At 41.9% G+C, this 72,089-nt stretch overlaps 1 long non-coding RNA gene across 1 annotated transcript; it reads right to left on the minus strand.

The window, feature by feature from the left end:
* Nucleotides 1–955: 955 nt before the first annotated feature.
* LOC131200090 (uncharacterized) lies at nucleotides 956–9,046 on the minus strand. The gene is made up of 3 exons (XR_009155495.1): nucleotides 8,988–9,046; nucleotides 7,853–8,009; nucleotides 956–1,274 (listed from the first exon to the last, which is right to left on the minus strand). It is a non-coding gene; the product is annotated as an uncharacterized LOC131200090 (long non-coding RNA).
* Between the last annotated feature and the right edge of the window lie 63,043 nt (nucleotides 9,047–72,089).

Genomic DNA, 72,089 nt, shown 5'->3' on the forward strand with positions numbered 1-72,089 from the left:
CCTTATATTATTATTTTTCTCTAAAAAAGTTTTATGTGTGGCTTGACCACAAAGAAATTGAGACTTAAGTTGATTTTGGTTCTCTACAGGAAAAGCTATTTATGTCTGTCTGTCTGACTCTCTGCCTGCCTGCCTGCCTGCCTGCCTCTGCATCCATCCATCCATCCATCCATCCATCCATCCATCCATCCATCCATCCATCCATCCATCCATCCATCCATCCATCCAGCCAGCCATCCATCCAGCCAGCCAGCCAGCCAGCCAGCCAGCTGTCCATCCATCCATCCATCCATCCATCCATCCAGCCAGCCAGCCAGCCAGCCAGCCAGCCAGCCAGCCAGCCAGCCAGCCAGCCAGCCATCCCTATCTATCTATCTATCTATCTATCTATCTATCTATCTATCTATCTATCTATCTATCTATCTATCTATCTATCTATCTATCTATCTATCATCTATTATATCTCTTCAGGTATCTTTTTTTTCTGTACAAATTTCTAAATTTGTTGTCATTTTTTAACATTTCACTTTTGTCCTATCTCCTCTTTCACACACACTTTTGTATAGAGGCTTACAATTTGTTCATCTTATATAGCATTTTAAATAAGAATTGCAAGGACAAAGTTATAAGCTTTCCATTGATGGAAGGGAAAAAGTTTCCACATCTGAAGGCTACAATAGATCAATTACTATAGTTTAAGTGCTTAGAACTCAGTGTAAATTCTAGGGAATACATATATGCACACACAAATACAAACTAGAGTTCAACAGTTTGATCTTTAATTGATTATTATATTGTAGGAGTCAATGCTTTCACATACATCATTGGAAACATTCACTCTCAGAAAGGGCACTTATGATGGCAAGTCATAGAGGAGAGAGATTAAATTCAATCAACTGAGAAGAAAATCACAATCCATACTAGTCTTCCATGAAAATCAAGTAAGCTTTCACAACGTCATCTGTAAGATGAACTTCCCAAGTAAGATGCTGTCCAACCAGTTACTGAGAACAGAGCAAATAAAAGTAGTTCTAATACCTACGATAAGACAGGGTTAAAGACAAAAGGACATCCATCTGATGATATGCCCTGAGGCAAAAGAAAAATTTTGTGGTGCAAAGATTCATATAAACTGGTATGCGGAGTGTCAGAATCACGAATAAAAGTTGACGCTGTTCAAGCAGAAATTTCAAGATGCATCAGTGACGTTCTGGCAATCACCATACTGAAATGGACTGGAATGGGGCCACCTCAGAGGAAGATGAGATATTCAACTGAAAACAAGGAAAACAGAGAGAAAATGAAATGTCACATATTATGTTCAAATGTTCATATTAAAAAAAAATGTACATATAAAGTTGTGGTTCCTTTATAAATACACCAATGTAGTTAATTTGGCAAACTTTGCAATTTTCTTACAAGAGCATCTGTGAGGACAGTCAACAACATCAACGGCAAAGACGAGTAGATTATCACTCTCTTTCTAGTGCATCATGAAGTCTTGTAACCTCAATTGCCTTCTTATACTTACCATTTTGATGCTGTCGATCCATTCCTGGTCTCCCATTGACGTGCTAATCAGGTCCAAGCTTGGTTAATTTTTCTGATTAACTAGATGCTGCCACCTGCTAAAACATGCTGATAGCTAAACTTTAGGTTGGTTCTTTGAAATTAATATTCTTGCTTGGTTTCCAAGATGTTCTGTGTTTATTTAAACTCATTTGCATTGGTTCCTGTTAATTTACATTTACAATAAACAGATGTTTCAGCAATAGATTTGTTTTATTACATGCTAATTTTTGTATTCCTGTCAGGAGAAATCACTCACATTTAAAGTCTTTGTTGTTTCTCTTGTTCTATTGAACCACTCTTGTAATCTATTAATCTAATTTTATTATTTATATTCTTATCTAATTGTGTACTGTTTCAGACCTGGAAACCATTTTTTACCTTTGAGCCTTCAGGCCTGCCACAAATTCTACTGTGGGAAAATGGGAGAGGGGATTGCATGGAGTGAAAATGATAGGTAGTCAAAATAACATTCTTTCCAGAAAGTCAAGGCCGCTTTGCCCTGCAGCTGTGCTGAGAAGACTGGGGAGGTATCTTCTCTTCTAGGGTACCTGATTGGTTTGTGTGATGAACAGGTGGGTGATGGGCAAGGACTTGAACTTTCTTTTTGGTGAGGAAAACCCAGAAGCTCTCAGATTCAGGTTTTCCCAGATGTGCCAATATGACATCTCTAATAAAAATTAGCTTTGAGGAGTTTGATTTCATGGGGGGAGGGTGTTATTTGGGACCCTGACATACTGATTGTAAATTGCTCAGAACTATTGAACACTATATATATATAACTGGAAGGGGACGACAGAGAATGAGGTGGCTGGATGGAGTCACCGAAGCAGTAGGCGTGAGCTTAAATGGACTCCAGAGGATGGTAGAGGATAGGAAGGCCTAGAAGAATGTTGTCCATGTGGTCGTGATGGGTCCGACATGATTTCGCAACTAACAACAACAACATATACAGCTGAGGTCATTCTCAATGATTGCAGCAACTGTAATGAATATAATATAAATATTTAAAACAATATTTACAAATAAGGAACTGTCTCTGGGAAATCAGGAGCAATGAATGCAATCCTGTCTCTAGTAATGGTGATATAGTAATCACTTATTCCAGTTTTATTTGCATCATCTAGAGATCCTTGGTCACAAATTTTCCAATTCTTGCTGTTCTTTTTGTACCTCATACATTTTTTTTAGCTCTTACGACTTTAGATTGAATTTGTGTGAATGTCCACCGATCTATCACTCTACCCATATCTTGTTCTAGTTCCTGTTTCTTTTTCAACTCTCCCTGATCATTTATCAATTCCTTATATCTAATTATCTTATTTTTCTCCAGTAAATTTGGATATATCAATGCTTCTGTTGGCGATAATCACAATGGGATTCTTGTATAATGTTTTTGTTTTATCTTTTTCCAAATCTGCAGCAGTGCATTCCTGATCCAGTGTGTTTGAAAATATTTATGTGTTTTATACTTCTTGTCCCACAGGAATGCATGCCACCCTACTTGTAGATCGTGTCCTTCTATTGTTAGCACTCTATTGTTTTCCAGCTCCATCCAGTCTTTTGGTCGCAAATTTTCAAGATCATAAAAAATTGCCTTGGTGAATGAAAGCAGGGGGTCTAATGTTTAAACCTGGCCTATCAAATGTTTTCTAAGCACTTCCATTCTCTATTTTTCTCTAGTACCTAGTATTCTGTTATGATAATCCATAGGTTTTATTGGGTCTGACTTCCATGAATTTTTATAAATTTTATATCTATGTTGCAAATATGGACACCATAAGATTCTTGCACAGGTAGTTCTTGACTTATGACCACAACTGAGCACCAATTTTCTGTGGCTAAGTGAGATGAGTTTTGCCCCGTTTTACAACCTTTCTTTTTATTTATTTATTTATTTATTAATCGAACTTATATACCGCACCATCTCCCGTAGGACTCAGGGCGGTTCACAGGCATATTAAAACAGTACAATAAATAGACATTAAAACCCAATTAAAACTAGATACTATCATGGCCTGGTCACTAAAAAATAAAAAACCTATAAAAACCCCATTAAAATATGCTAAAACCTTTTATCTTAGGCTAGTCCTGCACGTTGAAACAATAGAGTCTTCAGTTCTCGTCTGAAGGTCCGGAGGTCGGGTAGTTGTCGTAATCCTGGAGGGAGCTCGTTCCACAGGGCTGGTGCCGCCACAGAGAAGGCCCTCCCCCTGGGGGCCGCCAACCTACATTGTTTGGTCGACGGCACCCTGAGGAGGCCCACTCTGTGGGAGCGCACAGGTCGTTGGGAGGCAATCGGCGGCAGAAGGCGGTCTCGAAGGTATCCTGGTCCTAAGCCATGGAGCGCTTTAAAGGTGGTCACCAAAACCTTGAATTGCACCCGAAAGACTACCGGTAGCCAGTGCAGGCCGCGCAGGATAGGTGTTATATGGGAGCAACGCGGTGCTCCCTCTATCACCCGCGCGGCCGCATTCTGGACTAACTGGAGCCTCCGGGTGCTCTTCAAGGGGAGCCCCACAGTAGTTAAGTGAATCAGTGCAGTTGTTAAGAGAGTAACATGGTTGTTAAGTGAATCTGGCTACCCCATCGACTTTGCTTTTCAGAAGATTGCAAAAAGGTGATTGCAACGACTGCGAGACTCTGTGACTGTCACAAATATGAGCCAGTTGTCAAGTGTCCTAATTTTGATCACACGATCAAAATAAGGATTCTGCAATGGTCATAAGTGTGAAAAATGGTGATAAGTCACTTTTTGTTCAATGGCCACTAAAGAAAAGGTTGTAATCAAGGACTACCTGTACTGAAAAACCTTCTGTGCTTTCATACTGGGCTCAATTTAAGGTGCTGAAGTTATTCTTTAAGATAAGAATAGCACAAGTTCTGACTATCTGAGTGATTCTGTCTCTTGCTATGAACCTAGCTGTTACTTAAATCAAAAGAAGCCCCAATTCCTGAAACTTAACTATCAAATAGGCAGAAGAGAGTTGTCTTCCTGGGTGGCTGTCAAAATTAGGGAATACAACTGCTCAAAGGGACTGGGCAATTCCATCTTTCCCAGTTTATAGACAAACTACAAGAACTCAAATTTTATTTTTGTTGACGGAATTTAGATTTTTAATTATCCTGATTTACATTTTGCCTTGAATCTGCCTTGTATTTTTTTTCCCCCTTTCCTTTTTAACATTTGCACTGTTCATTGCTGTAACCCATCTTGAGTTGTTTTGTGGGAAGAAAGTTGGAAATAAATTAATAGATAATCTGGTGAGAAATTAATATGGTTCAGAGTGAAAATCTTTAGTGAAGATATGTTAAAAAAAAACAGGAAGAAGAAAGACTTCAGTGTACAAAAAGATGAGGTAGATCTGATGCAGATTGAAATTTGGAAGTCAGATTAGCACCACATTGGTTTAGGATATTTCCACTTGCTAAGGTGGTGTAAATGAATTCAGGATCATCATGCATAACATGTAGATAATCACTGCACTGTAGCTGTTTCCATGGGCTCTGGATAGTTTATGCATAATTTCTTCAGATTCTTAAAAAGCTTCAGAGGATTTCATTGGCTGAGATGGTTGCACCATGTTCTACTTTGATGAAAAATATCACGGAAACTCTTTTGATAACTTGAAACCAAAAAAGATGGTGACATATTCCATGAACTGTAAGAATTATTTATGGATACTACAGCCAGAATCTTGCAGGAAAGAAGTGATCAGGTTCAGATGATTTATTAATGAATTATATGATGTCCAAGCGTATAATCTACAATGGAATGTCTGAAATGAAATAATTACTATAGTATGGCCTAATCTTATGTTTTTGAATTTGAAGTAAGATGGGAAAATGTACCCTTCGAGTGATTTTATTTAACACAGACTTTTATGAGTCTATGCCTCTTTCCCAAGGAATTAGCAAAATTATTGAGACTGAATTCTGCAGCTCAGTTCCCATGGCAATGTATGTAGTTTCTTTCTCCTCAAGAGTGCTGATCTTTAACATACCGTACTACAAAGGACTGTGTGTAGAGAATAGCTTATAGGATGTGAAGAATTTTACTGTTGTTTTGGGTGCATTAAAAAAAATATCTCTGGCTCTTTTCTGCTTTCAAAGTTCAGTAAGGAGAGGTAAACGATTACTAAAATCTAATCCACCCAGCTTTATAATCCTAAAACAAATAAAGGACATTATTTCTGTTGTTCTCATTTAAGATTGTGCATCTCTGCATTTGTATATATGATCACTTCAGCAGCTGCATGGAAACAATAGGAGCTGATTACAGATTTATTTGTCAAAGTTCAGTTGTTATCAGGATTGTTATCAGGGTGTTACAGGAAATAATGAATGTTATTTATAGAACAAAACCCCACCAAGGAATAAAAACTTCCATTATTTATGACACCATGTATATATGCCAAAAGGATATTGAAGTCTCCTTGATATACAAGGAGAAATGTTTTGGAAATTATAGACAACTATCTGGATAGGTAGTTCAAGGGGACGCGGTAGCTCAAGGGGCTAGGATGCTGAGCTTGTCGATCGAAAGGTCGGCAGTTCAGCAGTTTGAATCCCTGGTGCTGCCGTGTAACAGGGTGAGCTCCCATTACTCGTCCCAGCTTCTGCCAACCTAGAAGTTCAAAAGCACATAAAAAATGCAAGTAGAAAAAATAGGGACCACCTTTGACAGGAAGGTAACAGCATTCTGTGCACCTTCGGTGTTTCGTCATGCCAGCCAAATGACCAAGGAGACGTCTTCAGACAGCGCTGGCTCTTCAGCTTTGAAACGGAGAGGAACATTGCTCCCTAGAGTCGGGAATGACTAGCATGTATGTGCGAGGGAAACCTTTACCTTTTTATCTGGATAGGTGAAGGTGCAGTGATATTATGGAACCACCTCAGATCATCAGTATCTACAGTAGTGGCCAAAATTGTGGAAACCTTTTGGAAAAAGTTTATTTTTGAGGTTTGATGGATAATAATACCACTTTTTTTTTTGGAGTTTCAAGATAATCATATTCCACTGCTGGAATGGCTTGGGATAGATTGCTCAAATAGGATTCCAACTCTCAGAAGCAGTCCCAATCAGGATTGTAGTTCAGGAATGGATGTGAATGTTGAGACCTTGTATTCCCTTTATTACCTTTAATACTGTCCCCCACAAAAAGCTGAAAAGTGGACCATTTCCATTCACCTCTTACAATAATGTCAGAAAATGAGTAGATTGCCACCTGCAATAACATGTGTTTCACACTGAAAAGAGAACATCATTGAAACACGAGACCCTTTCATACACAGCCGGCAAACAGAAGCAGCTGTATTCAGTTTCTGAAATCAGCAGTTGGATATCTCAGGTTCGCCGGAATGGAAAGATAACTTGCTGAAACCCTGAATGCAATAATACCCACCAGGATCATCCAAGGCATGAAGGTCATACCAGCCAGCTAAAGCAAGCAGACATTTAGTCAGTAGCAACACAAGAAGATGTTGAATATGAGCAACCACTTCAGTGACAATGGCACAAGCATAAATTTATACTGCATGGAAGACGGCAATGATATACCACTCATGAACTTTTATCAAGAAATCTGCATACGTATAAAGCATAAAACTATTGACCATATAGTGCTGGATGATGGATCCCTTAGATCAGATGGTACTCAAGGATAACTGGGACCCTTCTGAAGTACCAGTGGTGTTTTATGAAATGGCTGAATTATTAAATATTTTGTTTATAACCCCTGCATTGCAGAAATGTGGAATTAGGCTGCAGCATGGAGAAGTAAAACGCTTGACTGTCCCTCTCCCCTTTCCCCCTCTTTTCAGATGCTTTCACAATCCAAAAAGAGGGCCTGAATATCATGGATATCTTAGGTAAACTCTAATTAGGTTTTTGATATTCCTGAGTGCAAAGAAATTGAGACTCTAATCAAATCATGTCCTTTATTTAACTGTCGAAGGTTCTATTTCAGTTTCTAATAGCCTCTTTTCCTCTCTGTGTGAGTCCTTCAAAGAGCCTTCTAAAGAATTTAACATGGAGAAGGGTTACTTATGAAATCACAACATTTTACACCAAGAAATACCAACTTCTTGGACAATAGATGTCATTGAAACCAGTTCTTGCTCATGCAAAGTGCTTTTCCTTACCTTTGGAAGAATTGGGCACTAACTGCACTACCATTATAAATCCATCCACAAGATGGCTTCAATTTCTTTTTCCCAGTTTATCAATATAAGAGGATCAATGAATTCTCTATCAGAGTGGCACAGAGGAGAAGACACTTACCTCCCACTTGGAAGGTTGAGAATTCAATCCTAGGCAGTGACAGATGTTTCTCTATCAGGGCGCAAAGAGGAAATATCTTCTGTGAACTCCACGTAGGCATCAGGAAGGGCATCCAGGCAGTAAATGCTCAGCTCCATTCAGTCGCCCTGACTCCATCCTGATAAAAGGGATTACAGGGTCATAAAAATGAAGATTGAAATCTGAATTTATGGAAAGCAGCTGCATCTTTTCTTCGGATCATTTGGTTGTCCCTCTGAGCCTGTTGCCTTGAACTTGAAAGCTAAATTTACCCAAATTTGATCATTATTTAGATGGGAGACCCCTAGAAGCCTAAGAGCTGATCCCAGCATACCCATGCAGTGTTCTTTGCAGTAGTCCTCAAATGGCTTGCTATATTGACTTCCTCTGGGTGAGCAATTGGAACCATCGCACCAAGGAAAGGAAAGTGGCTTAACCCTTTTTCATGTGATATTTTCTGAAATATTGTCATCCAGAGGGAGTACTCCATTTCAAAGGAAGAATAGAATAGAATAGAATAGAATAGAATAGAATAGAATAGAATAGAATAGAATAGAATAACAGAGTTGGAAGGGACTTTGAAGGTCTTCTAGTCCAGGGGTCTCCAACCTTGGTCCCTTTAAGACTTGTGGGCTTCAACTCCCAGAGTCCCTGGCTGAGGAACTCTGGGAGTTGAAGTCCACAAGTCTTAAAGGGACCAAGGTTGGAGACCACTGTTCTAGTCCAACCCCCTACACCACTTCAGACAAATGGTTATCCAACATCTTCTTAAAAACTTCCAGCGTTGGAGCATTTAGATCTTCTAGAGGCAAGTTGTTCCACTGATTAATTGTTCTAACTGTCAGGAAATTTCTCCTTTGTTCTAAGCTGCTTCTTTCCTTGGTTAATTTCCACCCATTGTTTCTTGTCCTGCCCTCAGGTACTTTGGAGAATAGCTTGACTCCCTCTTCTTTGTGGCAGCCCCTGAGATAGAAATATGAGTAGCTGTATATTTTTATCCAGGGAGTGGACGGGGGAGGAACTAAACAAAAACAAACAGTATTATTAGGGGAGACTGTGAATGGAAAAACCAAAAGAAAAAAGAAGTAAAACTCACCCAGCTAATATTATATCTTACCTTGCTCAGCAGCCATTTCTCTCTTAAAAATGTTAAAGACTGTACATTTTCTGTTTTTTTTCCTGTTTTCTACCGGGAATAAAATAAAAAGGAAGAATTGTAATCATCAACTGATCTTGTAAACATAATGTACTTTGTTTTTCCCATCTGTCTTTCCAGATGTGACTAATTATGAAGAATCTGCTAGGCTACCCATTATGACACCGCTCCAGATTAAAGGGATAAAACTTAAACGTAGCAGATAAGATGTTCTTTCTGCTTTGTCCAACAAATTTTTTTAAAAAATAGATGCCATCAACTCTACAGATATAAGCAGTAATTAAAAGTTTTGCTTGATCTTCATATGATATGCCAGAGGTCAGAATATCAAAAGTTGGGAGGACAAGGAAGAAGTTCATTCAGGTCTTTTGAAGAATGTAACTCTTCGAAGTTCAATAAAGTTATGTGCAGCTAATCAAAGTTGTTGAGATCTTCCTGTACTGCTAAACTTCATAGCAAGAAATTGATGTCTAGTTTTATTGAAGCTAGAATTCTGCTGGTATCTAATGTCTGTAGGACAAGAGAAATCTACATGGCAGAAAAACAATGCATAATCTTTTAATTACAGATGGAGACTTTACATTGGTTGTGTTCACCCTGATACAGCTCACTTGTTTGTAGGTTGGTTGGTTTTTAATTAGTCATCACATAAGGGTCACCATTTTATTAATAGGTAATTTCTATAATATGTTTTCAAAATTCAGATTGTGTTCACATTTCTACATTGTTTGGAGGCCTACGCTGGAGAAATAACAGGGCTTTAGGAATTTTGCCCTTTTAAGAATGTCTGAATCTAATGTTTTTGATCGCAAAAAAAGCTGTTTTGAGAATTCTGTGTTATGATTCTAAAGAAAAATGAAGGGATTGATGGAGGAGATATATTTGCTAGTATACATCACAGCAGTGGTGGTATTCAATTTTTTTTTACTACCGGTTCTATGGCTTGGTGGGCATGGCTTGGTGGGCATGGCAGGGGAAGGATACTGCAAAATCCGTATTCCCTCCCCACTCCTGGGGGAAGGATATTGCAAAATCTCCATTCCCACCCCACTCTGGGATCAGCCAGAGGTGGTATTTGCCGGTTCTCCGAACAACTCAAAATTTCCACTACTGGTTCTCCAGAACCTGTCAGAACCTGCTGAATGAGGTAGAGGGGGAACAGAAAATTGTGGAGAAGAGAATGAAGCCAAACCTTTCAGCATCAAAGCTCAATTAAAGCTTTTGTGGACCATAAGTACTCAAAATATAATATTAAGATCTAGAGTTATAGAATCATTGGACTGTCATGTCAGACATCAGATCCAATCTGAAATCTGCTTGGTTGAGAAATTAATATTAAAAAAAGGAGAGATGGCTGATACATTTCATCTGAAAACTCTAGCAAACTATGTATCATCCCTCTAGGTAAATTGTTGCGTTGTTGAATAGTTTGTCCTGTTAGTTCCCCTTCACTCTCTAACATCCAAACTTTAGCTGTATTTTTGTTATTTCAATCATTATTCTCTGACTATCTTTCTGAGACAACAAAGAACATGATTTGACCTTCTTCTGTGTGACATTCTTTCAGGAATTTGATCAAAACTATTGTACTCACCTGACATGAGTCTAAACCTTCCCTATTCCATTACAGTTGCTTTTTATAAGATTTTATTTTTAGCCTCTAAATAATTCTCAATGTCATCACCTTAAACTGTCCAGAACTGGATACAACTGGTTTCTTTATAGCACGGAATCAAACAGAATTATTAATTCAGTTTGTTGAATTCAATTATTGATTGTATTTTATTTATCTATCATTATTTATCAAATATTTGAAACTGCCCATCTCTGTCATAGAGGACACTGGGAAGAGTGCAATGATATATATATATATATATATATATATATATATATATATATATATATATATATATATATATATATATATAGGTCTTTGGTTGTTCGGGTTTTCTCCCGTGTAAAATTGGAAGTGTCTTGGCGACGTTTCGACGAAGTCTCATTCGTCATCTTCAGGCTTCAGCTTCGTGCTTCTGGGAGCAATGTGTGATCGCAGCTGTTTCTTCCTTTTAACTGCTAGTGGGGGTTTGAACTGATTGGGTGGGAGCTTGAAACCAGCCTGACCAAAATCAACCCCGATGACGCTAACAAAATCAGACTCGAGATCTCCAACATCCTCTGCACCAGCAAGCCACCCAAAAGCAACTTACCCAAAGAGGAACAGACAGCACTACTTAACCTGAAAAAAGATACCAGCATAATAATCCTACCAGCAGACAAGGGCAACGCCACGGTGGTTATGAACACATCTGACTACCAAACCAAATTAACCAACCTACTCCAAGACCCTGCATACAAGCCCCTAAACACAGACCCCACCACCTACCTAGAAAAAACCACTAGATCCAAAATAAAAGCCTCCCCCATCAGTGAAGAAATCCAACAAAGAATCATTCCCAGAGAGAAATCATCCAGATGCCCTAAGCTCTATGGCCTCCCCAAAGAAGGAACACCACTCAGACCCATAGTCAGCTCCATAGGCTCACCTCTACAAAACCTAGCCAAATTTCTCGCCAAACAACTACAGCCCTATGCAGAATCCATCACCTCACACGTAAAAAACTCATTCCAGTTCATAGAGATCATAAAGAAACAAAACTTACAGCCCAGCGACCTACTCGTGAGCTTTGATGTCATATCCCTCTTCACCCAAGTGCCAATCAAAGAAGCCTTGACAGCTATCCAAAACAAATATAACCCCCCCAAGCACATCCTAGATCTGACCAACCACTGCCTATCCAACACATACTTCATCTATAATGGACAAAAATACAAACAAGTAGAAGGAGCACCCATGGGATCACCCTCTCACCTGTCATTGCCAATCTCTACATGGAACACTTTGAAACCCAAGCTCTAGAAAAATCTGATCACAAACCCAAACTCTGGCTCAGATATGTAGAGGACACCTTCATAATCTGGCCACACGGAAAGAAAACTTGACAACTTCCTCACACACCTCAATAGCCTACACCCCAAAATACAGTTCACCATGGAAACAGAAGTTAATAACCAACTTCCTTCCTGGATGTCTTAGTCTACAGAAACCCAATGGCTCCCTAGGACACACCATCTACCAGAAGAAAACACACACAAACCGCTATCTGCACGCACTCTCACACCACCACCCAGCACAGATCAACTCCGTAGCCAAGACACTCATCTCCAGAACAAAATGCTTAGCTGATGAACAACACCTAAAACCGAACTAGACACTCTCACTAACGTACTAACATCCAATGGATTCCAAAGAAATAAGATTACCAAGCTAATCCAAAAAGAACCCCCCACTAAAATCCAAGACAGAGAACAAGAAAACGGCACAGCCCTCCTCCCATATATAAAAGGCACCACAGACAGAATCAGCAAGATCCTCCACAAACACAACATCAAGACAGCATTCTGCACAAACAGAAAAATATCCACCATCCTAAGAAACCCCAAAGACAAAATTGAGTTAGAAAATCAAGGAGTATATGAAATCCCATGCACCGCCTGCCCCACCACATACATTGGACAAACCAACAGAAGAATAAGTGCACGCATTGAAGAACACAAGAACTCATTCAAAAAAGAGGAACCAACTTCTTCCCTGGTCCAACACTTTAAAGTCACAGGACATGATATTGACTTTAAAAAGACCAGAACTATCGCCAAAACTGAACACTTTAACAACAGAATAATCAGAGAAGCCATTGAGATAGAAAAACGCCCACACAGCATGAACAAACGAGATGACACCTCCCGCCTACCAGCCATTTGGAAACCTGCCCTTATTGACAAACGAGTCCCTAACACGAGGAATGACACCAGACCCACACTCACGAGGTCCACACAGGATGTCACCACCGCACATCCACCCAGAAAGCAGACCCAAACCCACACTGATCATGAAGCACGACCAAGGACCAGAAGCCAGACCGCAGCTGCAACATTAGCCATTTCAAACCCCTCCAATCCATACATGCAGCAGACTGACACCCACTATGAAGATGTAGCACGACCACAAAGCCAAACAACAGCTATGCAGCTCACCAGCTCAAATCCCCCTGCAGCACAGACTAGACTGAGCACAACCAAGCCCCCACCAACACAGGACACACCCCCAGCCAATCAGAGCACAGAAAAAACCCCATCCAATCAGAGCACAGCCAAGCTCCCACCCAATCAGTTCAAACCCCACTAGCAGTTAAAAGGAAGAAACAGCTGCGATCACACATTGCTCGAAGCTGAAGCCTGAAGATGACGAATGAGACTTCATCGAAACGTCGCCAAGACACTTCAATTTTACGGGAGAAAACACGAACAACCAAAGAACTATATACAAACACCCGTGAAAAGCTCAGAAAACACACACATATATATATATATATATATATATATATATATATATATATATATATATATATATATATATATATATATATATATATATATATATATATATATATGTAGTCTTGGTTTTCTTATATATATATATTTGTTTTCTGAGATTTTCACAGGTGTTTTTATGTAGGTCTTTGGTTATTCGGGTTTTCTCCTGCATAAAATTGGAAGTGTCTTGACGAAAAAAACCTCCAGGAGATCACATTCCCAGAACTCAGGACGTTTCCACACAGCCCATTAGCCAGGTTGTTACAACACAAAAGACTAATGAGCACACAACTAGGACCACACCCACACAGGATGCTACGAAACAGCCAACTAATCTGCAAACACCCACCCCACCTACCAATCAAGATGCAGCCACACAGCCAACCAACCCGCTTACAGAAACAAAGCCTACACTCCACACCCCACCAGTATTTATATAGAGACAGCAGCTCCGACCACGCTTTGCTGGCACAAGCACGAAGCCACAAACACCAGCCTGAAGATGATGAGTGAGACCTCGTCAAAACATTGCCAAGATACTTTCAACCTTACACGGGAGAAGACCCGAATACGCCAAGATCTACATGCCTATATATATGCAGGTTTTGGTATGTTCGGGTCTTTTCCCATGTAAGATTGGAAGTATTTAGGCAACGTTTCGATGAGATCTCACTCATCATATTCAGGCTTTGGCTTTGTTCTTATGTGAGCAAAGTGTGGATTTTAAAATCCACACTTTGCTCACATAAGAACAAAGCCAAAGCCTGAAGATGATGATGATGACATCCTGTGTGATCATGAAGCACGACCAAAGACCAGAAGCCAGATCGCAGCTGCAACATTAGCCATTTCAAACCCCTCCAATCCATACATGCAGCAGACTGACACCCACTATGAAGATGTAGCACGATCACGAACACGAAGCCAAACAACAGCAATGCAGCTCACCAGCTCAAATCCCCCTGCAACTTAGACTAATCTGAGCACAACCAAGCCCCCACCCAAACAGGACACACCCCCAGCCAATCAGAGCACAGCCAAACTCCCACCCAATCAGTTCAAACCCCCACTAGCAGTTAAAAGGAAGAAACAGCTGCGATCACACATTGCTCCCAGAAGCACGAAGCTGAAGCCTGAAGATGACGAATGAGACTTCATCGAAACGTCGCCAAGACACTTCCAATTTTACACGGGAGAAAACCCGAATAACCAAAGACACACACACACACACACACACACATATATATATATATATATATATATATATATATATATATATATATATATATAGTTTAAAAAGGAAAGAATGGATTAAAGTTAATATTCAAAGTAAACTAAAAGGTAGGGAGGGTATTAATTACTATATATTATAATATATAATATACAACTCGCTGTATATAATATACAACTGGCTTTACTCGTGTCCCGAGTGGTGATATCTCCCGGAACCTGAACCTTTGATTGATGTTGTGCAATGCCAGGTCCGTTATGAATAAGGCCCCCCTCATATTCGATCTTATTCAAGAGGGGGGAGCGGACCTAATGGGCATTACGGAGACCTGGTTGGGCACGGAAAGGGGGGTTCCCCTCACCGAGATGTGCCCACCAGGCTTCCGTGCATTCCATCAGCCGAGGGCCCAGGGTAGGGGTGGGGGGGGTGGCTGTTGTTATTAACGAGAGTCTGGATCCGAGGGAGGTCGCTGTCCCGCAGATAGCTGGTTGTGAATCCCTCTTAGTGAGGTGGGGCCGGGGGGTACAGGTGGGCTTGCTGATTACGTACCTGGCTCCTTGCTACGTGACAGCAGCCCTGCCCGAGCTGTTGGAGATGATAGCCGGGACGGTAGTTGAGACCCCCAGACTTATGGTCATGGGGGATTTCAACTTGCCGTCGGCAGGCGAATCATCAATGGCAGCTCGGGAGTTCATGGCTTCCATGACAGCCTTGGACCTGACCCAGGTAGTTGATGTCCCCACCCACGTCGGGGGTAACACACTGGACTTGATTTTTGTCTCGGGACAAAAATCTGGAGTTAGGGGAATTAATATCTCAACCCCTGTCATGGTCAGATCATTTACTCCTTCATCTAGACTGTCGGACTGCTACACCTCACCGCAGGGAGACGGAACCGGTTCAATGGTTCCGTCCCAGGCGCCTGATGGACCCGGAGAGGTTTCTGACGGAGCTTGGGCCATTTCTGAGGGACTTAGCCCACGGCTCGGCCGAGGAATGGGCGGCCGCCTGGGAGGAGGCGGCGACTGGCGCCTTGGACCACGTCGTGCCTTTGCGGCTTCTGACCCGGCGATGAACTCGACCAGCTCCTTGGTATAACGAGGAGCTAAGAGAGATGAAGAGCCGGAAAAGAAGCCTAGAGAGCGCCTGGAGGTCCAGCCGCTCCGAACCTGACCGAACACTAGCCAGGTCATATATTCAGACCTATCTAGTGGCGATCAGGGCGGCGAAACATAACTATTTCTCCGCACTCATCGCATCGGCAGATAATCGCCCAGCTGCCCTGTTTAGGGTGACCCACTCCCTGCTCACGCAGGAGGCTCGGGAGGACTCCTTACAGGGATGAGCTGAGGATTTTGTACAGTATCTGTCTGATAAAATCGCTCAGATTCGGGATGGCTTGGACACTGATTGGATAGATCCGGGTGGGATGGCAGGGACGAGTCTTGAGAATGTTATCTGGGCTGAGTTCGATCCTGTGACTCCTGATGACATGGACAGGTTGTTGGGTAGGTTGAATCCCACCACATGTTTATTGGACCCTCCTGGATGGTACTGGCCACACGGGAGGTGACACGAGGCTGGCTCCTGGGAGTTACCAACGCTTCTTTGTTGGAGGGTGTTTTTCCCGCCGCCTTGAAAGAGGCGGTGGTGAGGCCCCTCCTTAAGAAGCCCTCCTTGGACCCGGCTGTATTAGCGAATTATCGTCCAGTCTCCAACCTTCACTTTCTGGCGAAGGTTGTTGAGAGTGTGGTGGCATATCAGCTTCCTCAATACCTGGAGGAAACTGTCTAACTAGACCCGTTCCAGTCCGGTTTCAGACCCGGATACAGCACCGAGACAGCTTTGGTCGCGTTGGTGGATGACCTCTGGAGGGCCCGGGACAGGGGTTGCTCCTCTGTCCTGGTGCTATTAGATCTCTCGGTGGCTTTTGATACCATCGACCATGGTATCCTGCTGCGGTGGTTGGGGGGATTGGGGGTGGGAGGCACTGTTTATCGGTGGTTCTCCTCCTATCTCTCTGACCGTTCGCAGACGGTGTTGGCAGGAGGGCAGAGATCGACCCCGAGGTGCCTCACTTGTGGGGTGCCTCAGGGGTCTGTTCTCTCGCCTCTCCTGTTCAACATCTATATGAAGCCGCTGGGTGAGGTTATCCGTGGTTTCGGGTGATTATTATTATTATTATTATTATTATTATTATTATTATTATTATTATTATTATACCGCCCTTCTCCCGAAGGACTCAGGGCGGTGTACAGCCAAAGTAAAACAGACAATACTATATACAATTAAAATACAAATTAAAAAACTTATTTTATGATTGGCCTAAAAAACTTTAAAATATATAAAACTAAAACCCCTTAAAATTAATAATAGAAAATTTAAAATCAATAAAATTTAAGCCAGCCCCGCGCGAATGAAAAGATGTGTCTTCAGTTCGCGGAAGGTCCGAGTCAGGTTTTGGCGTAAACCGGGAAGTTCGTTCCAGAGTGGAGCCCCACAGAGAAGGACCTTCCTGGGGCCGCCAGCCGACATTGCTTGGCGGACGGCACCCTGAGAAGTCCCTCTCTGTGAGAACGTACGGGTCGGTGGGAGGCATGAGGTAACAGCAGGCGGTCCCGTAAGTACCCAGGCCCTAAGCCATGGAGTGCTGTGATGATACACAGCTGTACATTTCCACCCCGAACCACCCCAACGAAGCCGTTGAGGTGATGGGCCGGTGTCTTGAGGCTGTGCGGGTCTGGATGGGGAGGAACAGGCTCTGACTCAACCCTTCCAAGACAGAGTGGCTGTGGGTTCCGGCGTCCCGGTACAGCCAGCTTACACCATCACTGACTGTGGAAGTACTGACCCATATGAGTAGTTGTATATTTTATCCAGGGAGTGGACGGGGGAGGAACTAAACAAAAACAAACAGTATTATTAGGGGAGACTGTGAATGGAAAAACCAAAAGAAAAAAGAAGTAAAACTCACCCAGCTAATATTATATCTTACCTTGCTCAGCAGCCATTTCTCTCTTAAAAATGTTAAAGACTGTACATTTTCTGTTTTTTTTCCTGTTTTCTACCGGGAATAAAATAAAAAGGAAGAATTGTAATCATCAACTGATCTTGTAAACATAATGTACTTTGTTTTTCCCATCTGTCTTTCCAGATGTGACTAATTATGAAGAATCTGCTAGGTTACCCATTATGACACCGCTCCAGATTAAAGGGATAAAACTTAAACGTAGCAGATAAGATGTTCTTTCTGCTTTGTCCAACAAATTTTAAAAAAATAGATGCCATCAACTCTACAGATATAAGCAGTAATTAAAGGTTTTGCTTGATCTTCATATGATATGCCAGAGGTCAGAATATCAAAAGTTGGGAGGACAAGGAAGAAGTTCATTCAGGTCTTTTGAAGAATGTAACTCTTCGAAGTTCAATAAAGTTATGTGCAGCTAATCACACTCCCGAGGACATGACAGGTGACTCCCGAGGACATGGACAGGTTGCTGGGTAGATTGAATGCCACCACGTGTTTACTGGACCCGTGCCCCTCCTGGCTGGTGCTGGCCACTCAGGAGGTTACACGAGGCTGGCTCCAGGGGATTACGAGTGCTTCCTTGTTGGAGGGAGTCTTTCCGGCCGCCTTGAAAGAGGCGGTGGTGAGGCCCCTCCTCAAGAAGCCTTCCCTGGACCCGGCTGTTTTAGGTAATTACCGTCTGGTCTCCAACCTTCGCTTCGCGGCGAAGGTTGTAGAGAGTATGGTGGCATATCAGTTCCCCCTGCACCTGGAGGAAACTGTCTATCTGGACCCGTTCCAGTCCGGCTTCCGGCCCGGTTACAGCACTGAGACGGCTTTGGTCGCGTTGGTGGATGATCTCTGGAGGGCCAGGGATAGGGGTTATTCCTCTGCCCTGGTCCTATTAGACCTCTCAGCGGCTTTTGATACCATCGACCATGGTATCCTGCTGCACCGGTTGGGGGGATTGGGAGTGGGAGGCACCGTTTATCGGTGGTTCTCCTCCTATCTCTCCGACCGGTCGCAGACGGTGTTGACGGGGGGGCAGAGGTCGACCCCGCGGCGCCTCACTTGTGGGGTGCCGCAGGGGTCGATTCTCTCGCCCCTTCTGTTCAACATCTATATGAAGCCGCTGGGTGAGATCATCAGTGGCTTCGGTGTGAGGTACCAGCTGTACGCTGATGACACCCAGCTGTACTTTTCCACACCGGGCCACCCCAATGAAGCTATCGAAGTGCTGTCCGGGTGTTTGGAAGCCGTACGGGTCTGGATGGGGAGAAACAGGCTCAAGCTCAATCCCTCCAAGACGGAGTGGCTGTGGATGCCGGCATCCCGGTACAGTCAGCTGAGTCCGCGGCTGACTGTCGGGAGCGAGTCATTGGCCCCGATGGAGAGGGTGCGCAATTTGGGCGTTCTCCTGGATGAACGGCTGTCTTTTGAAGACCATTTGACGGCCGTCTCCAGGAGAGCTTTCCACCAGGTTCGCCTGGTGCGCCAGTTGCGCCCCTTTCTAGACCGGGATGCCTTGTGCACAGTCACTCACGCCCTTGTGGCGTCTCGTCTGGACTACTGCAATGCTCTCTACATGGGGCTCCCCTTGTGGGGCATCCGGCGGCTACCGGTAGGCCAAAATGCAGCTGCGCTGGTGATAGAGGGAGCCCTCGTGGCCCCCGAGTGGCACCTATCCTGCGCAGGCTGCACTGGCTCCCTGTGGCCTTCCGGGTGCGCTTCAAGGTGTTGGTGAATGTCTTTAAAGCGCTCCATGGCATAGGGCCGGGTTACTTACGGGACCGCCTGCTGCTACCGAATACCTCTCACCGACCCGTGCGCTCTCACAGAGAGGGACTCTCAGGGTGCCATCGGCGCGACAGTGTCGTCTGGCGACACCCAGGAAGGGCCTTCTCTGTGGGGCTCCCGCCCTCTGGAACGAACTCCCCAGGACTTCGTCAACTTCCGGACCTCAGACCTTTCGCATGAGCTTAAAACCTACTTTTTCATCTGCGCTGGACTGGGTTAGTGTTTTAAGTTTATGGGTTTTAATGGGTTTTAGTTTTAAATTTTAATTGTGGCCAATTTTAATAAGTTTTTTAACTATATTTTAATTTGTATTTATAGTATTGTATTTTTACTTGGCTGTGAACCGCCCTGAGTCCTTCGGGAGAAGGGCGGTATACAAATTTAAATAATAAAATAAAAATAAATAAATAAATCAAAGTTGTTGAGATCTTTCTGTACTGCTAAACTTCATAGCAGGAAATTGATGTCTAGTTTTATTGAAGCTAGAATTCTGCTGGTATCTAATGTCTGTAGGACAAGAGAAATCTACATGGCAGAAAAACAATGCATAATCTTTTAATTACAGATGGAGATTTTACATTGGTTGTGTTCACCCTGATACATCTCACTTGTTTGTAGGTTGGTTGGTTTTTAATTAGTCATCACATAAGGGTCACCATTTTATTAATAGGTAATTTCTATAATATGTTTTCAAAATTCAGATTGTGTTCACATTTCTACATTGTTTGGAGGCCTACGCTGGAGAAATAACAGGGCTTTAGGAATTTTGCCCTGTTAAGAATGTCTGCATCTAATGTTTTTGATCGCAAAAAAAGCTGTTTTGAGAATTCTGTGTTATGATTCTAAAGAAAACTGAAGGGATTGATGGAGGAGATATATTTGTTGTATACATCACAGCAGTGGCGGTATTCAATTTTTTTTTACTACCGGTTCTATGGCTTGGTGGGCGTGGCTTGGTGGGCATGGCAGGGGAAGGATACTGCAAAATCCGTATTCCCTCCCCACTCCTGGGGGAAGGATATTGCAAAATCTCCATTCCCACTCCACTCTGGGACCAGCCAGAGGTGGTATTTGCCAGTTCTCCGAACAACTCAAAATTTCCACTACTGGTTCTCCAGAACCTGTCAGAACCTGCTGAATGAGGTAGAGGGGAAACAGAAAACTGTGGAGAAGAGAATGAAGCCAAACCTTTCAGCATCAAAGCTCAATTAAAGCTTTTGTGGACCATAAGTACTCAAAATATAATATTAAGATCTAGAGTTATAGAATCATTGGACTGTCATGTCAGACATCACATCCAATCTGAAATCTGCTTGGTTGAGAAATTAATATTAAAAAAGGAGAGATGGCTGATACATTTCATCTGAAAACTCTAGCAAAATATGTATCATCCCTCTAGGTAAATTGTTGCATTGTTGAATAGTTTGTCCTGTTAGTTCCCCTTCACTCTCCAACATCCAAACTTTAGCTGTATTTTTGTTATTTCAATCATTATTCTCTGACTGTCTTTCTGAGACAACAAAGAACATGATTTGACCTTCTTATGTGTGACATTCTTTCAGGAATTTGATCAAAACTATTGTACTCACCTGACATGAGTCTAAACCTTCCCTATCCCATTACAGTTGCTTTTTATAAGATTTTATTTTTAGCCTCTGAATAATTCTCAATGCCATCACCTTAAACTGTCCAGAATTGGATACAACTGGTTTCTTTATAGCATGGAATCAAACAGAATTATTAATTCAGTTTGTTGAATTCAATTATTGATTGTATTTTATTTATCTATCATTATTTATCAAATATTTGAAACTGCCCATCTCTGTCATAGAGAACACTGGGAAGAGTGTAATGAGATATTGATATATATATATATATATATATATTTTCTGAGATTTTCGCAGGTGTTTTTATGTAGGTCTTTGGTTATTCGGGTTTTCTCCCACATAAAATTGGAAGGTCTTGATGAAAAACCCCATATATATATATATATATATATATATATATATATATATATATATATATATATATATATATATATATATATATATATATATATATATATATATATATATATATATATTGTACATTACCACTACAGGAGATCACATTCCCAGAACTCAGGACGTTTCCACACAGCCCATTAGCCAGGTTGTTACAACACAAAAGACTAATGAGCACACAACTAGGATCACACCCACACAGGATGCTACAAAACAGCCGACTAATCTGCAAACACCCACCCCACCTACCAATCAAGATGCAGCCACACAGCCAACCAACCCGCTTACAGCAACAAAGCCTACACTCCACACCCCACCAGTATTTATATAGAGACAGCAGCTCCGACCACGCTTTGCTGGCACAAGCACGAAGCCGCAAACACCAGCCTGAAGATGACGAGTGAGACCTCGTCAAAACATTGCCAAGATACTTTCAACCTTACACGGGAGAAGACCCAAATACGCCAAGATCTACATGCCTATATATATGCAGGTTTTGGTATGTTCGGGTCTTTTCCCATGTAAGATTGGAAGTATTTAGGCAACGTTTCGATGAGATCTCACTCATCATCTTCAGGCTTTGGCTTTGTTCTTATGTGAGCAAAGTGTGGATTTTAAAATCCACAAAGTGGAATCCACAAAGTGTGGATTTTAAAATCCACACTTTGCTCACATAAGAACAAAGCCAAAGCCTGAAGATGATGATGATGACATCCTGTGTGATCATGAAGAATTGGTTTAGCAAATGTTTTATATGCTCTGGTTAGTAGTGTAGTGTTTTTGGAGAAGAAGCTACGTAAGAAAAAAACTCTTAAAGCCTTTTTTGCGATGTAGTTGCAGTGGGCTTTGGCACTTAGATCATTTGATATGAAGACTCCAAGATCTTTAACAGGGTGGGGGTCATCTGTAAGGTAATGTCCATTCTGCTGCTGAAGTCGTATTTTCTGCAATTGAGTTTGGAGTGGTTTACCTTGGGTTTGTATCGACTGTTTGCCCGTGTATTATTGAGATTGAAGCTGAAGACGTCGTTGACAGGTAAGACGTTGTAGAAGATAATTTTGGATACTGTGCTTAGATCATACTGCTATGGGCCTGCTATGTTGGAAGAGGCTGACTGAGAAGAGAAGATCTCCATCCCCAAGACCCTCTACCACCTTGGCTTTTATAGCTTTTCTACTCATTTTTTTAAAAAAAAATATGAATTGCTTTATAGTGTTTCTTACATTTTATTATATTACAAACCATGAAGAATGGCTACATCAGTGAGAGAGGCAGCAGAGAAAATAACTAACTAAATAAATAAATGAGATAAATGTGAGCCTCATAAAAATAAAATAACAAACTAAAGCAGATAAGGCTCCCCTAAAACCTATAAAATTCCAATCAAAGCGGAGAAGCATTAATCAAGTTGAGATACGTGACAAAGAGTTAATGACTGCAAAGAATTTTCTGTCAAACATTTCAAGAAATTCTCAAAGGCATTTACTTTCTCAATGAACCGGCGGTGCCTATCAAATTCACAGTTTCTTAACTAATTGTTGCATATATATAACTTTTAATGATCATGGGGATTTGATGGTGCTCCTATTGATTCAGCATCACTGTTTTATACAACATAAATGAGCTCACTAAGTATTCTGAGATTGGAAAATAGTTATTTTTTTTTTTAGATGTATATCGTGTCTGTTTGGACATAAACTTAATGTGGCATATGTAGTCTCCTCCTCTGTTATTTTTCACCACTACCAAAATTTTGACCGATAGAGAGTAACTATGCCAAATCATGTAGTGACTTTCCATGGTTAGATGTAAGCTGGAACCTGGATCTTCAATGTGCCAGTTCATTGCCTTAAACTGTATTCCAAATAGCATTGAAGGAAAAGAAAATATCTGTAGTACCTCCCTACTTACTACATCTGTAGTATCACCATACTACATACCCTTCACTCAATACTAAACTTTTGCTTCTTGGATCTTAGTGATAAATGTTTATCAAATGACCTTGATTAGATTCTTAATTTCTATTGTTGTAGCAAGTGACCAGGCTGAGGGTGAGAGTGGGGTCAAATTTGGAGTTTCTATACCCCCATTAGAGACCTAAGTCCAGCTTCCTTTGAAATCTGTTGATTTTTATCTGAGGCCAATTCACCTTGACCGTTAGTACTTCAGATTCCTGTGGATAAGTAGCATGAAATAAACTTGTAGCATTTTTGATTCTCTCCTGGTTCCTGACTTCTTGCACCTGACAGTCATTTAATACTAATGTTTAACAAAATATTTTACAGCATAGGTCTGTAGAACTTTGCACTGTTTGATTCTGATCCATACATACTCCTCCTAGTATATGTTACAACTTTACATGCCATAGCCCTTTCAAGTGCTTTAAGGTTTTTTGTTTGTTTGTTTTTAACCTTTCTTTCTTCAATCTGCTGAAATCAAGTGCTTCTGCTGAAATGTAAAAGCAAAACAAAACAAAAAAAAAATACATAGTAACATTTAAATCCACATTATGATTGTGCGCTACTGCAAATATTATTTTGTTATGAAAAATATAATAAGACTGACCTCTTAGTCATCTAACATTTACGGTAAAATAATTATTTAATAAAGAGAAATGTATTCACTTTGTAAACCAGGAATCTGCAGTTTTACCTAAGAGGGAACACACAATAAGCATAATTATAGATTCATAATTTTAAAGGGCATTAAAATTCATGAGGATCAGACAAAAGAAACTCTCCAAGTTCTTGCATTTAAAAACAAACCTTGGTTTTCAAGGGGAATGCCTACTGGGAAATAGCAAAAGCAGGAGGAGTGGGTCAGTTCTACCAAAGAAAAATGAGAGAGTTCAAATAGAGAAAATAAGGAGTAAATAGAAGTTTAGGAAAGAAAAGCAATTGCAAAATTGTCAATATTTTGAGTTGTGCCAACAGCAACAACCTTTATATCTGGTGCAAAAATATAATCAAAGCAATATATTTGATCAAAGCAATGGGTGGAAACTAATCAAAGAGAGAAGCAACTTAGAACTAAGGAGAAATTTCCTGACAGTTAGAACAATTAATCAGTGGAACCACTTGCCTCCAGAAGTTGTTAATGCTTCAACACTGGAAGTTTTTATGACAATATTGGACAACCATTTGTCCGAAGTGGTGTAGGGTTTCCTGCCTAAGCAGGGGTTTGGACTAGAAGACCTCCAAGGTCCCTTCCAACTCTGCTATTCTATTCTATTCTATTCTATTCTATTCTATTCTATTCTATTCTATTCTATTCTATATTGTAAAGGATGAACAGTTGAAAACTGCATATCTCTACAAAGTAAAATATAAGAAATGACAGTTGAATGTTCATGAATGGTAATTCCAGCATACTAATTGGGACAGTATTACATCTTTTCACAATTTATTTACTTAGAATTGCAATTATTTCTTTTTATGTTATCAGCAACTCAGGGATATAACTGCCACAAAATGCAGCCTTAAAATATTTGTGAACAACAACAACAATAACAACATCAACAATGGTGGACTTTAGGAGAAACCCTCCCATACTACCACCGCTTACAATACTAGACAACACAGTATCAACAGTAGAGATCTTCAAATTTCTAAGTTCTACAATATCTCAAGACCGAAAATGGACACCTAACACCAAAAACGTCATAAAAAAAGCACAACAAAGAATGTTCTTTCTGTGCCAACTCAGAAAGCTCAAACTTCCCAAGGAGCTGCTGATTCAGTTCTACAGAGGAATTATTGAGTCTGTCATCTGTACCTGTATAACTGTCTGGTTTGGTTCTGCAACCCAACAAGTCAGACAAAGACTTCAGAGGATAATTAGAACTGCAGAAAAACAATTACTACCAACCTGCCTTCCATTGAGGACCTGTATACTGCACGAGTCAAAAAGAGGGCTGTGAAAATATTTACAGACCCCTCGCATCCCGGACATAAACTGTTTCAACTCCTATCGTCAAAATGATAGGGCACTGCACATCAGAACAGCTAGACACAAGAACAGTTATGTTTTTCCGAATGTCATCACTCTGCTAAACAAATAATTCCCTCAACACTGTCAAACTAGTTACTAAGTCTGTATTATTATTAATCTTCTCATCATTCCCATCACCCATCTCCTTTTACTTATGACTGTATGACTGTAACTTTGTTGCTTGTATCCTTACAATTTATATTGATATTGATTGTTTCCTGATTGCTTATCATTGCTTAATGATATGACTATCATTAAGTGTTGTACCTTATGATTCTTGACAAATGTATCTTGTCTTTTTATGTACACTGAGAGCATATGCACCAAGACAAATTCCTTGTGTGTCCAAACACACTTGGCCAATAAAAAAAAATTATATTCTATAATAATAATAAAATCTGCTGCTCTTATCCATTTTAACTCACTCTTTCCAAAACTAGCTTGTTTCCCAGCCAGATATCAAGAATAAGCTGTTCCCGTGTGAGGAAGCTTGTCAAGGTTCCAGAAAAACCTCTTCTGCATAAAAAAAACTCAGAAGCCATTGTTTTTTCAGAGTTCTTTACTAGCATGAGGAAACTGGCACACGATGAGTGAAATTCCAAAACTGAACTTCCGGATTCCTTTCCCAGTTATACAAACCCCAAGAGTCCCACCCCCCTGACCCCTTTGATGGTCACATGGTCCCACGTTCTCCCAGTTCATTCGAATATCTACTTGCCACTCTTCCTGCAGATGTGAACACCATCTGACCTTGACCGCTTGAAGAATGTTACCATACCCCTCAGCCTCCCTTCTTCCCCTCAGGGGAAAAATGTGGCAGCGTCTGGAACCCTAAAGTCTAGTATGGTTTCCAGGCCTGACAAAGCTCTCATTTCTGTAGCCTTAATCCTCTTTCTCTCTAGGGGGTGACATCCTTTCATGTGTTCAATCACGAAACACCAATTTTCTTAAAAAAAAAAAAAAGTCAATGATGCTCTCTGAAACCATCTGTAGCCTTCTATGCAGGGGTTGGCTGCTGGGGGTTCACAGGGGTTCGGGAGAACCTCTAGTTAAGATTCTGTGCAGTTCAGAGAAACACCCCCCCCCGGCAAATCCCACTCCTGGCTGTCCCCACTCATCCATCCCCTCCCCTCCCCTCCCAGGAGTCCCCATGCAGCATGTTTTGGATCAGGTAAGTGCAGGGTATGTGCAGAGGCTCGGGGAAGGTGAAAAACGTGCCTACCAGAAGTTCGGGAAGGCCGGAAATGGGCCCGTTTCCAGGCTTCACAGGGCCTCTGGAGACTGGGGAGGCCGTTTTTACCTTCCCGGAAGCTCAAAGAAAGCCTCCAGACCCCAGGGAGGGCAAAAATGCCCCCCCCTGTGGTTTAGGAGACTGACTAAGCCACGCCCACCATGGCAATGCCCATCCAGCAACTGGGCAGAGAACCCCTTGCTAAAATTTCTGAAACCCATCCCTGCTTCTCTGATAACTGCAGTAATCTTATTCTAGTCTTTTCCTCTGGTCACCCTCTCCCCAACATGGCAGGTGACAGATTCATAAACAAAGCAATGACTGCAACTGCACCATTACTTTTTATAATATTTTTCTTATTATTACTGACCATAGATATCATCTTTGATATCTATGGAATCTTTGGAATCCTAGTCTTACACCAAGGGGAAATTATCTCACCATTGTAGTTATACTGAATGCATGTTAAGTTATGCATGAGAGATAATTAATTTTTCTTGTCCACAACTAAGGCCTAAAGGAATGTTAATCTATATTGGATCATGATGGGAATAAGCATGTATCACATCACTTAGTCAGCTCTAACAATATTAATATTCTCTGTTTTCTGAGGGGGCTTCTCTCTCCTAGGTCAAAGGCAGCTGTAATCAAGTACAATGCACAAAGACACACACACACACAAACATACAAAATTGATCATCATCTCCTTTTCATGACCCCATAATCCATTTCGGTGTGGAATCTGGGCAATTGAATCTAGCAGAGTGTTTACTGGCCAGATACCCTTCCTGTTGCCAACGCGGAATTTTATTCAGCAGATAAATTCACATTGTGCACAGAGAGAAATATCTGCCTCTACCTAAGATCGAACTCACAGCCTCCTGATTGTAAGGCGAAAGATCGACTTCTAGGCCACTGCACCACTCTAAACATACAAAATTGGTCATCACAGTTTAATTAGTCAACACGAACTAACTATGTGCTAAAAGTGAAAATGAAGGGAGAAAAGGCTATATAAAACTTTCATTTTAGCTTTTTGTGTTATAGCTTTTACAGGGAACAAAATAATCTGGCTTTGAAATTCCAGCTTGCTGGAATATATGTGGAAGCTGTGACAAAGAAAACAGCACAGAAATTGCCAATGATTTCCTTGTATGAATGTTAATTGTTTTGTCACTTTAAAGCATTGGTTTATTTAGTTGATAGAGACAGGCTTGATTGATTATATCAAACCAGGCTTGTCTGAGCCACTTCAGATTGTAAGGGCTCCATCATCAGATCTTACTTTTGACATCAGCTTTCCTGACCCAAACTGATTTCAGCAATTTCCTGTAATTTAAATGATTTAATTGGGTTTCATGTATTTCATTAACTTGTATTATCAGGTGTTCTGAAATTATTTTTGTAAAGGAAGGTGGGTATGGAAAAACTTCAATAAATACATGTAAATGAATGTCAAGAACTAGACTAGATAACTCTTCTTGACCTTTTCTGACAGGTGTGTTTTCTTATTAAGGAAAATTGAATCATGAGAATCTCAACTGCAAGTTTAAGGAGTCCAAATCAAGGATATTTACCAGTTCAGTGAGAGGGTACACTACCTGCAGTTACTGCATTTTTTATTACTTTGATCCACGTGCGATACAAAGCAACCCAGGTGAATTCTAACTCAGCATCTTCATTAAAAGTGTGCAATATAGTCATACCTTTGTCATCTCAAATCCAAGTTAATTATTCCTTAAAAATGTACCACAAGACATGCCAGAAATGTATGGAAAAACATTTTGTGATAAAAGAATGGTAAAATGATTGTAATATTTCTGAGGTTTTTTTTTTAAACAACAACAACAAAAAAAGACAGAAATGAAAATGATAAATTGTAGATTTAGAAACAAAGCTCAGTGGAATTCAGAAATAGACTATTTTCAGATGCCATTGCTTTTATATGTGACAACACATCATTTTTTATTAGTTAGAGCACAGAAATAGTGAATAGAGTTTAAGCCATTAGATGTTTCTGATGGATGAATTAATTTATGTTATTATACTTAAAAATATTGTCTAGCATGACTGGAACACTTTTATGTTTTAATTTGCATAATGTAAATAACTTTCATTGATATTCATCACTAAAGCTTATTGTATATATGATCAATGTAGAACATGAGAACAAGCCATGTTTTTGATCCGGTCCTAAATGTTTCATACTATTTGTATATATACTATAGAGAGTTCTCTTTGCTGTTATTTGCTATATAGTCATAGATAAGAAAGGATGAAATCAGACTGACTAAATGTAAAAGAGAGATATGTTCTCAACATATCATTCTTGGATCATATATATTTAGCTCTATGAATTTTTAAAGTATAGATATGCCCATGAAATTACCATTAGATAATCACATGTAAGTTTATCAGGTGGAAAAAAAAATTGATGCTGAATTTTTAAACTAGACTAATAAATTGAGTTGTCTATAGTTTAAACTATATTCTATATATATATCAATACATATATATATGTATATGCTGGTTTCCATTCTGGAATTCAGCTTTGCTGTTTTCAACACGTAGGTGCCACCAATGTTGATAATATGTGCTCATTAGCTTGCAGACTCTCTTTGCAATTAACTCATTATAATAAGGTTACAATCTGTACATTTAATTTTAGCAAGGTGTACTCTACGAATTATACGAGTTATACAATGTCGACTGGCGACCTCCAGGGGGAGGGCTTTCTCTGTGGGGGCTCCTACCCTTTGGAACGAGCTCCCTCTGGGGCTTTGTCAACTCCCCGACCTCAGGACCTTCCGCTGCGAGCTGAAGTCGTTGTTGTTTCGAAGAGCAGGACTAGCGTGAACATAGTTTTAAATTGGGGTTTTAAACGGGGTTTTAAATTTGTATTTAAAAGTTTTAGGCCATCAATTGAATAAGTTTTCTATTCTTTTTTAGCTGTTTTATATGTATTATATGTTTTCTGTTGTTTTTATTGGCTGTGAACCGACCTGAGTCCTTCGGGAGAAGGGCGGTATACAAATATAATAAATAATAATAATAATAATACCCACGGTCAATTACAGTTGCATGGATGAAAAATATTTGTGATGACTTTTAGGTCACAAAGAGTTCATCGAGTTGAAATTCCATAACATCTCCCCATAATGTTTTAAGGCTTATGACAGCAGAATAAAAATTAACCTAAAGACAGAATGAAGGAAAAACAAAAATTATAGATTCTTCCAGACACATTATTTGTTTAGAATGTGGTCCTTGAACATTAGTTTTGAGCACAGTGTTCCTGTTGCATAAAAGCTTCCTTTTGTGATGTATTTATATAAGCTTCCCAACAATATGGCTTCTCATGTGGATCTCTCAGATTCGGATTTTCCCAGATGTGCCAGTTTATCTATCCTAGTAAAAGAACTTTGAAAGATGCATGATTCGGAGTTTTTTTTTTTTTGTTTTTTTTTGTTTACATTTATACCCCGCCCTTCTCCGAAGACTCAGGGCGGCTTACAATGTATAGGGCAATAGTCTCATTCTATTTGTATATATTTACAAAGTCAACTTATTGCCCCCCCAACAATCTGGGTCCTCATTTTACCTACCTTATAAAGGATGGAAGGCTGAGTCAACCTTGGGCCGGGCTCGAACCTGCAGTAATTGCAGGCTTTGTGTTCTTAATAACAGGCCTTACCAGGCAGAGCTAAACCGGCCCCTAAACTGTAAGTAAGTTTTTACTTGGCGAGGGGATTTTCTGGAACGCTAACAAGAGCTTCCTCAAAGCAACCAGAAGTGAAACTAAAGGCTTAGACATGTTTTTTCGCATCTATTCGAAAGCATAAAACCAAATCAAATAACTAATGTATTGTCAACCTTCCCAGGTAAGCAGACAAGAAACACAAAGTAGATGAGTTAATTCTACTTTATTGCATGGTTACATCCACAAAATCTTGAAAATCTGAAGGTACAAATCTTCCACTGCCACATTTAATCACCTGTTCCATTAGGGCAGGTCCATCCCAATTTTTTCCTTTGATTGTTAAGCCACTGAGGGAGACTTCCTCTTTAATCTGATTATTTCTCCTCCTTGTCCCTCAAGGTAATTCTGATTATAAAAAAGGAGTTACAAGATACCACAGGAGAAGCATGAAAGATTCACCAAAAAGTTGATAAGAGTTGAAATTCTAAAAAGTGCAAGAGATGATGGATAGATATAGAATATTTTTTAACATGGTGGTTATTTTATTAAGTGTTAGAAAAAAGAAATAGAAAGTAGAAATTGGGGAAATAATATTATGTATACTGAAATATAATAAAACATATTATAATTACTATGTATACACAAATGTTTGAAGTTGAAAGAGTATGGCTATGTATATTTAAATGGTACTATCATTATTAGAACGGTGTATAAAGTATATTGACCCAGACAATACACTGTTCACCAAGCACTTGTGGATGTTAAAGAAAAAATATAAATACAATTATAAAAACACCACCACCACAAAATCTTGAAAGTCTGAAGGTACAAATCTCCCACTGCCACATTTAACCATCTGATCCATTAGGACAGGTCCATCCTAATTTCTTCCTTTGATTAGAGCCTTAGAGCCACGGTGGCGCAGGGGTTAGAGTGCAGTACTACAGGCCTCTTCAGCTGACTGACTGCTGCCTGCAATTTGGCAGTTCGAATCTCACCAGGCTCAAGGTTGACTCAGCCTTCTATCCTTCCAAAGTCGGTAAAATGAGGACCCAGATTGTTGGGGGCAATATGCTGACTCTGTAAACTATTTAGAGAGGGCTGTAAAGCACTATGAAGTGGTATATAAGTCAAAGTGTTATTGCTATTGCTATTGATTGTTAAGCCACTGAGAGAGACTTCCTCTTTAATCTGATTGTTTTCTAGGAATATCAAGGTATTACCTCAAGGTAATTCTCATTTACCATTATTCATATGACCCAGTTTAGGAGAATGAATTTCCCAATAAAGAAACAGTAGTTAGGCTTTTCACAAATCAGTTGCTTTTTACACCCTAACCCTCCACCTTCATTTCTGCCTTGTACCATGCTCATATCTATGGAATACTCCAAGTCATTTCATTACTTAATTTACCCAACACTGTGTATGGAAAAAAAAAAGCACAGGTTTGCAGGATTTCAAGGTGTCCCATTCTCTGCAACCTGGAGATTTCAGAAATCAAAAGTGGAACCATCTGTAAATACATCTTGCGCTAACTTTCTTTCTTGGGGAAACTGAAGTCACTATTTTCTCTTGCTGAAAATAACAAGGGAAAATCTTCCTTAGAAATTGCATTATGTACCTAATCTGTAAAAGAAAATCATTAAAAGCACTAATCTGTTTTAAATCTCTCTGCAAGTACAAGTGAGTTTTAAAAGTACGTTGGAGTGAAGATGCTTTATTTCTTAACATTTCTAAATCTCCTTGAAGGAACAGGACTTAACGGGAAGTGATAAGTATGGTTAGTAGAATATATTTGCAATGTTATTCCCCCAACTGAAATGTTACAGGATAAGTTTCTGACGGTAATATAGAGCACATAAAGACCATCACCAGAAATGTGAATCTCTCCCATGTATATCATGCCCCTTTCGGAGTCTGAATCTGCGGAGGATGATGAGCCAGAGCTGGAGCCGATGGAGATTGAGAGGGTGGCTTCCTTGGCTTTGGAGGAATGTAGGGAGGAGCAGGTTGGGGTAGGCGATGGCCCCTCATGGTTGGGATGGCTGGTTAGCAGGGAAGAACAGGGACAGGATGACTGAGAGAGGGCAAGCAGTGGACATGAGAAGCAACAGAGCTCAGGTGATGAGCAAAGACTGCCCCCTCCTGATCCCCAAGAATGGAGAGTGGAGAGAAGGCAGGAACAGTGCAGGCAGACCCGACGACTCAGGAGGAGAGTGCCATACCCCTCTTCACAAGGCACACCTGGGAACTGAGGTTTAAGGAGATGCTGTGGGGAGGGGCATTTGTCAGGAACAAATGTTGAATTGGTAGATTTTGGTGTGCCGGTACAGTCATTTGGAGTTTGCAGGACTGTTTGCTTCTTCCTTACTTGTGGACTTAGTGCTTTCCTCCTCACTTTGTGGACTCATTGTTTGTTCCTTATTTCATGGACTCCTTTCCCTGTTCCTTTGTTTTGCTGGACTGGGCACAGGCAGAGGCTGGTGAGGGTGTACGCTTTGCTCTGGGACTTGCCAAGAACATGGGAGCATTTTGGGGGGCAATTTGGGAGAATTTTGGGGGCAATTAAAGGGGAGTTTGAACTCTCAGCTAGCTGTGTGACCTTCGTGCTTTGTCCCGGGTCATCAAAATCTCTGTATGTGTGTGTCTACATGTGTGAGGATGGATGGGTTACATATACAAATGCATGATAAATGTGGCTCATATGGAATATTTTGGGGTTATATAATGCTTTGAAACTATACTGCCTTAGAGTACAGAAAAGTCTATGGAATATTTATAGTTCGTCTGAGGTTGAACTACAGCTTTCAGCAGCTAGAGTTAGTGTAGGCAGCTCAACAATGGGAAGGCCACAGACTTTATTACAACTCTATGGAACCTGAGGCAATCTTATGTCTAGTTACTTTATGTATGGAACTATTTTTATATTCCTTCAATACAGTTTTCATGATTATGGCATTAAATGTCTTATGGGTCCTTCTTTCAGCTCGGGAAAACAAAGCTGGCGTGGTGCTTTATTTATTTATAAAGCAAATGATCTCAAAAGGTATTATATACATCACCATAATTCCCTTTGCTTTTGTCGAGAAGAATAGTTATCTCTCTCTCTCTGCCATATTCTAAAGTTCAGTTAATCTGATCAAGTTAAAAACAGCCATTCCTTTTGTTCAGTTCAGTGTAAAGCACAGATCATTTCTATCTTATATTTTTAATGAAGCAGACAGAAAAGTGAATCAAAAGCCAAAACTTAAGAATTCTGTCCTTTGGATAACATTCATTCGTATATAACAGTACAAATTTCTTTATGATAAATTTCTTTTTCCTTCCTTCCTTCCTTCCTTCCTTCCTCCCTCCCTGCCTCCCTCCCTCCAGTGGTGGGATTCAAATAATTTAATAACCGGTTCTCTGCCCTAATGATTTCTTCCAATAACCAGTTCACCAAACTGCTCAGAAAGTTAAAAATCAGTTCTCCCGAAGTGGTGCGAACTGTCTGAATCCCATCACCGCCTCCCTCCCTCCCTCCCTTCCTTTCCAAATTCTATACATAAGACAAAAAACCTGCAAATCATCCTTCAGGGATCTATAAAATAAAATACAGTCGATCCATGTCCCATGTATTAAACTGTTGTTACATTCTATTAACAGTTACATCATTTTATGATTTTTTTACAAATCAATTCACATTTATTTTTATAGCTTTCCCTGTGTTGCACATTTCTGGTCCTCTTGAATGTTCCCTAATAAAAGGATTACACTATCTAGCTTTCCCAAATATGCCCATTTCCTGTATACTATTTGAAACCAAGGAATATTCCGAGATAGAGCCTAGTACAGTGACGGTTAACCCTTTTGGTGCTGAGTGCCCAAAGCACACACGTGTGAGCACGAATGCATGTGCACATGCCCGAACCCCCCCAAATGCAATGCAAGCAACCCCCGCACATGCGCCCTGCCCCTGTGCATGCTCGTGCATCCCCCACACATGCACATGAATTCCCATGCATCCACTACCCCTTTGCATGCAACTCCCCCGTACCCCGTTTTGGCTTCCAGGTTGGTGCAGGAGGCCTTCCAGGCCCAAAACAGGGCATAGGGGGTTCCATATGAACCCCCAAAATGCAATGCGAGCAATGCATGAGCACATGCATCCCCCGCATCCCCCTCGCATGCATGTCAGAGACCCGAAGACCAGCTGCCTGGTGGGAGGCATGCATACATGAGTGGTGGAGCTGGGCTGGAATGAATGGTGGCGAGCCCACAGAGAGGGCTCTGCATGCCACCTGTGGCACGCATGCCATAGGTTCGCCATCACGGGCCTAGTAGATTCCATGAAATGTATATTGGTTGATATTGCAGTAGATTCTGTTATTTTATATCATACCATTTTTTAAAAAAATACCAGCATTTGTATTTTAGTAGAAGAGAATGAAAAATGAAGAAGAAGGAGGAGGAGGAGAAGAAGAAGAAGAAGAAGGAGAAGGAGAAGGAGAAGGAGAAGGAGGAGAAGAAGAAGAAGAAGCCAAAAAGAGACAAATAGGTTTAATGAATTGAAGCCTAGGGTCTTTTTTATATTTTTATTTCTTTATAGGAAAAATTAAACAAATATTGGAAGTTTTCAAGAAAGATTTGGAAAAAGAAAACAGAGAGTATATGAACCACAAATAATACTCTGTCCTTCACACTGACTCCATCCAAGTTCATGTTCAGATAAGGCAGAACTTGAAAAGTCCATGCACTGAGGCATAATATTCAATAAGAGCAGGGTTAAGACTGTATCACATTTGTTCAAGCTTCAGAAAACTAGGAAATTGGAAGCAAAGACTGATGCCTCAATGTTATTGCCCATGAACAGTAATGGTGTGCAATTTCATATTTCATTGGCAATCCAGGAGCGCATAAGAAACACTGTCAATCAAGCCATCCATTGTTCATATCTCAATCTAAGCCTCAAAGTCTTAAGAGGTGGTGGCATATCTTCTAAAAATTATTTTAATTGGAGAACGTATTATGGTTTCTATTTAACTTATATGCAGAGCACATCATGAAAAAGGCGGAGCTAGTTGAATCAAAAATTGGAGTTAAGATTGCCAGGAGAAATATCAACAAGATCAGATATGCAGATGATACCACTCTAATGGCAGAAAGTGAAGAGGAACTAAAGAGCCTCTTGATGCGGGTGAAGAAGGAGAGTGCAAAAGTTAGCTTGAAACTCAATATTAAGAAAACTAAGATCATGGCATCCGGCCCTCTCAATTCCTGACAAATAGATGGGGAAGAAATGGAGGAAGTGACAGATTTTAGTTTCCTGGGCTTCAAGATCACTGCAGATGGGGAATGCAGCCAAGAAATTAAAAGATGCTTGATCTTGGCGGGGAAAGCTATGGCAAATCTAGACAGCATACTAAAAAGCAGAGACATCACCCTGCCAACAAAAATACACGTAGTCAAGGCTATGGTTTTCCAAGTTGTAATGTATGGCTGTGAAAGTTGGACCATAAGAAAGGCTGAGAGTCAAAGAATTGAGGCCTTTGAACTATGGTGCTGGAGAAGACTCCTGCGAGTCCCTTGGACTGCAAGGTGATCAAACCAGTCAGTTTTAGAGGAGATCAACCCTGAATGCTCTTTAGAAGGCCAGATCCTAAAGATGAAACTCAAATACTTTGGCCACTTAATGAGAAGGAAGGAGTCACTGGAGAAGAGCCTAATGCTGGGAAAGATTGAAGGCAAAAGAAGAACGGAACAACAGAGAACAAGATGACTGGAATGGAGTCACTGAAGCAGTAGGCATGAGTTTAAATGGATTCCAGAGGACAGAAGAGGATAGGAAGGCCTGGAGGAACGTTGTCCATCGGGGTGACGATGGGGTGACGATGTATCAGGTCACCATAGGGTGACGATGTATGTATTTCGCAACTAACAACAAATATGGTTTCATTATCTATGGTAGTGTAGGTGTCAAGTGAAAGAGCCTTTTTGGTAATATATACATTACGCTAAAGGTTTTGTTCTAGTTAGAGAACAAAAATGACTTCAGGATTATTTAGTTAAGGCTGCAGATTTAGTGCATATACTGTATACATGCCAAGTAGCATAGCTTTCAAAGAATATAGTTTATTTCATTCTAAACATCCTAATCCTATAATGTGAAGGCAATATGGCTTTGAAGGATAAATATATCTTTTCAGCTGTTTTTGACTAAACAATTATTTCTTCAGGGATAAGAAAAAAAAGAAAAAGTGTATTTTCAATTAATTTCAACACATTACTTTTATTTCCTCTAGAGGAGAGAGAGGGAGGGAGGGAAGGAGAGAGAGAGAGAGAGAGAGAGAGAGAGAGAGAGAGAGAGAGAGAGAGATGCAATAAATTACTACTATCATTAAATTCCCAAGATAGTTATTCATAGACATGTTTGTGTGTCATTTGAACTTTGCGATAGTTTTTGGTTTTGATTATCTCAGTTACTTCCGCCGTAGTTTCCACTGTTTGTCTAATAGAAGTAAATAAGTGATAATCTACATTTTGTTTATTAGCAGAGCTGCTTTTTCTGAGGAGACTTGTTTAAAATTTGTAGTCTTTTTTTAACTTGCTGAAAGTCAACTTTTGAAACAGAAAAGCTGTAAGGCTTGCAACGACTTGATTGCAAAACCTGGGAGCTGATTAAATATCTGAGCCTATTTGAAGTTCCAGAAAGATGCCAGAAAAAAATGGATAGGTCCCCATTAGGCCAGGTAATTGGGATGTTTTGCTTTTCCTGGATCTAAAATAAAGGATGAAGTCGTGATAAATAGATAAGGCAAAAGTCTGAGCTGGCTATTTCTTAGCTTTGGTTACTATTAAGCCTGTAAAGAAAACTGATGAAATAGAGTTCTGCTAGAGTATTTTCATTTCAGAAAATACACACACACACACACACACACACACACACACTCACATATATATATATATATATATATATATATATATATATATATATATATATATATATATATATATATATATATATATATATATATATAGATTTTCATATTTTGAAAAATGTGAAGGCTAGAAGTAGCGCACGAAGACATTACGCAAATGCATGCATTTGGGTGTTCATTTGTGTGCCCACTAATGGGTCAAAATCAGTGGTGGGTTGCTACCGGTTCTACCCGGATCGGTGAACTGGTAGCAGCAGTGGTGGGAGGCTCCGCCCACCATATGGGACGCTTCTGTGCATGAGCAGAAGCATCACGTATGCCTGTGAGCACGCACGCATGAGCCAACTGGTAGTGAAGGGTTTTGCAACCCACTACTGATCAAAATGCTTCCCATGTATAGAGAGATAGCGAATCATTATCATTGATAATGATAATTATTGATACCTTCGATCAAAGAATAGTACAACCCTTTTGTCAGAAATGATTGTCCTCTTCTGCTTCTAAGCATACAGCTTCTGGAAGGATACACATGGAATAATAATTTCAGTGGGAATCTCCTCACATTCAACTTCTGCCATGTGCTCCTGTTGGCATCACACAGTGTACAATACCCACTTGCTACAGTGCAGCTCCAATCTCATAGCTGTCAATTGTTAGACTAAGGGTTGCCACCGGACAAAGGTGGCAACCCTGAGCTGATACGGAATGTTTAGTTTTTGAAATAAAAAGCCTGTCATTTTTCTTTTATAAAACAAATTTTAAAATATTCAATAGAAATGCTTATAGTTCATGACCTAGAACAACCTCTGGAGTGTAACCACTGAGACTCGGAGGAATGTATACACAGCGATAGTTTTCTGAAATTTTAAATATTGGAACAAAGATCAAAGTACTGTATGTTGAAGAAAAAGGAGAATGATATATGTCTAGTTAATTCTTTGAACTAGTGTCCCCTATGAAATATTGTTTTAAACTGAAATTGGCAGTGTGAGACTCATTAGCTCTCATGTGTCTTCAATATCCAACCTCATCTTATATAGATTATTTTAATTAAAACAAAATTTTAAAAAAAGAAAATGCTAACCCTAGCATCTTCCTTATTCCCACAAATATTTCATGGGCTTCTGGCTTCAAGTATTTAAAAGCATTCATGGGAAAAGTATACAATTGACTAAAACTGAATGCTTTATTTGAAAGTTTGTTCACCTTCTAAGACATAAAATTAAACTAGGGTAGTGTAATGTATTACTGTAAGTTTTGGCGGGAGTTTTAGGCGGGAAGTATCTCGCTTCTGATTGGATACAGCCTCTGGCTGAAGTGTATATAAGGAGAGGTTTTTCTCCAGAGTTTTGCTGGGTCACACTATATTAAAGAGCTGTTGTCACTAACCTGGTCTCCTGCCTCGTCAATACCCAAACCTAACATTGGCGACGAAGGTGGGATATTGAGGCAGAGCACCAGAACAGAGCTGAACTCACTACGAGAATCAAACCCAGCAAGGTGACGGCGAATGCAGCGATGACCGGCTACACGCCACCCACTCCGTTTGACCCTGCCCAGGAGACATGGGGAATATATATGACCCGTTTCGAGAGTTTCCTGGAGGCAAACGAGCTACAGGGAGTCTCCGACAACCGTAAACGGGCTTACTTCATAAGCCACTGTGGGTCCGCAGTCATCGCCGTCGCAGAAGCCCTAGCGGAGCCAACACCGCTACACTCCGTATCGTGGCAGACCCTTCAGACCCTCCTGAAGAATCACTACGCACCAGCCCGTCCAAATACGCTCGACGGTACGAGTTTGGGGAGCGAGGCAACAAGAAGGCGAGTCTATCAGCGACTACATGGCAGCCCTGAGACAAGCCTCCAAGCATTGCAGTACCGCGATCTGGACGAAGAGCTGCTGGAACAACTTATACGGGGGTCAGAGACATCCGTTTGAGGAGACGGTTGCTAGCCAAGAGCAACCTGACATTGGCAAACGCTCTGGACGAAGCCAGAGCCCATGAGATGTCCAACCATGCAGCAGACACCTTACAAAGCGACTCACGCCGATGGCGGGCGCAAAGCCGAGCACAGTCCACCACGAAGAAACCTATCGTGAGTCAACCAGCGAAGAGGAGGAAGAAGTCCACTACACGGAAAATCGACAAGGAAGACCCGGAGGAATGCGGAAGTTGCGGGCGACATCAGCGCCAAAGATGTAAGTTCAGGGACGCCATTTGCGGCGGTGTGAAAGGAAGGGCACCTGGCTCAAGTCTGCCGAGCACCCCAACCTTCCGCCGAAAATTCAAATCGGCCAATCAGAGCGGCTCTGAGTCAGAGATGCAAACCCCACATTCCGCCGAAATTTCAAACCAGCCAATCAGAGCGCGAGATCGGCGAGGCGACCGCGATTGGCCAGGAAAGAAAGAGCGAAGTCAAACCGAATGACTGTTACCATAGACCACGCAGCTACCCGCATCGAAGAAAAGATCTTCACAAACCCGACAATTGAAGGCGTACCGTGCCGACTGGAAGTAGACACAGGATCAGCTATCACAATCATGTCCTGGGACACTTTTGTGAAAGCCTTGCCGCACATCGCAGCGCAAGCTACAGAAACAACGGCTCCGGGTGCAGGATTACCAGGGCAACCGCATCCCTGTTCGAGGACAACGACCGTCGAGGTCAAGTACGGGACATACGAAAAGACCCTGCCCATCACGTTAGTCGAGGAACCTTGCCAAGCTTGCTGGGGCTAGACTGGTTCAGGCGTTGGGAATGGGGTGACTGGCGTCCACGGACCGGATGCAACCTGCAAAACACCCTAATGGAGGAATTCGCAGACGATTCGAGGACCGTTTAGGCAAGTACAAGGGACCCCTATCTCCTTCAATTTAGACCCCAAATAGCTCCCATTAGGTTAAAGGCAAGGAGGGTTCCTTTTGCACTCAAACCTAAAATCGACAAAGAGTTAGATAAATTAGTCAGCCAGGGATACTAGTGCCAGTTGACCATGCCAAATGGGAGACGCCAATCGTCACCCTATAAAACCAGACGGGTCCATAAGAATTTGCGCTGATTACAAGGCTACCTTGAACAAAGCATTGCAAAGAGCGCCTACCCAGTTCCAGTAGTGCAACACTTATTGCACTCACTAGGGCACGGACAAGTTTTCGCCAAATTAGACTTGGCACAAGCGTACCAACAGCTACCCGTAGATGCTAGCACAGCTGAAGCCCAGACCATTGTAACGCACCGGGTGCCTTTAAGTGCACCCGGTTACAGTTCGGGTGAGTGTGGCCCGGGCTATTCAAAATTTGATGGAGCGGCTCCTACAAGGGTTACCGAGTCGTACCCTATTTCGATGATGTGTTGGTATCAGGGAAGATTTAAGAGAACTGGGGAAGCGATTAAGGAAAGTTTTGGCCATTTTAGGTCGGCAGGATTAAAAGTCAAAGCAAGCAAGTGTCAGATAGGGGTCGAATCTGTTGAATTTTTGGGCTATAGAATAGACAAAAGGATTCACCCCACTGAGAGCAAAGTCAAGGCGATAAAGAGAGCCCCAGCACCCAAAAACAAGACAGAACTCCAGGCTTTCCTGGGTCTGGTAAACTTTACGCCGTGTTTTTAAAAGACAAGGCAACCGTTGCTGAACCGCTGCATAAATTGCTTGGAAAAACACTGCTTGGTCGTGGGGAAGTCAGAGAATAGGGCATTTGAGGCAGTAAAAGTTTGCTATCAAGCGATAGCCTGTTAATACAATACAACAACAGACTGCCGTTAGTATTGGTTTGTGATCGTCCCCTATGGAGTAGGAGCGGTACTTAGCCACAGACTCCCAAACGGCACTGAAGCCCCTATAGCGTTCTATTCACGAACAATGTCCCGGCTGAGAGGAATTACAGCCAGCTAGATAGGAGGCTCTGCAATAGTGTCAGGGTGAAAAAATTTCACGAATACGTTTTTGGGAGAGACTTTGAAATTATCACTGACCACAGACCACTATTGGGATTACTGGCTGGCGACCGCCCAACGCCAGTGGCACTATCGCCCCGGCTGACCAGATGGACTATTTTTCTGGCCGCCTACTCTTACAAACTGCAGCATCGACCTGGAAAAGAGCTGGGGCATGCGGACGCATTGAGCAGATGCCCATTGCCCGGGGAAATCGAGGACCCTACTCCGGGCGCCCCCGTTCTACTAATTGACTCTTGGGACTCTGGCCCAGTCACATCGCAGGAAGTGGCTCGGGCCTCCTACCGGGACATTGTTTTAAGAACTGTAATCGGTTGGGTTCAAAGGGGATGGCCCGCTGTGCCGGGCGACCGTTTTAGAGAGTTTGTAAAGAAAGAGGGAATTGTCTGTGCAAGGGGTGCCTGCTCTGGGGGATAGGGTGGTAGTTCCAGAGAAGCTGAGAAAAAGTCCTGGAACTACTGCATGAGGGTCACCCAGGAATTGTAAGGATGAAGGGCTAGCCAGGAGCTATGTCTGGTGGCCCCTAATGGACAGGGAAATCAGTGACAGGGTTGGCCGATGCCAGGTATGTCAGGAATCCAGACCACTACCACCTACGGCCCCAGTGTTGGAGTGGGAGAAACCCCAAGGCCCTTGGTCCCGCATACACATTGATTTTGCCGGCCCCTTCCACGGCCAAACATTTCTAATTGTGGTGGATGCATTCTCCAAATGGCTGGAGATCATCTTAATGAAATCCACAACCGCGGAGCTGTCATTGCAGCACTAAAACACCTTTTCGCCACGCACGGGCTACCGGACACCCTCGTGTCCGATAACGCCCACAGTTCACCGCAGCATTATTTGAAGGGTACCTGGCTGAAGAGGGCATCCGACATGCCCTCTCAGCGCCGTTCCACCCTGCGTCGAACGGCCTTGCTGAACGCGTTTTGTTCGGAGTGCGAAGAAGCGCTATCACGAAGCGGCCCGGCGATTGGCAGGCACAGATCGACGCATTCCTAACCGTCCAACACAGGACCCCTGTGGCCACCGGCCGCAGCCCAGCCGAGCTATTAATGGGCGGAAGCTACGGTGCCCGCTAGACCGGCTACACCGAACTACGTGCAGGACGGGTTCAAAACAAAACCAGATAGAATCCGGGAATTAAACATAGGAGACTCAGTGTGGGCACATAATTACAGCGACGGCCCAAGCTGGAAGAGGGGATAGTCATAGACAAACGGGCCCCAAATCTTATCTAGTGGAAATAGACGATGGCAGAGTTTGGGCGCCACATAGATCAATTAAGAAACAGATTGAGCGATAAGGCAGAATTAGGCGAGACCAGCCCTGACTATGATTTAATTAACCCCACAGCTGACTGGAGCCGAGAACAAACAGAAAGCGTAGAACCAAACAGAGACTTATCTGAGTCAGGCGAAGTCCAGCGACACCCTCCGGTCCCTCTAGAGGACAGCAGGTCCGAGCCGGCAATTAATCCAGGGCCGGATGGCCGGGAGGAGGAGCTCAGAGGAACGAAAAACCCCTCCGGCAAGCTCGACTCAACTCCAGAAAGTGAAGTGCGCAGGTCCGGGAGAGTCAGGAGACGCCCCACGTACCTGCGGGACTACGTAGAGAAGTAATATGCAAATATTGGCAAAGTGCCTTCCGGGAGGGGAGGAGTGTAATGTATTACTGTAAGTTTTGGCGGGAGTTTTAGGCGGGAAGTATCTCGCTTCTGATTGGATACAGCCTCTGGCTGAAGTGTATATAAGGAGAGGTTTTTCTCCAGAGTTTTGCTGGGTCACACTATATTAAAGAGCTGTTGTCACTAACCTGGTCTCCTGCCTCGTCAATACCCAAACCTAACAGGTAGCAATAGCAATAGCACTTATATACCACTTCATTGTGCTTTTACAGCCCTCTGTAAGCAGTTTCCAGAGTCAATATATAACCCCCAACAATCTGGCTCCTCATTTTACCCACCTCGGAAGGATGGAAGGCTGAGTCAACCTTGAGCCGGTGAGATTTGAACTGCCGAATTGCAGTTAGCAGTCACCTGAAGTAGCCAGTAGTACTGCACTCTAACCACTGCACCATCCCGGCTCTCTACACCTCAGGTAATAGTGAATGTCCTGATATGTTCTCAGGATATTACCGTTTCGACTCTAACCATTGTTATAATCATTTTCAAGCAGTATTCTGTGCCCATGAAAAATTTAAACAATTTATAACTTATAATTATAAACTATAAACCTATAATTTGTAAATCATTAACTCTATTTTGTTGAAGAAATAGTTTTTGCTAAATAGAAAAGTCACAAATCGTTGTAGTATTTTCCTGAAATGATCAAGTGTTAATGGATTGCCTTAATTTCAAAAGGATTGGAAACTCCTCCTAGGAGGATGCAGGAATGTTGAGTAATAGGAAAGAGCAGCAACAGAAGAGTCCTAGTTTATGGTAGATAGATATTTGATGACAGCCCTTCCCAATGTGGCAGGTATTTTGTGACATGCCTAGAACAAATCAAATATTTTCATGTTCATTCAAAAGGTTTGCAAATATCCACAAGAATATGTCCAAATATCCACAAAAATGTGTCCAAGTATGTTAGAAATTCTGAAAGACAAAAGGGTACAGGTGGTACCCTGCCTTTTCCTTTCCCTTCCGCTCCTCCTCCTGCTACCACATTGGCATGTCTGTCTGTCTGTCTGTCTGTCTGTCTGTCTGTCTATCATCCATCCACTCATCCATCATCTATCTATCTATCTATCTATCTATCTATCTATCTATCTATCTATCTATCTATCTATCTATCTATCTATCTATCTTTATATCTATCTCTATTTCTATCATCTCTATTTCTATCTATCTATCATCCATCCATCCATCCATCCATCCATCCATCCATCCATCCACTCTCTCTCTCTCATCCATCTATCCACTGTATCTACTTATCCATCTTTCTTTCTTTCTTTCTTTCTTTCTTTCTTTCTTTCTTTCTTTCTTTCTTTCTTTCTTTCTCTCTCTCTCTCTCTCTCTCTCTCTCTCTCTTTCTTTCTTTCTTTCTTTCTTTCTTCTAGCATTTATCATCTATCAGTCACCTATCTAATGTATATGGCTTCTCACACAGGTGACTCCGGGTGCCCTCATTAAAAATCCTCAAAATAAAAACCATAAAATCCCACTCCAACACAATCAGATCAACAATTTGAGCAGCTCCATCTTCATTTAGGTTTCCCAGTTCTGCTGGCAAAACCATGTCTTCAGCACCTTTGGGAAAATAAGGGGATTGATTGTACCGCTGGGGGAATGATGTTCCATAGGAAAGGGGCCACTACGAAGAAGGAACATCATTACTAGACTTCAGAAATCTGCTCCTTCAAAAGGAGTCCAGAATGACTTATTTCACACAAATAGAGTAAATAGAGTAAAACTAGTAAGTGTTCTTATTTTAATAGGTATATATTTAATATACCACTCAGATTCGAGAGTAAAAAAAAAAACACCAATAAAATTATGAGGGGTAATGAAATAAGTGACCTAAAGAAAACCTGAGGTAACAGATCTTATGTCTCCAGTAGAACTATATTATTACATGCATATATATACAGAGAAGGAGATATATTCCCCACCATTTCTGGTACTCTTCTAATGTTTTCCAAATGTAAGAAAATTGCTTATCCCTTAGTGAGTTTTTTTGCTGCAGTCAAAAGATTGTAGAGGATCTGAGGGATGTTGCTAATTATGTTATGTCCCATCATTCTCCATTTTCCACCTTGGATATAGCAAGTGAGAAAAATAATGCCTTTTTCTTAAATACACTAAAGTTTTACACATAATTTCCATTCAGTTTAGGCACCAGATAAGGCATGTTTATTCTCTCTTGCAAGTAATAGAGAATATCAAACTTGCAAATGACAGTTTTTTCACAGATTGATTTCCTACATCAACTGACTGTTCATTAATTGATTTTAAAAATCTGCATTGCATTTTTCATGTTGCAAATAATCTGGGACAGGTTGTTTCTTTTTTTAAAAAAAAATGAAAGACATCTCATCTAAAAATAAATAAATTCTGAGAGATCACTTTTATGTTGGCTTTCTTGGCATGATTTTCCTGATGTGGAGATATGAAACAAAACAAGGCAATTTTTGTTCTAAGCAAAAGGTGTGCTCGGTATGAATAAAAGATGAATAGGAAAATACTTCAATATCTATCATATTGTAACCTACAAAGTACATTTAGCCTAGGACACTAATAGCTACTTATAAAAGCTATGCATTGCCATATCTCATCATATAAAAGATATATACAATATTGTTCTATATTTCCCCATTCCAATTATTTTAAAGATCTGTTTATGCTTTCATGCCATATAAAAATAAATAAATAAACATATTGTCAATGTTCCAAGTAACACCCCCAACGAAAGAAGACTCTGAGGCTAAAAGTTCCTCAAAGTTCCATTTTATTAGAGATGTCATATTGGCACATCTGGGAAAACCTGAATCTGAAAGCTTCCAGGTTTTCCCCACCCAAAAGAAAGTCCAAGTCCCTTCCTCTGCACCCATATGTCCATCTCATGGTCCAATCAATACACCATCCCAACTGGAGATGCCTCCCAGTCATGCCACTCCAGGTGAAGGCAAAATGTCCTTGACTCTCAGAGAAAAGAATGTTATTGTGGCTAGATATCTCTACTACTCCCTGCAATCCCCACTCCCAGTTTCCTACAGCACTAAGTATGGCAGCCCTGAAGATCCAAAGAAAAAAATGGCCTACAGGGCTAACACATATACTGTAGGTGCAGCTATTGACAATTTGAATGTTCCACTCATGAAAATCAACAATTCCAAAGGATCACTTCTATTTAAACAAACAGGGTTTTGGTTTTTTTGGTATAATTTTATTGATAATTTTAATGATAATAGTAAAAACTGATATAAACTAAACTTAGAAAAAGAGAATGAAATGCAAAAAATAAAAATAAAATTACAGGAGGTAAAGTAAGAAAGAAGAGATAATATAATAAAGAAAAATAAAAGAAATATATATAGAGAGAAACTCGAATGCAGAAAATACGACTTCAGCAACGGAGTGGTCAATGCCTGGAATGCTCTACCTGACTCTACCTGACTGTCATTACATCCTCAAACCCCCACAGCTTCAACCTTAAACTGTCTACTGTGGACCTCACCCCATTCCTAAGAGGTCCGTAAAGGGGATGTGTATAAGTGCATCAGCGTGCCTACCGTCCCTGTCCTACTGTCCCCATTTATTTGTATTCATTCTTTTGTTCATGTCCATGTTTATACTTATACCTGTTCTTATGTACATGTTTCACAAACTAATAAATAAATAAATAAATAAGTGATTTTCACCCTTCACCACAGATATAAACAAATTTAATAACTCTTAAGCCTACCCCGCTCCCACGGTTAAACATATATTTCTTCATTCCACATCCCATCCCCTAGTTATAAGCAAATCCATAAAATATCAGCTTTTCAATCTTGGTGCCAAACAAAAGTCCATAAAGGGTTGCCTGAAATAGCTTTTTAAAAGTCTTAATTTAAGCTTCATGAAATGAATCAACTTTCCATTTCTTCTTTTTGCTTCTATTATTACAAGTCAGTTGACTTCTAATGTTTACTTCTTAATATTTAAATCTACCCAATGTTAACAGAGACTTTCTTTTCAATTCATCTTAACCCTACTGCATAGATTTCTTCAAGCTGTAACAAGCTTCAGGCTGTAACAAGCCTCTTTTGTAGATCCAACAAGACAAGGTTTTCCTAGCCATTCTCCTGGTTAAACGTCAACCATTTTCTTTTGTATATCCAGTATATCCATTGGTTTTTTTTCTACCTTCACTTCCCCTCTTTAGTCTCCTCTAATGTCCATTTTCTAAAATCCTCACTTACACTTTGTTATGACTTGCAATAAACAGAATAGGCAAAATAAGTCTGCTTCCCACAAGAAATTGTGTATTTTGTAAAGTTAGTTCCAAATTCTTATAGTAAAAGGCAATATTCCGAATTTATCTGGACCCTTAATCCATTTACACTATCTTAGATCAAAATCTTATTTAGCTGTTTATTTCCAAATCTTTTAAGTTCTTAAGCTTCTGGTTAATTTTTCTTTTACACAAAATTGAAGGTAAACTCACCTGATAAAGACTTTTCAGACTTGTTATTCCAGAGGTCTCTAACAGTGTTAGCATAGTTAATAGGCAATTTCCAAAAGTAATTAGAAAGTAAGGTTTACAAATTTAAATGTTCTTTAAAACTCTGCCCTGCAGTTGCAATCAAGATTACTGACCCTAGAGTAATGGCCAAAATTGTGGAAACCTTTTGAGAAAAGTGTATTTTACTAGGTAATAACACCACCTTTTTTTGGAGTAGTACCATAAAATTATTTATCAATGGAAAGATAATTTAATCAAGAATGTAATGCAATAACTTTTACGAAGGATTTGCTATTAGAATAGCAGTTACAGTATAAAGAAGAAAAGTGAAACATGTAGAAAAAATAAGATATACAAAAATTACCACCATGTCAGTTAATACTTAGTTGAGTAACCTTTAGCATGAATTACAGCCTTACAATGTCTTCCCATGGAGTGAACCAAGTTTTTTAGTCCTGCAGCTGTTATAATATGAAACCAAGATTGAAGGATTGCTTCTATTAACTGGGTTTTCTTGCTGGGTCACTTCTGACTAACAAGTTTCTTTAGTCGGCTGCATAGTTTTTTCAATTGGGTTAAGGTCTGGGCTATTCCCATGCCATTCCAGCAGTGGAATAGGATTATCTTGAAACTCCCCCCTCAAAAGAAAGTGGTGTTATTAGCCATCAAACCTCAAAAATACACTTTCTCAAAAGATTTCCACACTCAAACTCATGTAAAGCTGCTGTCCTGCCATCTCCTTGTAAACAGGAGTTGTCCAGAGAATGTGGACAATCTCCCATTTTTCCTTATCTAGTCAGATTCCAAGGAACTGACCCACCTGATCTGTCATCATAATAAAAGATTGTCATGGTACAGGACTGGGTTACCTTCGGGACCTCCTACTGCCGCCTATAGCCTCCCATCGACCTGTGCGCTCCCATAGGGAAGGCCTTCTCAGGGTGCCGTCAGTCAAACAATATCGACTGGCGGCCCCCAGGGGGAGGGCCTTTTCTGTGGGGGCTCCAGCCCTATGGAATGAGCTGCCTCCGGGGCTGCATCAACTCCCCAACCTCCGGTCTTTTAAATGCAAGCTCTAGATTTTTCTATTCCATCGTGCGGGGCTAGCTTGAGGGAATTTTAAGAGAGGTTTTAGGACTGTTTATTTTAGTGTTAATTTTAAATTTGGCCTGTTTATAATTAGTTTTTAATATGTTTTTAAGCTGTTCACCACCCTGAGTCCTTCGGGAGAAGGGCGGTATAAAAATCTAATTAATTAAATAAATAAATAAATAAATGTTCCGCTCACCAATTCCTTGGTTTTAACCACATGGCCTTCAGCTCAGGGGTGAAATCTAAATTTTTTTGCTACCTGTTCTGTGGGTGTGGCTTGGTGGGTGGGTGTGTCCTGTGACTGAGTGGGCGTGGCCAACTCAATGTCACTCACAGCCATGCCCACTCAGTCACAACCCCCCCCACCAAGCCACGCCTACAGAACCCAGTAGGGAAAAAAAATAATTTCTATTCTGCCTTTTCCCTTTCCCTTGCCACCTGTTCTCCCTTCACCTAGGCCCCAGAGCCACCACCTGCCTCAATGGGGTCGGGGAATGCACCATTCCCCAACTACGGCCTTTCTCTGGAGCTGCCGCCCACTCACCGCCTGCTCCCCCTTTGCCTTTGGTCAGGGGCCGGGGCCCAGGGACGCCCCATTCCCTGAGGCCCCGGAGTTGCCCCCTGCTCACCGCCTCCTCAACCGGGTCGGGGAATGCACCATTCCCCGACACCAGCCTTGTCCTGGAGCCGCTGCCCGCTCTTCTTTCATCACGCGGCATATACTTACTTTCCTCCAGCAGCTGGCTGCCAGGAAAGGCAAGCATCCAAAAGTTACCGGAGTTGCTCTCCTTGAATATACCACCTTGTTCTATGCGCCAGCTGCGCAAGCGCACACCCAACCTGCCGCTGATAAATAAATGAAATAAACGGTGTGCACTTCCGCAGTCAGTGCATGCAACAAGCAACAATGGTGGCGGCATATTCAAGGGGAGGAACTCCAGTAATTTTTGGACGCTTGCCTTTCCTGGCAGCCAGCCGCTGGAAGAAGGTAAGTATACGCTGCGTGGTGAAGAAAGAGCGGGCGACGGCTCCAGGACAAGGCTGGTGTCAGGGAATGGTGCATTCCCCGACCCGGTTGAGGCAGGCGGCAAGCAGGGGGTGACTCTGGGGTCTCAGGGGAATGAGGTATCCCTGGGCCCTGACCAAAGGTGAAGGGGGAACAGGGGCAAGCGGGCAGCAAGTGGGCAAAGGAAGAGTGGGCGGCGGCTGTGGGGAAAGGCCGGAGTCAGGGAATGGTGCATTCCCTGACCCGGTTAGGGCAGGCAGCGGCTCCGGGGCCTTGGGGAATGGCCCCTGGCCCCTGACCGAAGGGCGAGCAGGTGGCGAGCTGCCTTCCCGGTGTTCCGGTGTCCAGTTTGCGAAGGCTAGACTGCGGGCTGTGGAGTGGTTCGGGGGCGTGGCCAGCCAGCGATTGCTACTGGATCGGCGAACCAGAACCAAACTCCGCTACCTACTCACCCGATCCGGTAGCATTTCACCCCTGCTTCAGTTCCACTTCTGCAGAACCATCTTCATTTTACCACAGAGTTTTATGAGATTGACAATCTGCCAGTATTTTTAATTCCTTATGGATTAAAGAAGACCCAATAGAATATCCAACATAACTGAGCTTAATTTCAGATTGGAGAAATATAACAATGAAAATAGATAAACATTTCCAAGACAGAGTCATGCATATAATTAGAAGTTAGAAAGTAATTTCTTCAATTGGTATTTACTTAAAGATTGGTATTTACTTGAAAATAGTATAAAAATTCAAATAAATCATATTCCACAAAAAATTTCAAGTACTTTCAGAATAGTGAAGAATCTCATACATGAAATTTAAGACTGTCTTTAAGGAGAGGAGAGGAGAGACCAAAGGCACTATTTGGATGGGAAAGCAATCTAACTATAGCAATCTAAACTGGTCAATGATAACTGGGTAGATCCCAGAATAATTAATGTGTTATAGATTATGCAAATAGCAAAGGTTTATTAGGGAAGGGGGGAAATGGAATTGTTGGAATATGTATTTGTTTACAGTAATATCTAAAGTATGAAAATTAGTAGCTGTTAAAAGATTGTAAGGAGCAAGAGTAAGGCCGTTTTGCAGGGGAAGGCTCACTCTATAAATGAGCATATTGCAAAAGTTGTATAACAGGACAATGAAAGACTCAAGTCTTGTGATTAACTCTTGGTACTGCCCAGGGGTGGGCCTCAAAAATTTTAGCAAGGGGTTCTCTGCCAGCTCTGGAGGCCTTCTGGAGGCTGAAAATGGGCCTGTTTCCAGCCTTCCCGAACTTCTGGCAGGCCCGTTTTTCACCATCCCTGAGTCTCCGCACATGCCCTGCACTTACCTGCATCCAAAATGGGCTCCTGTGAGGGGTGGAGTGGGGTGGGGTGGGTGGGGCCAACCAGGAGTGGGATTTGGGGGTTCTCCAAACTGCACAGAATCTTAGCTAGAGGTTCTCCCTGCGAACCCCCAGCAGCCCATCCCTGTTACTGCCTCTGTAACCATTCTGGCTAACCACAGATAAGACATATCTGTACCAGCTAGCAGGGAGGGTGAATATAAATGAGTGTCCCTACTGGAAAAGAGCCTGTGTAGGTATGTGATTGGCTTAAGCCTTACATTTTCAGTCTTAATGATTGGCTTAAAGGTTTGGACTAAAAATCATTAAAATAGGTAGTGAGGAATGGTAGCTACCACCAGTCTCTGGTTCTTTGCCAGTTAGGGATTTCCTGCAATAAATATATTTCTTGGTGTCATTCTTTTTTATTGCAGCCCAGTTAGGAACAAACTTCTTATCTTTTAACACTGCTTTAAATTGCTCAACTTTTCTCTGCCTCTCGGTTAGGATAGGAGAAAGGCAGTGTCATACGTTCTTCAAACTGTGTCACAGTAACCAAGATGTGAGGATGTAAGCCTTCAGTCTTAACATCCATAAAATCTTAACGATTTGTTAATTTCTATTTAAGAAAATTGGTTTAGAAATAGGAAGTGCCCCACAAAACCAAGGTTCACCTTTCTCTCTTATGAAATTTTTCAGTCGGTTTGTTTTAGGAGGAAAAAAGAAAATTAGCTTATTGGAACAGATTAGTTTCTCCTCAAAACCTAGAGTAAACAGTATCTTAATCTGGAAAAATAGTCTCATTTCCTCCCAATCCTCCTTTTACATACTGTGACATGAGAGTTGTGTGCTTGTATGCGTGTCATAGTATATCAATGTCAGTAGAATAGTTCATCTTGGTGGCCACATGTTGATTTAGTAATCAGCACAAAGAGCTTAACAAAGCCATCCCTGAAAAAGGAGAAAATTATTGTTTTATAGTACAGGTCTGACCTATCACTTAGGAGTGAGGATTAAAGGATTAAAGGTTTAAGACAATTGGCCTCCCCAAATCCCTCCTTTATTGGGTCTAAATTTATTACTAAGATAAAAACTGATTAAAAAGCTTAGACACTTGCTTGAAAAAAGCCCAGTTCTAATTGTAATGCAGGATATTTCCCTTGCTGGAAACCCTTATGAGAAAAAAAAAATGGAGAGGATGGAGGGATCTCATTTGCTTTATTAGATACCTTGGTAATTTGTTTTTCTGATATAGGCTTTCATTGTTACTCATTCTATAAATATGTCCCCTACAAAGTTATTGATTGAATGCAAATTTCAGTGACAGGAATGTTTCCAAACACATCTACAATAGAATGTCACAAAGGAACTAGAGGACATACTTGTAGAGGACAACTTAGTGGCAGAAGGGATAATAATAGTCTCACTCTTTCTGGTTTCAATTACAAATCTCTCACATTCCAAACTATCGTGTCCACCTCAGCCAGACTGACAGATTTTATTTATATTATTTATTTATCAAATTTATTGGCCGCCCATCTTACCTCAGGCTAAATCTGGATGGCTTACAATATTAAGGGATTAAACTAAATAAATGAATAAAAGAATGGTAATATTAGAGCTTTGGTGTTAGAGTGCAGTACTGCAGGCTACTTTTGCTTCCTGCTGGCTGCCTGCAATTTGGCAGATCAAATCTCACCAGGCTCAAAGTTGACTCAGCCTTCCATACTTCTGAGTTGGGTAAATGAGGACCCAAAATGTTGGGGGCAATATGCTGACTCTGTAAACCACTTAGAAAGGGCTGTAAAGTACTGTAAAGCGGCATATAAGTGCTATTGCTATTGCTTTGTTAAATGTTGTAAACCAGAAACTGAAATGTTCTGAATGGAAGAGAGAATAATCCTGTTTGGCACCGTAGGTGATGGCGGTGATAGATGTTTTATAGATGGCATATAGACCCAAAAAAATTGTCATGTATGTATCCTAATGTACAGGCTAAATGTTGGAGATGCGATTGTGAAGATGCCACTTATTACCATATATGGTGGACTTGTAAAAAAGTTAAAGCATTTTGGATTAAAGTGTGGTGGATTATGCAGAATATTTTGAAAAAGAAGATTAAGTTTACTCCGCAGTTCTTTTTACTAGGAATAATTATGGACTGTACAGTTATAGAGACTAAATTGATTTTGAACTTAATAACAGCCGCAAGACTTTTGATTGCTCAATATTGGAAGAAAGAAGAATTACCTACAATTGAAGAATGGACACTTAAAGTATCAAATCTGGCAGAAATGGCAAAAATCTCTGCTTATTTGAAAGACTATACACAAGAAAAATATATTTTAGAATGGAAAATGTGGATTGATTATATTCAGAATAAGTATCAGATAAAAAAATATCGAATAGCATATGAGTAAATTTAGGAAATATTTTGTATTAGATATATTTCTGAAGGAGAGGGGAATTGAGAGTGTGATTAAGTGTGGAGAGACTAGAGATTATAATTTAGGAATTATTTTAGATTATGATTGTTAGTTTTGATACCCTGCATTTTGTTCTGGGAAGTCGGGTGGGGGCGGGGGTATGGGGAGGGAATTGGGGGTTGAGGCTAGAGATGGAGTGATGGTGAATGTACAGGGATTATTGAAGATGTATAAATATAATTAATGTAGGGTCGGGTCTGCCCAGTTACCATTTTAGAACAGTGGGGAGGGAGAAAAGAGAGAGTAGGAGGTAGGAAAGAGGAGAAGAGGAAGGAAGAGGGGTAGAAGATGGAGAAGGAAGGTGTAGGGTAGAGGGAGGAGAGGTTGTAGGTAAGAGAAGGAGAGGAAGGTTTGGATAGTAAAAGAAGGTAGAAGAGGGGAGTGTTAAAAAGGGTGGTGGTGACTGGGCAGGCCTGACTAAATGTATATAACTGTACATTGAATGAATTGTTTGACATGATTGTAAAAATAAAACTTTTTTACTAAAAAAAAAAAGAAAGGGCTGTAAAGTACTGTAAAGCGGCATATAAGTGCTATTGCTATTGCTTTGTTAAATGTTGTAAACCAGAAACTGAAATGTTCTGAATGGAAGAGAGAATAATCCTTCATCATCCTCACCTGCCTACCAGCTCTTCTCCTCCGCACTCTACTATTTCTTCTACTGTAGTTTCCTCATAAGGAAAACTTGAATGCCAGAATATTTATTTAATAATCTCTCAATTTGGTTGAAGATGCCACTCCAGAAGCATGGATTTTGCACCTTTTATCTCACTAGGAAATGGTAAGTAATGATACAAAGCAAGGGAGTTCCTTTTGATTTTCCTTTGGTCTGTGCTCTGTTTTATTCCTATAGTTCAAAAATCTCCTTTCTAGAAGACAAATTCAATACTTATTCTTCCTTCTTATCCTTTTAGAATTAGAATTAGAATTCTTTATTGGCCAAGTGTGATTAGACATAAAAGGAACTTGTCTCTGGTGCATAAGCTCTCAGTGTACATAGAACAATAGTGATAGCTCATTAGAATAGAATAGAATAGAATAGAATAGAATAGAATAGAATAGAATAGAATAGAATAGAATAGAATAGAATAGAATAGAATTTTTTATTGGCCAAGTGTGATTGGACACACAAGGAATTTGTCTTGGTGCCTATGCTCTCAGTGTACATAAAAGAAAAGATGCCTTCATCAAGGTACAACATTTACAACACAAATGATGGTCAATATATCAATATAAATCATAATGATTGCCAGCAACAAAGTTACAGTCATACAGTCATAAGTGGAAAGAGATTGGTGATGGGAACGATGAGAATAATAGTAGTGCAGATTTAGTAAATATTGAAGGAATTGAAGGAATTAGTTGAAGGAATTATTTGTTTAGCAGAGTGATGGCCTCAGGGAAAAAACTGTTCTTGTGTCTATAGTGCAGTGCTCTATAGTGTCGTTTTGAGGGTAGGAGTTGAAAAGTTTGTGTCCTGGATGTGAGGGATCTGTAAATATTTTATTATAGTCATTATAAAAATACATTCATCATATCTTTTTGATAAAGATAACCCCCCTCACCATCATTTCATTAGTATCGGTTCTTCACAGTCAGCCAGATGTTCAGAATGGGTTTGGCATTTTTACCCACCTATCAAGTCCTTCTCAAGGACCTGGCAGAGGCAGATTTGGATGTTTAACGTGTTAGAGGTATTGTCGCAGAATGTAAGCTGTTCTGAGTAGAGCTGCCTTTTGCAACTGACTGACAGTGAATTTGTCAGTGCCAATGGTGTTCAAGTGGTGCTGCATTTGTTTTAAGACTGCATCCAAAGTTCCTATTACTATTGGTACTACCTTTCTTTCTTTTGTTATTATTATAGTTTATCACCCAGTGAGCCAGATGTTTTGACCGAATTTGGCATTTTTATCCACCTATCAAGTCCTTCCCAAAGACCTCGCATAGGGAAATGTTACTAGTTCATGGTATTAAATAATTATTATTGTTATTTTTTTGTTTATTAGAGATAAAAATGTTTAAATCTTTACTTATGTTATTATATTGTATTTCTGTTGTTTATATGGTTTTCGTATATTTTGTGGACAGAAAGACTCTTTTTCACACTCTTATTTTTTTAAAGCATGTAATAAAATAAATACTTTGGATTGAAAGAAAGGTTCAATATAAGCAATTAAACATAATTATATTGCATGACATTAGAAACCTCTTCCCCCCCCCCAGTAAAATAGTAAAGCTGAGCTGAGCTTTACTATTTTACTATTACAAATATTTTAGTATTACAAATATTTGATCTGTAATCTCCCCAAGAACCTTAAGAAGATAAAATCTAATACCTAATAAAATCAAGCAAGCTTCTTTCGGATTATATAACTCAAGAAATCTTATAACGTAAGATAAACCATGTTGTCTACTGGCTGTAAAGTATTTCATTTAGCCAATATCTGAACACGATCTTCTGACTGTAATTGACTTGGGGATGCAAGTGGGTCAATTAAACTATAAAATTTAATTCATCTAGTTCTGCGGAAGGAAGATAAGTCCAAAGCATTTTGAAGCAAGATTTACATGCTGCTCACATTTAGGCGGTAATAAGCTGCCTTGCCTTACAATATGCGATGCCACTTTATCCTAAAATTTCCATTGTTATGCAGAAGTGTGTAAGAAGCGGCATTTGTTATTCTTCCTAACACTTTTTTTTTTTTTACTTTCATTTATTAGTTTAGTTTAAAGGGACATGGTGGCTCAAGGGGCTAGGACGCTGAGCTTGTCAATCAAAAGGTTGGCAGTTCAGCGGTTCGAATTCCTGGTGCTGTCATGTAATGGGGTGAGCTCCCGTTACTTGTCCCAGCTTCTGCCAACCTAGCAGTTCGAAAGCACGTAAAAAATGCAAGTAGAAAAAAATAGGGATCACCTTTGGTGGGAAGGTAACAGCGTTCCGTGTGCCTTTGGCATTGAGTCATGCCAGCCACATGACCATGGAGAGGTCTTCGGACAAGGCTGGCTCTTCGGCTTTGAAATGGAGATGAGCACTGCCCCCTAGAGTCGGGAATAACTAGCACAAACCTTTACATTTTTATTAGTTTAGTTTAGTTACTTCTCATTTTGCAAACAATGGGTAGCAGAAATGCAGTAAACAGGGCCTGAATATAAAATTACCTAGTTGGATAATGAAAAATCTGCAAGCAAACAACGAAGCTGAGAGACCACCGAAAACTCCTCATATTAGTCAGCATCACAGTTATATGTTTTACAACTATACTTTTTTCCTCAAGATTATATTAACAATATAAAATTTTGAAATCAAAAGACAGCTATAATCAGACTTAACCAGATCTTACAGGAAATAGCCTTCAAATTTCTTATAGTATCAATACAGGAAATCTGATATCAGACAGAGTCTGATGAACATACAATAATGCCTGGTGAATAAATATTATCACTAATTCATAGTAGACTACTTAATGAAAGGTTGAAAAGCAGGAAGAACTTTAGATCTCTTCAACTGGGCTCTGTGTGACTCCCATGCTCATCTTGCACTCTTTCAGTAGTTTCAAAAGATGTAGATTTCTCTTCTCTCCCTCCCTCCCTCCCTCCCCACCCCACCCTAATTTATGGGATTTCATTTATATTTGATTGAGAGCAGTGGTGGGATTCAATATTTTTTTATTACCCGTTCTGTGGGCATGGCTTGGTGGCCATGGCTTGGTGGGTGTGGTTTAGTAGGCATGGCAGGGGAAGGATACTGCAAAATCTCCATATAACAAGTTTTTAAAAATGCAGCTGTGTCCACACATAAGCACGAAAGCACATTTCCATAATCAAAGAAGCCTAGATCTAAATCAGTGCATACCGCTGTTGCTTTTTTCAAACCTATCTGATGGAGAAGTTATTGAAATATCTTTCCATTGCTTTGGTTGTGTGCAGCTGGATTTGGTTGCAAGCCAAGTAAAATTTGCCAATTTCTTAACTCACTGGACTGAATCTGTTTACATGGAGGCATATATAGTATATCCTCCAGATATCTATGTTGATGACCTTGGGCAAAAGACAGTTACGTGTTATTGATCTTTTAAAAAATCCAGACATACGGCCCCGTTACACCTTTTGAAGCAGGTGTTATCTGTGAGTCTAATGTCAAAAGTAACAATAGCACTTAGACTTACACACTGCTTCATAGTGCTTTACAGCCCTCTCTAAGCAGTTTACAGAGACAGCCTATTTCCCCCAACAATCTGGATCCTCATTTTACTGCCCTTGGAAGGATGGAAGGATGGAAGGCTTAGTCCACCTCGAGCCGCTCAGAATCGAACTCCTGGCAGTGAGCAGGGAGTTAACCTGTGGTACTGCATTCTAACCACTGTGCCACCACATCTCTTACATGTAGGCTTGTATGTTCAGTTTTCTCAATTGTTATCAGACATGCATTGAAAAAAAATGATTGTGAGTCAGTTAAAATTCTATTTTTATATACAGTACTGGTAAAGAAAGATATTACATTTAGAAAAAACAACCAGCAATGAACAAGTGGGACATATTACACTGTATAAAGTTTTTGCTCAACTTTCTAACTACTCCATTTCCTGTTGTTTTATATAATAGTGATAAGTTAGCTTTCTTTATGCGAGAATGCATAATAATGTAAAACAATAATGTAAAACATGACCCCTAAAACAGTTCAGTGAAGATGTTAGCATGTTGAGTGGGAATGATATATTGAATGACTGACTTTTGAAAGGAGGAATAAAGGATACAGAAAGACTGAGTAGAGTATTTGAAAGGCGTGGCATGGTTGGCTGATTTAAAACATGAAGAGATCCACGGTACAATGTTTTGTAGTAATCAAATCAAATCTTTATTACAGCCAAAGAGTAGGATATTTGTAGTAGGTATTAAGGTATTTTATTTACTAAAATTTATACTTGTTTGGTATAAATCAGCATATACTGTGAAATTAGATGCTGCTCTGAATGAAACTAGCAGAATTATTACTGGATATCATAAACCTACCCCTCTAGATAAGATCTATCATCTAACTGGCATTGTCCTAGCAGCTGTTTGCAAAGAAGAAGCAATATACAGAGAAAGGCTCAAATCATCAGTACGGCCTACAACCAGCCAGGAGTGGGCTTCAAAACTTTTAGCAAGAGGTTCTCTGCCCGATTGCTGAGTGGGCATGGCTTAGTCAGCCTCCTGCACCACAGTGGGGGGTGTTTTTGCCCTCCCCGGACTCTGGAGGCTTTCCTTGAGCCTCCAGGAGGGCAAAAACGGCCTCCCCAGGCTCTGGAGGCCCTTTGGAAGCCAGAAATGGCCCCATTTCTGGCCTTCCTGAACTTCTGGTAGGCCTGTTTTTCACCCTCCCCGAGCCTCCGCTCACACCCTACACTTACCTGCATCAAAAACAGGCTGTGTGGGGACTCCTGGGAGGGGTGGGGTGGGGTGGGCGGGCCCAACCAGGAGTGGGATTTGGGGGTTCTCCAAACTGCACAGAATCTTAGCTAGAGGTTCTCCTGAACCCCTGCGAACATCCAGCAGCCCACCTCTGCAACCAGCCATCAGAGGTTAAAATTCAGGAAAAGCTTCCTTAGATCAATGGAAGACTTTGAAGAATTTGAAAGTAGAATGAACCTATGGAGAGTTATAAAGAACCCACTCTGGATGGAACCAAGGAAGGAGCTGGGACATGGATCTGATGAAAATTTGGGAGTACACAATTCATTAAATAGACCGTGCATGGGTACAGCAAGATCCAGAGACACTCTGTAGAAATTGGGCTCTCCGATGGCTTCTCCTCTTTGCAATTGTAGTGACATGCAGACAACAACACTTATGAATACCTGACCTTTGTGTCCTAATCAGTGTACACTTGATGATCTCATGGCAGTGCAACAGAATGCAATTAGTGTTGCTGGTTTCTGGCCAAGATTTGTTTAACTTGTATATACTGTATTTTTCAGAGTATAAGACGCACCTTTTTCCCCCAAAAAAGAGGGTGAAAATCTGGGTGCGTCTTATACTCCGAATGTAACCTTCTCAAACGGAAGTTTCAGAGGCTGAAAAAAGCATCAGAAATGGAGCTTCAGAAAAAAAGCCCCAAATGGAGCTTCACAGAGCTTAGAAAAAAAGCCCCAAATGGAGCTTCAGAAAAGAAGCTCCCAACAGAGCTTCAGAAGCTTTTTTCCTGAAGTTCTGTTTCGGAGGCTTACAGAGGCAGAAAAAAGTTTTTTCTGAAACAGAGTTTCAGAAGTTTCAGAGGCAGGAAAAAAAGCAAAAAAAAAAAAAAAAAGGCACAGAGGTCACAATCAAGGAACCTGTTGCTAAAATTCAACAGCTGATTGGGGGTATTCTGGGAAGCCAATCCACCTGCCAATCGGCTTTTTTCTTATTTTCCTCCCCCAAAACTAAGGTGTGTCTTATACTCAGGTGCGTTTTATACTCCAAAAAATATGGTATTTTAATCTGGTATTTTATATTTTATGTCATATATTGTACCTTATTTTAATTGTGATGCTTCTGACATGAATAAATAAAGAAAACCAAAAGGAAGATGATTTTGACTTTAAGGTGGCCCACCATGCAAAAATAAACAGAAACAAAAACAAAACAAAACAAAAAAACAACAACCCCACAGACCAATGTTTCCTGCAAAGCTTTGCCTCTGGCTGGTCAATCTTAAATTTTTAAGTTCACCTATAAAAAATTGGTATATAGCAATAGCGCTTAGACTTATATACCACTTCATAGTGCTTTACAGATCTCCCTAAGTGGTTTACAGAGTCAGCATTTTGTCCCCAACAATCTGGGTCCTCATTTTACCGACCTCGGAAGGATAGAAAGCTGATTCAACCCTGAGAGAGATTCGATCTGCCAAACTGCTGGCAGCTGGTGATCAACAGAAGTAGCCTGCAGTACTGCATTCTAACCACTGTGCCACCACGGCTCATATATTCCAACCATTCCTTTTCAAATGCACCATACTTGTACACAAATACACACAAACCTTCTGTCATGGTCCCGTCAGAGCCTGGGTCCGAGGAAGAGGAGGAGATGGATCAGGGGTCAATGGAGGGGGTGGGTACAGCCCCTATGGCCAATAAAGAATGACCTGGGGATGAGGATGAAGCAGCCCCAGGTCCCTCAGGCCTCAGAAGAGTAGGCAAGGAGGAAAAGAAGGTTCAGGCAGACCGAGGAACGGGAAGGAGATGGAAGGGAGAGGAGCAGTGGAGTTCCAGAGACGAGCAAATGCTCCCTCCGCTCGATCCTTGAGTGTGGAGAATGGAGAGGAGGCAGAATCAGTGCAGGGCAATCTGACTACTCAGGAGATGGGCACCCCATTTAGCCAATATCTGAACACGATCTTCTGACTGTAATTGACTTGGGGATGCAAGTGGGTCAATTAAACTATAAAATTTAATTCATCTAGTTCTGCGGAAGGAAGATAAGTCCAAAGCATTTTGAAGCAAGATTTACATGCTGCTCACATTTAGGCGGTAATAAGCTGCCTTGCCTTACAATATGCGATGCCACTTTATCCTAAAATTTCCATTGTTATGCAGAAGTGTGTAAGAAGCGGCATTTGTTATTCTTCCTAACACTTTTTTTTTTTAACTTTCATTTATTAGTTTAGTTTAAAGGGACATGGTGGCTCAAGGGGCTATTATTATTATTATTATTATTATTTATTAGATTTATAAACCGCCCTTCTCCCGAAGGACTCAGGGCGGTGTACAGCCAGGATAAAAAAAGCAATATACAGTTAAAATACAATTGAAAAACTTATTATACTATATGGAATTAGAATAATTAAGAATCTAAAAACCCCAATTAAAAACAGAGAAAAATTTAAAATTTAAAATTAAACAATTTAAGAAAGCCCCGCACGAACAAACAGATATGTTTTCAGTTCGCGGCGAAAAGTCCGAAGGTCAGGAATTTGACGTAAACCAGGGGGGAGTTCATTCCAAAGAGTGGGGGCCCCCACAGAGAAGGATCTTCCTCTGGGGGCCGCCAGCCGGCATTGTCTGGCGGACGGCACCCTGAGAAGGCCCTCTCTGTGCGAGCGTACGAGTCGGTGGGAGGCATGAGGTAACAGAAGGCGGTCCCGTAAGTACCCAGGTCCCAAGCCATGGAGCGCTTTAAAGGTGGTTACCAAAACCTTGAAATGCACCCGAAAGGCAACAGGAAGCCAGTGCAGTCTGCGCAGGAGAGGTGTCACATGGGAGCTACGTGGAGCTCCCTCTATCACCCGCGCAGCTGCATTCTGGACCAACTGAAGCCTCCGAGTGCATCTCAAGGGGAGCCCCATGTAGAGAGCATTGCAATAATCCAGGCGGGAGGTAACAAGAGCGTGAGTGACTGTGCACAGGGCATCCCGATCAAGGAAGGGGCACAACTGGCGAACCAGGCGAACCTGGTGAAAGGCTCTCCTGGAGACGGCCGCCAAATGATCTTCAAACGACAGCCGTTCATCCAGGAGAACACCCAAGTTGCGCACTCCTTCCTTTGGGGCCAATAACTCGCCCCCAACAGTCAGCTGCGGCTACAGCTGACTGTATCGGGGTGCCGGCATCCGTCTTGGAGGGATTGAGCTTGAGCCTGTTCCTCCCCATCCAGACCCGTACGGCTTCCAAACACCGGGACAACACTTCGACAGCTTCGTTGGGGTGGCCCAGGGTGGAAAAGTACAGCTGAGTATCGTCAGCGTACAGTTGATATCTCACCCCAAAGCCACTGATGATCTCACCCAACGGCTTCATATAGATGTTGAACAGGAGGGGTGAGAGAATCGACCCCTGCGGCACCCCACAAGTGAGGTGTCTCGGCCCACCTCTGCCCCCTGCCACCACCATCTGCGACCGGCCGGAGAGATAGGAGGAGAACCACCGATAAACGGTGCCTCCCACTCCCAATCCCTCCAACCGGTGCAGCAGGATACCATGGTCGATGGTATCGAAAGCCGCTGAGAGGTCTAATAGGACCAGGGCAGAGGAATAACCCCTGTCTCTGGCCCTCCAGAGATCATCCACCAATGCGACCAAAGCTGTCTCCGTGCTGTATCCGGGTCGGAAACCGGACTGGAACGGGTCTAGATAGACGGCTTCATCCAGGTACTTGGGTAGCTGCCGTGCCACAGCACTCTCTACAACCTTCGCAATGAAGCGAAGGTTGGAGACCGGACGGTAATTACCTAAAATAGCTGGGTCCAGGGAAGGCTTCTTGAGGAGGGGTCTCACCACTGCCTCCTTCAAGGCAGCAGGGAAAACTCCCTCCAACAAAGAAGCGTTGGTAATCCCCTGGAGCCAGCCTCGTGTCACTTCCCGGGAGGCCAGCACCAACCAGGAAGGGCACGGGTCCAGTAAACATGTCGTAGTATGCAGCCTCCCCAGCAACCTGTCCATGTCCTCGAGAGTCACAGGATCAAACTCATCCCAAATAACCTCCACAAGACGCGACTCCGCCCTCCCACCTGGATCATCCCAATTTCGGTCCAAGCCGTCCCGGAGTTGAACGATTTTGTCGTATAGATAACCACTAAACTCCTCGGCACGGCCCTGCAACGGGTCATCCCGCACCTCCTGATGCAGGAGGGAGCGGGTCACCCGAAACAGGGCGGCTGGGCAGTTATCTGCCGACGCAATGAGGGTGGAAGCGTAGGAGCGCCTCGCCTCCCTCATTGCCACTAGGTAGGTCCTAGAACAGGATCTAACTACTGTTCGGTCAGCTTCTGAGCGGCTGGACCTCCAGACACTCTCTAGGCGTCTTCTCCGGCGTTTCATCTCCCTCAGCCCCTCGGAGAACCAAGGGGCCGGGCGAGGCCTACGCCGGGTCAGAGGCCGCAAGGGCACAACACGGTCCAAAGCTCCAGCCGCGGCCCGTTCCCAGGCCGCAACTAGCTCTCCAGCCGTGCCGTGGGCCAGGTCCTCAGGAAACGGCCCAAGCTCCGTCTGGAACCTCTCCGGGTCCATCAGGCGCCTGGGACGTTGGCTCCGTCTCCCTGCAGTGGTGGATAGCGGTCCGAAAATCTAAGCGAAGGAGAGAATGATCTGACCATGACACCGGTTCTATTTCTAAGTTATCTAATACCAGATCATTTCGCCACTTACCAGAGATATAAATCAGGTCCAGTGTGCCACCCCCTGTGTGCGTGGGGCCATCAATTACCTGGATCAGGTCCAAGGCCGTCATGGAAGCCTGGAACTCCCGAGCCGCTGTCGATGACAGGCCCGTCGATGGCAGATTAAAGTCCCCCATGACTATCAGTCTGGGGGTCTCCACCGCCACCCCGGTGAGTACCTCCAACAGCTCGGATAGGGCTGTGGTCACGCAGCAAGGAGCCAGGTACGTGATCAACAAGCCCATCTGATCACGATGGCCCCACTTCACAAAGAGGGATTCACAACCGGCAATCTGAGGAACAGTGGCCTCCCTCGACTCTAGACTTTCTCTAATGACAACCACTACCCCCCCACCCCTACCTTGGGCTCTCGGCTGATGAAATGCTCGGAAACCTGGTGGGCATAACTCCACAAGGGGAACCCCCCCCTCTGGACCCAACCAGGTCTCCGTAATGCCCATGAGGTCCGCGGCTTCCCCCTAAATAAGATCACCAATCAGGGGGGCCTTATTGACCACGGACCGGGCATTACATAACATCAGCCGGAGACCAAGGCTCTGAGGACCATGGCCCCCCGGGGAACGGGTGAAGACTGAGGGGCCGGAGCACGTGATCGTTTTGAGACAACGAGCACGTGCTCCCAACACTTGATATGCCCCCCCGCTTCCGCCATATCTGCCTCTCCCACTTACCGTACAGATGGAACGATTCTCCACTCCTGGAATGAACCCATCCCCCTCTGCCTTCGGACCAGATGGTACAATGCCGCGAACAAGCACAGGGGCTAAATCCCTCCCCGACGGGTTATTCCCCCCACCCGTCGTATCCCTCCCTCCCCTTAAAAGACCCCTTTAAAAAAACCTATTTAAAAATCCCCAGAAACTCTTCTTGGCCGCATGCCACCTCTCTGGGTCCCAAGACCCTTCGTTGAGGTAAGCTCTTGATAACCTAGAGGGCCATTCCTGCGAGGCGGGGGAACCTCGCAGTCGTAATAGTTCGGTGGATGAGTATCTCATGAAAGAATAATAGTTTACGACAGCGAAAATGTACAACCCAAGCCGGTGTAGATGTTAACCGGCTTCTAGTCCAACCGAGTTGACTGTTCCGCTCAAGTCCAAATGAACCCAAAGCCGGCCAAGTCCAGATGATCCAGGAAACAACCAAGGGGTCCAGGGGTCTGGCCAAATCTAATGGTCTCCCCCCCGGCAGCTGGTACAATAATATCCTCCTCGGTTGCCGGCCACTAAGATGGAATAGTGGCCCTCGGAAACTCGGCATTTCTCCATCCTGGGGGAGGGACTCCTGCCGCTCCGTAGTCTGATGGAATACCGCACGTTCTAGTGCCACCAGTACCGCAATTGCCGCCAGAATCACCGCCGGCTAGGACGCTGAGCTTGTCAATCAAAAGGTTGGCAGTTCAGCGGTTCGAATTCCTGGTGCTGTCATGTAATGGGGTGAGCTCCCGTTACTTGTCCCAGCTTCTGCCAACCTAGCAGTTCGAAAGCACGTAAAAAATGCAAGTAGAAAAAAATAGGGATCACCTTTGGTGGGAAGGTAACAGCGTTCCGTGTGCCTTTGGCATTGAGTCATGCCAGCCACATGACCATGGAGAGGTCTTCGGACAAGGCTGGCTCTTCGGCTTTGAAATGGAGATGAGCACTGCCCCCTAGAGTCGGGAATAACTAGCACAAACCTTTACATTTTTATTAGTTTAGTTTAGTTACTTCTCATTTTGCAAACAATGGGTAGCAGAAATGCAGTAAACAGGGCCTGAATATAAAATTACCTAGTTGGATAATGAAAAATCTGCAAGCAAACAACGAAGCTGAGAGACCACCGAAAACTCCTCATATTAGTCAGCATCACAGTTATATGTTTAACAACTATACTTTTTTCCTCAAGATTATATTAACAATATAAAATTTTGAAATCAAAAGACAGCTATAATCAGACTTAACCAGATCTTACAGGAAATAGCCTTCAAATTTCTTATAGTATCAATACAGGAAATCTGATATCAGACAGAGTCTGATGAACATACAATAATGCCTGGTGAATAAATATTATCACTAATTCATAGTAGACCACTTAATGAAAGGTTGAAAAGCAGGAAGAACTTTAGATCTCTTCAACTGGGCTCTGTGTGACTCCCATGCTCACCTTGAACTCTTTCAGTATTTTCAAAAGATGTAGATTTCTCTTCTCTCCCTCCCTCCCTCCCTCCCTCCCTCCCTCCCTCCCCACCCCACCCTAATTTATGGGATTTCATTTATATTTGGTTGAGAGCAGTGGTGGGATTCAATTTTTTTTTTATTACCAGTTCTGTGGCCGTGGCTTGGTGGCCATGGCTTGGTGGGTGTGGTTTAGTAGGCATGGCAGGGGATATGCAAAATCTCCATATAACAAGTTTTTAAAAATGCAGCTGTGTCCACACATAAGCACGAAAGCACATTTCCATAATCAAAGAAGCCTAGATCTAAATCAGTGCATACCGCTGTTGCTCTTTTCAAACCTATCTGATGGAGAAGTTATTGAAATATCTTTCCATTGCAAGCCAAGTAAAATTTGCCAATTTCTTAACTCACTGGACTGAATCTGTTTACATGGAGGCATATATAGTGTTAATATTCTCCAGATATCTATGTTGATGACCTTGATCAAAAGACAGTTACGTGTTATTGATCTTTTAAAAAATCCAGACATACGGCCTCGTTGCACCTTTTGAAGCAGGTGTTAACTGTGAGTCTAATGTCAAAAGTAGCAATAGCAATAGCACTTAGACTTACACACTGCTTCATAGTGCTTTACAGCCCTCTCTAAGCAGTTTACAGAGACAGCCTATTGCCCCCAACAATCTGGGTCCTCATTTTACTGCTCTTGGAAGGATGGAAGGATGGAAGGCTTAGTTCACCTCGAGCCACTCAGAATCGAACTCCTGGCAGTGAGCAGGGAGTTAACCTGCAGTACTGCATTCTAACCACTGTGCCACCACATCTCTTACACGTAGGCTTGTATGTTCAGTTTTCTCAATTGTTATCAGACATGCATTGAAATAAAATGATTGTGAGTCAGTTAAAATTCTATTTTTATATACACTACTGGTAAAGAAAGATATTGCATTTAGAAAAAACAACAACCAATGAACAAGTGGGACATATTACACTGTATAAAGTTTTTGCTCAACTTTCTAACTACTCCATTTCCTGTTGTTTTATATAATAGCGATAAGTTAGCTTTCTTTATGCGAGAATGCTACACTTTTCCTGTAGAACAATAATGTAAAACATGACCCCTAAAACAGTTCAGTGAAGATGTTAGCATGTTGAGTGGGAATGATATATTGAATGACTGACTTTTGAAAGGAGGAATAAAAGATACAGAAAGACTGAGTAGAGTATTTGAAAGGCGTGGCATGGTTGGCTGATTTAAAACATGAAGAGATATATTCCACGGTACAATGTTTTGTAGTAATCAAATCAAATCTTTATTACAGCCAAAGAGTAGGACATTTGCAGTAGGTATTAAGGTATTTTATTTACTAAAATTTATACTTGTTTGGTATAAATCAGCATATACTGTGAAATTAGATGTTGCTCTGAATGAAACTAGCAGAATTATTACTGGATATCATAAACCTACCCCTCTAGATAAGATCTATCATCTAACTGGCATTGTCCTACCAGCTGTTTGCAAAGAAGAAGCAATATACAGAGAGAGGCTCAAATCATCAGTACGGCCTACAACCAGCCAGGAGTGGGCTTCAAAACTTTTAGCAAGGGGAGACGACTTCCGGTGTCCAGAGGCAACGGTCGTCTGGAGGCTTCTCCTGCCCCCAGCGCCCGAATCCGGCCGCCGCCGAGGCCCCTAGGGGCCAGGTGTTCCGAAAAGGACACCTGCCGCACGGACGGCTCGCCAGGGGTCTCCCAGCCGACATACAGGACTGGGGGGACCGATGCTGGCGCGTCCTAGGCTCGGCGGGGTTTGAGGCCACGGCCACGGCCATTACTTTGGTCGCCGCCTGGGCCGCTGTGCCCGTGACACCGGGCTTTGATTTATAACTGCAGCAGCCTGGTGGTGAACAGGAACGGAGAAGAATTGAGGAATGGAGAAGGAAGGGATATCGGTAACGCGAGTGGAGTGCCCGGAGTGCGGGGTTTTTCTCCCGCGGCTGGAAGGAGCACGAGTCATTCTGGAGAGAGGAGAACTTAAAATAAGAAGATTACTGGTTTTGTGGAGCTCTGGAGAGAAGAGGTGATGGAGAAATTTAGGAGGGAGGGTTTGAGGCCCCCCCTCCCTCTGGGGAACAGTGGTGGCGTCCAGCTTCCGCCTTCACTATGAGAATCTTGATGACATCACTTCCCTTCGGCTTCCTGGTTGACTAACTGTATTCTGGACTCGTTGCTCCTGTGAGTGCCCCCTGGTGGATCCGGAGGAAATTACAAGGATACTGTGCTTGCCTGAGGATTTTGAATTTTTTTTTTCTAAATGGCAAAAGGTCAGAGACCAACTGCTGGAGAGATGGAGAGAATTCTGGAAAAGTTATCCAATATGGATAAGAAACTGGATGATTTGCAAAGAGGCCAAACGGAAATAAGAGCAGAAATTGTGACTATCCAAAAGGATTTAAAGGATACTCAACAAGTCTCAGCAGAAAACAAGCAGAAAGTGGAAGGTCTGAGGGTGAGATGCGGCAGTGCAGAAAAGAGAGGAGACGACAGGCAATGCTGTGCTTGACTACAGATGGATAAAATGTCTTATTTCCTTAGGTTTCAAAATTTGGAAGAAGTGGACCAAGAAGATTTGAGAGATGTTGTGACTAAATTGTTGGGAGAATTTCTTGGGAGAGGTGTTGATTTCATGAATTGGGATGTGGATCGAGTTTATAGAGTTAATTCACAATATGCACGCACGCATGCAGTTCCCAGAGAGGTTCATGTCAAATTTGTGAGAAGAGAGACGAGAGATGAAATTCTTAGAAAACATAGGAGTGGGGCACTGACTTATAGGGGCAGGGAGATAGCCATTCTGAGGCAGATTCCCAGACAGGTACGTGAAATGAGAAAGAAATATTATTTTTGTCAAGCAAATTGTACCAGAGGGGAGTAAGCTCCAGATGGCTGATGCCAGAGGGATTGATGATTTTCCGGGAGGGCATTACGAAAAAAATTAGTACAATTGTGGAGGCTACGGCCTACGTGGAGGAACACAAAGCCCTCCTGGAATTAGATGACCCAGGAATTGAAGAAGGGGAGGTTATAGACCATGGGGCGGTGGCTGCCGCTGTTATGCCCTGGAGTTGGGTCAGGCTGAACCCAGAGTTCTGAGATCCAAAACTAGGAAGTGATAAAGATATTTGGTATTGTGTTGGTTTTCCTTATTCTCTTTTGTATGATATTCTGTTTATTCTTGACCCTTCTTTATTGCGTATGTAAGATTTGTAAACTTAGCTACTTCGTGTCACCTGCTTGCCATATGGCTGTTGTATGTGTTAAAAAATTTGAGCAAAATTCTTATCTTGGATGAGAAAAATGAAAATTTACCATACCTGATATGTATTTGTATAAACCTTTTTTGACCAATAAAAACTTTTTGAAAAAAAAAAAAAAAAAAACTTTTAGCAAGAGGTTCTCTGCCCGATTGCTGAGTGGGCATGGCTTAGTCAGCCTCCTATACCACAGTGGGGGGTGTTTTTGCCCTCCCCGGGCTCTGGAGGCTTTCCTTGAGCCTCCAAGAGAGCAAAAACGGCCTCCCCAGGCTCTGGAGGCCCTTTGGAAGCCAGAAATGGCCCCATTTCTGGCCTTCCTGAACTTCTGGTAGGCCTCTTTTTCACCCTCCCTGAGCCTCCGCTCATATTCTACATTTACCTGCATCAAAAACAGGCTGTGTGGGGATTCCTGGGAGGGGTGGGGTGGGGTGGACGGGACCAACCAGGAGTGGGATTTGGGGGTTCTCCAAACTGCACAGAATCTTAGCTAGAGGTTATCCTGAACCCCTGCAAACACCCAGCAGCCCACCTCTGCAACCAGCCATCAGAGGTTAAAATTCAGGAAAAGCTTCCTTAGATCAATGGAAGACTTTGAAGAATTTGAAAGTAGAGTGAACCTATGGAGAGTTATAAAGAACCTACTCTGGATGGAACCAAGGAAGGAGCTGGGACATGGATCTGATGAAAACTTGGGAGTTTTAAAACTTGGGAGTTCATTAAATAGACCGTGCATGGGTACAGCAAGATCCAGAGACACTCTGTAGAAATTGGGGTCTCCGATGGCTTCTCCTCTTTGCAACAACAACACTTATGAATACCTGACCTTTGTGTCCTAATCAGTGTACACTTGATGATCTCATGGCAGTGCAACAGAATGCAATTAATGTTGCTAGTTTCTGGCCAAGATTTGTTTAACTTGTATATACTGTATTTTTCAGAGTATAAGACGCACCTTTTTCCCCCAAAAAAGAGGGTGAAAATCTGGGTGCGTCTTAAACTCCGAATGTAACCTTCTCAAACGGAAGTTTCAGAGGCTGAAAAAAGCATCAGAAACGGAGCGTCAGAAAAAAAGCCCCAAATGGAGCTTCAGAAAAGAAGCTCCCAAACAGAGCTTCAGAAGCTTTTTTTCCTGAAGTTCTGTTTTGGAGGCTTTCAGAGGCAGAAAAAAAAGCAAAAAAAAAAAAAAAAAAAGCAAGGCACAGAGCTCACAATCAAGGAACCTGTTGCTAAAATTCACCTCTGGGAACAGCTGATTGGGGGTATTCTGGGAAGCCAATCCACCTGCCAATCGGCTTTTTTCTTATTTTCCTCCCCCAAAACTAAGGTGTGTCTTATACTCTGGTGTGTTTTATACTCCAAAAAATATGGTATTTTAATCTGGTATTTTATGTCATATATTGTACCTTATTTTAATTGTGATGCTTCTGACATGAATAAACAAAGAAAACCAAAAGGAAGATGATTCTGACTTTAAGGTGGCCCACCATGCAAAAATAAACAGAAACAGAAACAAAACAAAACAAAAAACAACAACCCCACAGACCAATGTTCCCTGAAAAGCTTTGCCTCTGGCTGGTCAATCTTAAGTTTTTAAGTTCACCTATAAAAAATTGATATATAGCAATAGCGCTTAGACTTATATACCACTTCATAGTGCTTTACAGACCTCTCTAGGTGGTTTACAGAGTCAGCATTTTGCCCCCAACAATCTGGATCCTCATTTTACCGACCTATCCATTTTACCGAAGGATAGAAGGCTTAGTCAACCATGAGAGAGATTCAAACCCCAGCCTAGGGTTCACCATACCTGGGGGAGGGATCCCAGCACAGGAGGTGGGTGGTGAGAAGACCGGCTGTCAAGCATCGAAGTTGCAAGCGGCGTCCCAGGCCCAAAGCTGCAAGCGACGAAGCAGCAAGCCACACAATGCCAACGAACAGCTGATCGCTGGCCAGCCTTCATTTGGCCTGGATCATAATTGCCTGCAAGCCAGCTGTTGTTGACTGACTCTGCCGGTGGCCTATTGACTGACTCTGTTGATTAACTCTTCCGGCAGTCTGACAATCAGCCGATCGGGCCTGCCAGCTGCTCCAGAGATGGAAGGGCCCAGCTCCAGCATTCAAAAGGCTCTGGGAGGCAAAGGCTCCCAGTGCAAACTTGTGTCCTATATTTTTCAGAACTCACTGTGTGCTTAGATCCAGCTTAATAAATCACTGGGAACTCAAAGCGAGTGGTGTCCTGCTTGTGGGTTAGGTACAGAGCTCGGACCTTTGAGACAGGTATTTTGTATTTCGTGGCAACACTCTAGAAGAACTTTGCTCCAGAATCCTTGCTGTTGTTGACTGAGATTTGATTCTTTGCCAGGAAGTTGCAGAGACTTCTTGGGAACGGATCGGGAATTGCTAGATTGTGGGGATTTTGGGAGATGGTGGTTGAATAAAGGCTGACAAACTTTCGCCTAGCGCATGTTGCTTGCTTGCCAACCCTGAGTCATAACACCTTCATGCTCATATATATTAATATCTGTCTAAGCATATCCATTCCAGCCACTTTGGTTTTAAGGAAACAGAAGTGTTCATTAAAAACCAGGAGCTAATTGAATTGATTTGAAGCCAATGACATGTCTTACACATGCAAAGTGTCATATATCTGACACTCTATGCAACAAAACCAGGATTCTGTTCTGATGCCTCCCCCTCCCAATCCAACAATCACAAGAAGGATAGAAGATCCTAATCAGGGACTACACTTCTCAATGTCTCTCCCAGAATAACTATTAGCAAAACACATAGCTGGAATCACATAGGCAAGAGGAGATTTCCCTGAACTCTCTCATTATTCAGATGAGATAGTGTTTAATTCAAGCGTCAAGATAAAGTATGCAGAGCTGCTTTGGAAATGGAAGGAAGAACGTCTGAAATCTTCAGAGATGAGCTAAAAAGTCATCCCTAGAAATAAATAAATACCTAATAAATATTGCACTAAGGCAGGGGTGAAATGCTACTGGTTCGCTCCAGTTCAGGCAAACTGGTAGTGATAAAAATTACCGGTTTGGGAAACCGGTAGTTTAAAAAAGCTATGATCCAACGAACACCTGTGCCAAGCAGGAAATCCTGCTT

Source organism: Ahaetulla prasina, chromosome 5, assembly GCF_028640845.1.
Source record: "Ahaetulla prasina isolate Xishuangbanna chromosome 5, ASM2864084v1, whole genome shotgun sequence".
Taxonomy (NCBI): Eukaryota; Metazoa; Chordata; class Lepidosauria; order Squamata; family Colubridae; genus Ahaetulla; species Ahaetulla prasina.